The 61,835-nt window shown below is 54.3% G+C and overlaps 4 protein-coding genes across 4 annotated transcripts in view; all 4 read right to left on the reverse strand.

The window, feature by feature from the left end:
• PTGIR (prostaglandin I2 receptor) overlaps positions 1-21 on the reverse strand; it is a gene marked incomplete at both ends in the record, with an annotated part of 2,148 nt that extends 2,127 nt beyond the window's left edge. The window contains one exon of the mRNA XM_084256958.1: positions 1-21. This exon is cut by the window's left edge and continues 744 nt beyond it. Coding sequence (XP_084113084.1) covers positions 1-21 — 21 coding nt within the window.
• A 6,241-nt stretch (positions 22-6,262) lies between these two features.
• On the reverse strand, positions 6,263-6,951 carry GNG8 (G protein subunit gamma 8; the record flags this gene model as incomplete). The annotated part of the gene is made up of 2 exons (XM_084256756.1): positions 6,263-6,391; positions 6,868-6,951. 2 exons carry the CDS (start codon positions 6,949-6,951, stop codon positions 6,263-6,265), a joined length of 213 nt encoding a protein of 70 aa, XP_084112882.1.
• Positions 6,952-14,786: 7,835 nt separating this feature from the next.
• On the reverse strand, positions 14,787-23,175 carry DACT3 (dishevelled binding antagonist of beta catenin 3; the record flags this gene model as incomplete). Its single annotated transcript, XM_084257475.1, has 4 exons — positions 22,754-23,175; positions 17,473-17,569; positions 17,153-17,305; positions 14,787-16,183 (listed from the first exon to the last, which is right to left on the reverse strand). The coding sequence occupies exons 1-4, from the start codon at positions 23,000-23,002 to the stop codon at positions 14,787-14,789; spliced, it is 1,896 nt and encodes a 631-aa protein (XP_084113601.1). The 5' UTR covers positions 23,003-23,175.
• A 5,655-nt stretch (positions 23,176-28,830) lies between these two features.
• Positions 28,831-58,633, reverse strand: PRKD2 (protein kinase D2; the record flags this gene model as incomplete). Its single annotated transcript, XM_084257224.1, has 18 exons — positions 28,831-29,043; positions 29,345-29,430; positions 30,872-31,139; positions 36,534-36,632; positions 41,428-41,589; positions 42,054-42,160; positions 42,627-42,699; positions 42,820-42,872; positions 44,374-44,632; positions 45,783-45,860; positions 46,753-46,870; positions 50,479-50,632; positions 50,711-50,788; positions 51,746-51,968; positions 52,069-52,223; positions 53,296-53,427; positions 56,262-56,400; positions 58,397-58,633. The coding sequence occupies 18 exons, from the start codon at positions 58,631-58,633 to the stop codon at positions 28,831-28,833; spliced, it is 2,634 nt and encodes an 877-aa protein (XP_084113350.1).
• Between the last annotated feature and the right edge of the window lie 3,202 nt (positions 58,634-61,835).

The following is a 61,835-nucleotide window of genomic DNA, read 5'->3' on the forward strand; positions in this document are numbered from 1 at the left end:
GAGGTTGCGGCAGGAGTCCATCCTGGCCCCCGGCGGCTGGCCTGGGCCGGGACTGCGGGGCTCCTCGGGGTGGGGGGCGGGGCCTGCTGGGCGCTCAGACACCTGCCGCCGTCCTCCCCATGGTCCTCCCCAGCCCCGGGGGTCTGTCTGAGTCCCTTGCTCTCCGCCCTGTCTTCTCTCTCCCCACCGTGGCTCTTTCCTTCTCTCTGTTGCTCTTCCCTCTCGGCTCCTACTTAGTGCCTTTCTCGCTGGCTCTTGCGGTCTCTCTGTCTCTCATTATCTCTGCCCTGTCTCTGGTTTCTTCTGTGTCTCTCCCGGCTCCTTCCCCTTCTAGGTCCCTGGTTCCTTCTAGGTGTCTCTAGCCTCTGAGTCTGTCCCCCACTCTCTGCCCCTCTGCCTCGCCCCCCTCCCTCTCCCCTCGCCTTGCGGCCCCTTCTCTGCACTCCTGCCTCCCGGGCCCCTCCTCACCGCACCTCTAGGTGTAGGTCTTTCCTTCCCAGGCTCCGGGTGGGTCTGCGTGTGTCAGCTTCTCCCCACTTCCCTCCCTCCTCCCTCTCTCCCTCCCTACTCATCTTGCCTGCTCGGCCTGGCTTTTTCATTTCCTCTCTCTGCCCCGCCTTCCCTCCCCCTGCTTTCTCAGGAGGCCCCCTTGGCTCCCTCCCCTCTTCCCAGGCTCGCTGGCTCCATCTCTGTCCTCCCTGCTCAGTGCTCCCAGCTCCCGCCTCTGTCTCCCTCCCTGGGTCCTCTGGTCCCCATCACTGATCCACCTGCCGCTCCCCCCCCCCAGGTCTCTGCCAACATCTGGCGGGGGGAGGTCACTGAGCCAGCGGGAGTTTGGAGCGCACCAGTGGGTCCAGAACGGACCCCGAGGGGCACAGCGACCAGTCTGGGAGGCCATCTGGGGGTGGCCTCTGGGATCTATTCTGGGCTCCAGGCCCCGGGGTTAGACCTTGCCCAGGGATTGAGAAATGACCAGGAAATTCCTCCCTGATGCAGTGTTTTCCAGGCACCACTGAGATTTCTGTTCCCTGGACACAATTCAGTCCTTCCAGAAGTGTGGGGAAAGAGGTGGCCGGCCAGAGGGAAAATGTCAGGCCCTGGAGTTGTCCTGCAGCTTCAGCCCTCCCCCCAACCCTCTCCCCAAGAGGAAGCGGGGAGGGCCTTGAAGCCTAGCCCTGATGGAGACAGGCTTGGCATCTACCTTTGCTCCTCACACCAGCGCTCCCAGGACCCAGGCCAAGCTCTGGCGACCTTGACCTACAGAATATTCTGGCCCCAAACAGCCATCCAAAGTCCAGCATCCCCCTCACGTTCATGCCGCCCAGCCGTCCCCAGACGCCCCCAGCTGCCCGTGTGCCAGCCCGTGTGTCCCATCTGCCAGCACAGTGGGCACCTGCCTCTGTCCCCATGGGGCCCAGGGCCTCCATCAGCCTTCCCATCCTTGAGCACCAGGCGGGTCTTGGGGGACCCTCTCAGGCACCCCTTCTTTTTCAGGGAGGTGGTCTAAGTGTAGAGATCGCAAACTCTCAGGTCTCCCATCACATGACTTGAGTGTCTGTCCCAGTTCCGCCACCTCTGTGCTGCGTGACAGGCCAGGGGTGGACTGGCAGCCTCGGGTCCGTGCCCTCCTCCCTGCAGGGGAGGGAGCCGGCCCTCGCCCCAGTGGCCCACCGTGGTCAGCCGCACAGGCTCCTGCAACGAGCCACGCCACATCCAAGGCAGGCAGGATGCTCCTGACCTCGAGCCGGGCAGTGGGCAGCAGCAGACTTCCCCCGGCCACCCCAGATCCTTCCCCCTTCCTATCACCCACCGCCGGCTGCCATCTCCGCTTCCGGCAGGACGGATACCCCAGCTCCGGCCGTGCCAAGGGCTCCTCAAGTGACCACAGCACCCGACTCTGTGGGTGCCTGTGTGTGCAGGTCTCAGATCCCCCAGCCACCTGGTCCCCCACCCCTCACTTCCCTCCAGCCTCCACGGCCGAGGGGACTCAGGAAGTTATAGCATATTAATGCAGGATGACGTCTGCCAGACGTGCGTCCTGTTTCAGCATCAGGGGAGTTGCAGGAGGCGGGGAGGCAGGGGTAGGGGCCGGAGCTCTGGAGCCTCCCTCCCACTGGCTTCCTGCCCCCACCGGGGACCCTCAACCAGACCCAGACCCAGGAGGAATTAGGAATGGGAGGACTCAGGGGCCAGGGCCAGGGCTGGACACATCTTCACTTAACTTCGGGGCGCCCCAGGCCCCCACCTCTGCCAGGATCTGGCTCCACTGAGGCCCCATGGGCCAAGTGCACAGCAGAGTCCACAAAGGATTCCAGGTGCCATGGGGTGAGAGGTCCCCCTCGAGGGTGGCTTGGGGGTGCTGAGGTAGCAGCTCTCCCCTCCACCCTCCCCTAGAAGAGGACTCGGGCCTCTCCAGAGGGAGGGAGGGAGAATAGCCCAGAGACAGCTGGAGACGGGTGACCCCAGGGGAGGGTCCTGGGTGCCTGACCCGGAGGGAGGGAAATGGACAGCCGGGAGGGGGTGAGCTAGGGGGGTTGGGGGTGTGAGCCTCGGGTGGGGGTCTGAGTGGGGTTATTGGGGTCTGAGTGAGCTCATCGAACATTCCATCAGCAAGGTGAGTGAGGGGGTGCTGTGGGTGGCCATTATTTTATCTAAGATTGATCTGTGTGTCCACAGACTACGGGGTGTCGATTGTGGGCTCCCGTGTTCTTACGACTGTGTCTGCCCCATGGGCGTCTGTAGGTGGAGGGGTGCCCGGTGAGTGGAGAGAGGCTGGGGTTGGAAACTCATCTCCCCCACTCGCCAGTCAGTCACTTGCTGTGTGACGCCGGAAAATGACGTCCACCTCTCTGAGCCTTGATAGTCTCCTGCTGGCTGCCTTGCCCTTGCTGGGGTGTTGTGTGAAGATTAGAGAAAATTCACCCTGCCTGCCTCCAGGATGCCCTCAAATACTGTTGGTGTTGTTATTAGTTATTCAACCCCCAACCCACAGACAGTGCGCCAGGGCTGGGAGGCAGAGGGGCTCAGAGGGCAGGACAGGGGACATTCCCAGGTGGCCCGTGACAAGTCAAGGAGAGGAAGGCTGGAGCCGGAGCCCGGGCAGGCAGGCCCTCAGCTGAGTCATCCCATCCGTGCTCCCATCTGGGTGTGTGTCCTCATGAGGGCAAGTGCCGTGCAGGCCAGGAAGTGGGGCCAAGATGGGCCTCGCCTACGCCTGCTGGCCAGGCCCCTAGCCCCCGCCCAGGCCTACATTTGGATGTGCTCCCAAGTCCGATCCCGTTGACCCCAGGCCCACCCTTCTCTCACTCCTGGGTTTCCGGCCTCCTAGCCTGGCCCTGGGAAGAGGCCGCCCCACCTCAATGTACTGCACGTGTGTGCGCACGCCTGCCCGTCCGCCTGTGCCCCCTCACTGCTGCCAGAGCTGCTGTGTCAGTCCCAAATGATACTGCCTTGCAGGTGCCCACATGTGCAGCCAGAAACCATTTTTCTCGGCCCACTACCCTTTGCTCCACTCAGAGTGGGCCCTTGTCAACCAACCAGTCAATGCTTCCGACCCCGCTCCAGCACCCTGCGCTGCCCCTGCCTGGACACCCTCACCACCACTTTCAAGTTCCCCCTAAACACCTCCATTCTCTCCTGAGCAGTTATCCGTCGACTCCTCCAACTCCAACCTCAAGCCCCAATTGGGGACGCCCCAAATGAGGGAGAACCGAGTCCCTTTGGGGGCTATGTGAAAGTTAAGTGAGCTGGGGTCTGTGAAAGAAGACGCCCAGTAAGTGATGGCTGTGGCTACCCCAGGCCCTGGCCTGTTCAGCACGGCTCTGAGCAGAGGGCAGGAAGTTGGATGGGGCAGAGGTTTGGGGTTGAGTGAGAGGACACAGTGGGGAACAAGCACTTATCCAGGACTTTATGTTTTTGCCTCTTGACCTGACTTTGACCCCTTACCCCAAAGCTGACCTCATAGCTGCAGGTGGCAGGAAAGAGCAGCCAGTAACCAGAAGCTCTTACTGCAGAGTGAAACCAGCTAACGAGATTACCCAAGCTTGCACGCCCAGAGACTGATCACCAGGACCTGCCATGTCTTTTCTGGCTTTTCCTTGCCAGTCTCAATATCTGGGTGCAGGCTCACCCTGCCCCTCCTGAGTGGGGTTATTGGGCCTGAGTGGGGTTATTGGGGGCCCAGCGAACATGGCAGCCATCTCCTGGCAGCCATCTCCACCGCCTGCTTTCTTCCCCACCGGCTCAGCCAGCACACTAGCTTCCATGTTCAGGCACTAGAATTCAAAGGACGAAGGATCCGCATAGCATAGTTCCAAGATCCCAGGTCTGGAAGGATCCAAATTCCAACAGTGCAGCTTAAAGAACTCCATACACTCCTGAGGTGCTGAGCTCTGGCAGTGTAGTGGGAAAAGGGAGGGCAAGACTCCAGCATCCTGGTCCCCAGCATCCTGGCCCCCCAAGATCTAAGGTCTCCAGAATTCCAGAACTCTGGGTCCTGGGATTCTAGATTCCTTCTCATTTCAGATTCTGAGCTGCAAAGATGCTGGATCTGAAAAATTCTGCAGTTCTTCTGGCAACTTCTCTCCCTGTATATCTCCTCCCTCTACCTCCCCCTCCAGATCATCCTTGGCTTGCTCTGTCCCCTATCTCCCCTGGGGCTCCCCCAGACATGATGCAACCAGACCGGAGCCGCTGAGAGGTGGGAGGCAGGAGGGAGATGTAATTACAGCCGCTTCTGCCTCAATCCACCAGGAAGCTCAGAATTGGGGCCCTGGGGACCCTAATCCAATGTGAATAATGCAGCACTTTCCAGACGTGTGAACAGCCCCTCTCTGAGGCTGTGAGTGAGCTAAGCAGTCTCCATCCAGATCCTGGGGTCCAACCCCTCAGTAACCAAACTGGGTAGCACAAATGGAGATTGAGGAGAGGGGAGAGGGTCACACACTGGCCCTCCAGCCAACCAGTAGAAATAATTAACCAGTGCCTCCCTGGTGGCAAAAGGGATTAAGACGCAGCACTATGAAGCTACCCGCAGCCAGTGCAGCATGAGTTCGATCCCCAGCCAGGGAGGTGACCCACATGGCACAGCAGACCTCTCCTGTCTTGCCCACTGCACCCCTCAGCAGTGTATTTCAGTAGATCTGCCTGTTCTGCTCCCCACTCTGTCTCTGGTGAATCCTCTCACCCGCCTCGTTCCTCTCCTACCCACACCTTTGGCCTGCACCCTGCTCTTGTATGCATAAAGAAATAAAATAAATCTTTAAAAAAAAAAAATTTCAAACATTAACTCGGCTGTCAGTATAGAGTGTATCTGTCCTGTGGGAATCAGGCCTGTAAGAGCCACCCCTGTGTCCCTAGAGCACAGAAATAATTGTCAAAGAGAAGAGTGTATGCTTAAATTTGTCTCCTCTCCCTTTCCAGCTTTTCTCTTCCCAGGTCCCTGAGTTTAATTACCACCATGTCCCCCTCGGGTGCTCCTTCCTTCTGGATGCCCCTCCTCACTCCCAGGTTGAGTCAGATGCTCCCTCCGGGCTCCCTGACTCAGTCTTGCCCACATTGGGTCATCGCTGTCTGGGGGCAGGTCTGCATCTCCCACTGGATTCTGAGCCCCAGGGGGGCAGGGCTGAGACTGTCTTGGTCACAGCCAAGTCCCCAGGTTCACCCAGTGCAGGGCCCATCACAGAGTGAGCAGTCAGGGAGTGCTTGGAAGAACAAGTGAATGAAAGGGGAGATGAATAGTGTTCTGAGCTTAAGGACAAGGCGTAAGGCCTGTGAGGGGGGAAGGGGACTAGCCAGATTTGCAGAAAGCAAGTGGAGTCATTCAGGGTTGAGAAGGGTGAACTGCACTGGGGTTCCTAAGAAACCCCCACTCAGGAGAGGGGAAGAGAGGAGAAAGGCCAGTCTGATGGATGCAGAGGGCACCGGAGTCCTCAGACTTCACCCCATTACCTCCTAACTGTGTGACTTGCAGTAAAGGACGACTTCTGATCAGTTTCCCATCCTTCAGGGAGCCCTCAGCAGTGATCAGTCAGGAGCATTCATTTCCTCCCCGCCTCCAACGTGCCCATGAACCCATCTATCTTCACCCCCTCCCCACCCCCGACTCCACGCACACTCAGAAAGTATGTGACGGCACACAGGTTCCCCCACACTGGCCCCAAGCTCTGCGTCTGACTCAGTCTCCCCGAAAGTACAGCCACCACCACAGTCACATTTATTGGGTTCTTACTTTGGCGGGGGGAGGGTAAACTGTCGGAAGGACTCAGAGCAAGACACAAAAGAGGCGTTTGTCACGGAAGGGGTTCTCTGCGGCGGGCACCGGCGTCACCAGCGGGTCGTCTTTGGCATGTGATTCGCAGAAGGCCAGGAGTTCAGCTGCGGCCTGTGACACCTGCGCCGGAGAGGTGGAGCTGCCCATGCTCCGCCCCGCTCCAGGCCCCGCCCACTTCCAGACCCCGCCCCGCCGGGCCCGCCCCTGGCCCCGCCCCTCACCGGGCCGGCTCCTGGGTCCCGCCCCTCATCCGGCCCCGCCCCTCACCCGGCCCCGCCCCTGTGTGGTCCCGCCCCTTATCAATCAGGGACCCGGGTGAGAGGCCGGTCCAGCCGTGGGTTCCTCCCGGGGTCCAGTCCTGTTCCGACTGGATCTTTTTTTTTTTTTTTTTTTTTGTGGGACCCTCGCCGGCGGCCGGGGAACGAACCGGCGCTGCAGGGGCTGCGGGCAGCCTCGCAGCCCAGCGCTCAACCGCTGCACCACCAGGGGAGGGGAGGCCCCCGACGGGATCTTCCCACGGCGGCTCAGATCCGAGCCCACCCCATCCAGAGCGCGGCCCCGAAGACCCCGCTTTCCTCCCCACCCCGACCTGGCACCTTCATGCGGTCGATGTTCACCTCCAGCTTCAGCTGTTCCACCGTCTTTCGGGCCTCGGCGATCTTGGCCATGTTGTTGGACATGCCTGCGGCCGTGAAGGGCTTAAAAGCTGGACCGGAGTAGGGGCCTAGGGGATAGGCCAGGGCAAATCTGGGTCCTCAGGTAGAGGCGGTGGTCGTGATGGGCCCGGTAACAGGGTGGTGTCGGGACCCAGTAACGTTGGTGAAAGGGCGCAAGAATGGGGTGCCCAGAGTCAGGTGGAGAGGGGGCCAGGAAAACAGCAGGAAAAGGGAGGGATGAAGAGTCGCACAGAGGGGGGACCAAGAAGCAGCCAAAGCAAGGACAGATGAACAGAGGAGAGGGTAAGAGCAGGAATGGAGGGGTGCACAGATGGGGTACCTCCAGGCAGGGGGAGGGAGGAGAGGGAGGAGGGGAGGGGGAAGGAAGCACAGATGGGGGACTGCCAGGCAGGTGGAGGGAGGGGCAGAGGACAGGACCACAGGTGCTGGAAGGATCCAGGTGTCCTTGCCCCCCCACCCCTGGGAAAGAGCATGCACCAGGAGGGGGCCCTCCCCAGGCCAATTAGTGGCGGCTCTGGGGAGAACAAGGAATTAAGATCGCTGCGGGAGGGGCACAGAGGGGGCCTCATTAGGGCCTTGGCAGCAGCTGCCCCCTCTACCCCCCTCCGGGAGCCCCTACCCCAGCCCTGGCCACCTCAAAGGCTCCTATGCTCATTAGCAGCCAGAGGGGGGGAACCCAGTCAAGACTGCAAGAGGGGTAGTGAGGTAGAGAGGATGGAGAAAGGGACAGAGGGAGGGGCAGGAGGAGACTGAGGCACAGGAGGGGGTCAGTGAATGAGACTGAAGAAGGAGAGAGTGATTGGGGAGAATAAAGTGATGGGGAATTGACCCATGAGAGGAGTGTGGAGGGACATGGGGCAGTGGGGAGGGGTAGGGGGGAGGGCGCAGCAATGGGGTGGGAGAGCATGGGGAGGGGCAGAGGGGGACAGAGGAAGGGACCGACCGTGATGGAGGGGAGGGGGCGTTGAGGGGAGAAAGGGACAGAGGAGAGATGCGGGAACAGGGACAGACAGAGAGGGAGATGGAGGGCCTGAGGGAGAGATGGGGTGGCAAAGGAGGGCAAATGGCGGGCCAGGGTGAGACTGGCCGATGGCAGTACAAAGTCACTCACTCCCTCACTCCCTCCCTCCCTCCCAGGCAGGCAGACTCGGCAAGCTGGCAGGGGAAAAAGCAGTTAAGGCCAGGACCGAAGCTTCCTACCTGTTGCTGTCTGGGCTGGGATGGCAGGAGGGTGGCAGAGGCTGGGAGGCAGCATCTGGGTCCCCCCAAGCCCCGCCCCCTCCCCTGGGACTCAGCCCCTACGGACCCGCCTCCTCCTGCGCTGCCACCACCCTCCCCACTGCCCTGGCCTGCTGGGGCTGCCTCCCTGGGTCCTCTCCCCACTGCTCTGGCCATCCCCCCAGGTGTTTGTTTCTGGGCCTTGATCCCTTCTCTTCACTGCTCTGGCTCTGTGTCTCTCCTCCCCTCTAGCTCTCTCCCAGATCTCTCTGTGTGTCTCCCACGGGCAGGAAAGGACAGTCTCTCCAGGTCTGCCCACACCCACTGCCTTTATTCCAGTCACACAGCCTCCTCCGTGTCCCCCACCACCTCTCACTCCATCACACCCTTTTCCACCCTGTCAGCGCCACTGTGTCCCCTCAGCACAGATGACCCTGCTCAGTCCTCACACAGAAACACACAGTGTCCGGCTGTGTCACACGGTGTTGCCACACACCTCGTGAACACCGTGCACTCAACACTCCCGCTGCGCCAGTCACGTGGCCTCTGGAAATGCCACACACAGTCCCTTGTCCTCACAGCATGGCCTCGCGCACAGCTGGAGAGACCATCGCAGGGTGTCAAGGGGACAAACACCGTTTTGCACTGTGTCAGTCTCTCAAGATGTCACACACATTCATGAACAAGGTCAACTTCTCTCTGTCTCACACACACACTTGCCAGCGTCCCACAGAGTGACATTTCTGGACAGCCTCTTTGTCCAGCACTGTAACACAGTATTTCAGAGCAGGATACAGGAACACAAGTCACATACCCAGTGACTCACACACACAGGCACACACATTCTTGCACAACCTCACTTGAACTGGGTCTGTCCCTGCCTCCCCCCACACACACCGTCCCTTGGTATCACACATAGTCACACATGATGAGTCAGCAATCTCCAGAATCCCATGTGTCCCACAAACACACACACACTCACGCACACTGTTTCCCTGAGCCTCATGCAGTCTTCTCACACACAGGAGTCACACACTCTGACAATGTCAGTCTCCCACAGGATCCCATCACACAGTCACACACAGCTTCTCACGGTTCTCCAATGTGGCTGAACTCACATGGTCTCTCTGTCATGCCCTGTCCCCCTGGGCCTCTCAGCTGCGCTGCCTTCTCACGCCATCTCTGTGAATCATCCCGTCTCCCACTCTCCCACACCGTCCTCCGTGTGGCACATACAGTGCTTGTGTCCACGCCATGTTACACGCTGTCACACTAATCTCTCGCTCACATACGGCCTCTCGATGCCACAGGCAGTACCCCCAGTGGCAGCTCAGGCACCTGCAGCCTCAGCGTCACACAGGCCGCCACGGGTGTCTCCGACTTCACAGGCACCGTCGCTCACAAACTCTCCTCCTGACAGGATCTCACAGTCACACCCAACCCCTGCTTGTCGCACAGAATTTCGTTTTGGCCACACACCTTCCCACAGTTGTATGCACTCACACAACCTCATCGTGTCACATGTCACCTCCACAGCCCCCTGTCACCCAAGGACACCCACAGTCCTTGGGGCGCGCTCAGGCCTCTGCTCTCCCCCGCAGCCCCTGCCTGCCACACGGGGGCGCCCGCGGCCCGCAGAGCCGGGGAGGAGGCGACACCAGGGAGGGCAGCGCGGCCCCGCGGGCCGCCCGGGAGCCGGCGGGAGAGAACCGAACACGGACCGGATCACAAAGCTGTTGGGAGAGACGGGTGGAGAGATGCGGGGAGAGACAGGGGCACAGAGACATAATGGGGGGGAGAAATCCAGGGACGAAGAGACAGGAGAGGGGTGCAGGGCGGAACAGAGGCAAGGACGCGCGGGAGGGACGCGCAGGCAGAAAGTCAGAGACGGCGGCCGAGAGACGCAGACCCCGAGACGAGACCCAGGCGGGCGGCGGCGGACACCGGACCGCGCCTTCCACCCGGGCCAGGCCGGGAGGCGGGGCGCGCAGGGGCGTGGAGACGGTTGCTAGGGGCGTGGCGCGCGTGGGGCGTGGCCTGGGGGCGTGGCCTGGGGGCGTGGCCTGAGGGCGGGTTTGGGGCTCGGTCCCGAGCAGGCCACCCAGGACCTCCGGGGGCGGGCGGAGGCGGGGGCGCTGGAAGAGGTGGAAGGGAGGGGAGGCTGTCTCTACCGCAGTCAGCCTATCCCAACTCGGTGTTTATGGCCTGCACCGGGAAACGAGACGGGTGGGGCGGGGACGCACGCCCAGGTTCTTGGAAGCGAAGTGATGGGGGCGGCCTCGGACCCTGGCTCCCCACCCCCCACCCCTTACCCGCGGGAGCTGGGGGGCCAGGTGGGGGAGGAGAATCAGGCTCACATCTGGAAAGCATCAGGCGCGCCGGACATGCCAAGGCCCCGGGCCCGGCTGCGGAAGGGGGGAAGGGAGCCAGGGCGCCCCCGTGCCCCTCCTTAGTGGGGTCCGCCGGCGCCGGGGAGGGGCCTGGGCGTGCGCCGAGCCTTGGTGTCTCCCGCAACCGGCCTCGATCAGCAGGAGCAAACCCAGCTTCGAGCTGGGGGGAGCGGGGAGATGACCCAATCTCCCCTCCCGTTCTCCGACTGCGGGCCAGAGGTTCGGGGCGGGGGACGGACGGACGGGCCGCCTGAACTGAGCGTGACCTCCATTCCTCTCCTGAGCTGCAGACTTAAGTCTTCTTTTCGTCCTACGCATGTCCTTCGTTTCCAGGTGTGAGATCCTGCCCTGTACTGCAGAGATCGTCCCAGCCTCATGGCAACCTCCTAGTCAGTGCTTATTGTCCCTTTTTTTGGAGGGGGAAACTGAGACCCTGACTTCGGGATCAATCCAGCTATTCCTATTCAAGAAATGGGCAATGCACCCCCACAGTCGTCCTCGACGGGAATACCCGATGATGACGTCCCACCTAGATGTTTCCAGGTACCTCAAACTCAGTGCCCCCCAAACTAAGCTCCTGATTCCACCTGCCAGAGCCACTCTTACTACTGTCTTAGCCACCTCGGTTGGTGGCAAATCTTTGAGGTCTTTCTTGACTCCCCCCCCACAACTGATCTAACGACTCCCACTACCACAATTTCAAAGTCTCTCCCCAATCCAGCCTTTTCTCCCAACTGCTGTTGCCTGCTCCAGGGCACACCGCTGACAGCCCCGCTTTATCACGTCTCCCTCAACCTGTGCCCCACACAGCAGCCAGCAGGGCCCTGTCTGAAAGGCAGTCCCCAGGCAAAAGCACATGCTTGTGAGGATGTGGAGAAACTGGCACCCTCCTACCCCACTGGTGGGTGCAGCCATTTTAGAAAACACTGGCACTTCTCACAGTTAAGGAGTTACCTTCTGACCCAGCAATTCCACTGCCAGATTATCTACCTAGGCAAAAAGAAAACCCACGTCCACGCAGAAACGTGTAGACCAATGTGCAAATGTTCTTAGCAGCATTATTCAAATAGATCCATTGTGAAAACAACCCCCATGTTCATCAGCTGATGGGAGAAACTAACTATGGTCTCCACAGACAATGGGTTATCATTTTACCATAAAAAGAAATGAAGTTTTGGGCCTCCCTGGTGGCGCAAGGGGTTAAGCACTATGAAGCTATCAGCAGCCTCTGCAGCACAAGTTCAATCCCTGGCCAAGGAACTACCCACAAGGTGCAGCAGACCTCTCCTGATTCACCCACTGTTCCCCTCAGCAGTGTATTTTAGTCGATCTGCCTGTTCTGCTCCCACTCTGTCTCTGGTGAATCCTTTCACCCTCTGCACCTCTGGCCTGTACCCCCGTTCTTATACGCATAAAAAAAAAATGAAATTTTGACATAGCTACAACATTTATGAACACTGAAAACACACACTTCTAAGTGAAAGAAGCTGGTCACAAATGACCACAGATTGAAACATCCCCAGTAGGCACTAACAGCTTATGGAGGGGAAGTCCTCCACACACACTTCAACCTTTTTGGCCATTTTCAGTGACAATGGTCACTTCATCTTTCTGGCTTCAGTTGTCTCTTTTCTTGAATGGAGATGGGTAAACATTCCCAAGGGCCTGCCAACTAATGGCCTCTCCTGGCAAACTTGAAAAACTACCTTGCATTTATTGTTACTCCAAAGGAAACGCAGCTTCTCTAGAACAGCATGGATCCACTTACTTGAGGCTGGTCTATTTAAATCTGGTGTGGTTGGTTTGAATCCCCAGGGTGGAACCCTCTGTAGATCCAGAGGGCCAACTCTGAGGGACTTGAGCATCCAGGGACTTTGGTAACCCGCATGTCCTGACACCAATCCCCCGTGGATACCAAGGGACTGACTGTACCTCAAATTTTGAGGAGTCAAAAATTATATTAAGAAAAAAATTATATTAAGATTTTTTCACCACTAAGGGGTGGACACCCCTTTTATTACCCCTCACCCCACCCCACCCTTATCCCTCAAGGGTCGACTGTATTTCAACTGTATATATTTATGCACACACACACACTTTCAAGGAGCTTTTTTCTCTCTATTCCTTGCTGTTTCCCCAGGACCTGACTAGGTGCTGGAGAGACAGGAAAACACAGCAGCCATGTTTCTCTGCCCCCTCAGAGTTCACGGGGACAGAGAGGTGGACCAAAGTAGCCAAAAATACCAGTTCTTCAGATTGTAGAGTCAGGTAGGTGCTGGGTCTGAGTCCTGGCTCCCTCATGCTGTGTGACTAGAGCTAGTAAAGGCCCCTCTCTGAGCTTCTATTTACCCACCCATGAAGTTACTACAATTACTGGGTTTACCCAGTAGAAAAATGGGGAAAGGGCGAGAACAGGCAATTCACAGAATAAATACAAGTTGGCCGGTCAGCAAAATGAAAATGATTAATAACATCTGTTTGGGAAAGGGGTGGAAAGACAGACATCTCAAAAATTGCTGTTGGAAATGTCAGTTGAGACTTAGCGGAGGAAATGTGGCAGTGCTCACTGAACATTTTAAAATGAGCATGTTATGACCTGACCAAGCAGTTCGATTTCTAGGAGCAGATCTTACGCAAATACATACACATATACACAATGAGGCAAGCACAGGACATTACTGCAGCAAGGCACATAACTGCAGACTGAAGAGCTGACCAGAAAAAGCTAGATTATGGGGATCCCCACAGTGGATTATAGCCATGAACAATAATATAGTGATAGGAAAATGTCATCTAAATTTAGAAGAAAAGGGCAGGCTCCTAGATGAATACTACTTAGCAAAACTGACACAGGAAGAAATTGAAAAGCTAAGTAGTACTGTAATCATCAAAGAAATTAAATTCTTAATTAACATCCTTCCCCTAAAGAAATCTCCTGGCACAGACGACTTAACCACAGAAACAAAAATTGATAAACAACGCATACATGTAGCTGAATTTATGTAAATGTATAGTTTTACATACAGAGTGTCACTATATGTGTATGCACATGTATACTGATAGTGCCATATATATGTGCAAACACAGAAAGCAAAGCATGCAAGGATCATTATGATGACTTCTGAGAGAGGGGACTTAGGGGCACTCCCTTTACCTATATTGTTTCCATTTATATGAAGCAATATTTAATGACCATTGAAACATCACCACAGGTCAGAGTCATTAAAGTAAAATAGCCACTGGTAGGGAAATGATATTGAGACCCACCCTGGGATCTGCCGTCTGGTTCTGGACACTGCTATAACCAAAGCAATCAGTAGTTGCTCAATAAAGCTTGAGCCAAAGCAAAAGTATTTTCCCCGTTTTACTACAGGAGGAGAATCTGCCACATGTTAACATTGTGCATTTATTTACAAAGAGGTTAGAGAAACACACAGAATCTGGCTCCCCTGTGCACCAGGGAGTCATCATCGTCATAATAAATACACTAATTTAAAAAAAGAAAAGACTGGATTGGAACAGCTGAGGGTCATCCTGGGCTCCTCCTGAACTCTCTCTTGCAGGAGGAGCCACGAGATAGAAGCCATCTCCCTTCCCCTCTTTGACCTCCTAATCCTTCATAATTGTCCAGGGACAGAGGTGAAAGAGTCTTTTCTGGTGTTACCAACTCCTACTTGACCCTCAAAACCCCAAAGTCAGGGCTCCTTCCCTTCCCAGGGCACTGTGCAGGCACCATCTGGATCAGACAGAGTCTCCAACCTGGGTGCCAAGGGGATATCCTAGGGATCTAGGGATGTGTAGGGGGGCACTTTGTGAATGAGGGGGGCATATCTGGCATGGGCAGGAGGAATAATAGGCCTCGGTGAGAGAGGTGAAGGGCAACAGTCTAAGTGTCTAAACTAAAATGGGGAAATTCGAGCTGAATTACCCCTTCTGCATACCATAGAACACCCATAGTACAGATGAGGAAAGTGAGGCCCACAGAAAGGGAATTTTATGGCCCAGCGGCTGCAGAGCCAGCAGCTGAACTGGGTCAACCAGGGCTTCTTCCCCATTCCTGCCTGTGATGGGGGGCGCCTTTTCAACCAAGACTATGTGGATGGGCGGAGTGAGGAAAGGTCTTTGGAAACAGAGAAAACGGAGGTCTTTGGAAGGGAGGCGTGGAGGCTCAGTGACTGGGAGTGTGGTGGTGCAGAGGCTATGAAGGGGAAGCCCAAGCAAACCCCCAACTCACACCGTGGTCATGACCTTGAGAGACCCCGAACGGAAACGTAGAATCTTTTTCTTGAGCGCGTGGGACGCTTTGATCTTCACAAAGACTTTCGCGGGGCCCGCGGGCGCCCCTCCACCTGCCCCGCCCGCTGGGCCGGAGGCCGTGGCCGCCACCAGCTGCTGGGGCCACACCAGGCCGCCGCTGCCGTCTGAGTCGCTGGATGCGGAGCTGAAGGCGGGCGACTCCCCCTCGCTGGCGCTCGATTCGCTCTCCCCGTAGCCGCCCGCGACGCCGCCGCCGGGGCCCCGGCGTCCCAGCGGCCCCAGGCGCCCGGTCGAGCACTCGGAGTCGCTGCCGGCGCAGCCGTAGAGCAGCCGGCGCTGCGGAGCCGACGGGGACGGGCCGGGCCCCGGGCCTCGCGCGGAGGGGGCGCGGGGCCGGCCGCGGCGCCCGTCCGAGGCGTCGATCTCGGCCGTGGAGCGCCAGCGGCGGCAGGACCCCGCCGCCTGAGCCGCGAGCGTGGGCGCGGGGCCGCGGCGCGGCCGCGGAGGCCGAGGCTCCTCGCGCTCGGCGGTGGGGTACTTGGGGGGCCCCGGGGGGACCGCGGCGGCCGCTCGGCCCAACAAGCTGGTCTCGGACTGGGAGCGGGCGGCCTTGCGCGCCCTGGGCGAGCCCCGGCGGCCCGAGGCCTCCGTCACGCGTCCGCGGCGGCCCGCGGCCCGGGGGCGCTCCCGGGGCGGGGACTGCTCCACGCTGCGGCCGCGGGTCAGGGGCGGCGCTTTGCGGCGCGCCGCGCGGCCCGGGAGGCCTCGGGTGGCGGCCTGCGCGCCCGGGATGTACTGCGCCTTCACCAAGCGGCCCTCGGCGGGGCTGTCGGGGGGCTCGGGGGCCGCGGGCGGCGCGGGGGGCTCGGGGGCCGCCTCCGACTCCCACTGCGAGGCCCAGGCGCGGCCCAAGGCGGCCGGGCTGGCGGGACGGCCCACTGCGCGCTCCACCGGGAGCTCCGGCGCGGGCCGCGCGCCTCCGGGGGGCGGGGACGCGTCGGGGGGCCGCTGGCGCACGCTGTTCTGGCGCCGCGGGCCCCCGTCCGCGCCCCCCGGGCTGGTCCGGGGCTGGCCCGCCCCCCGGCGGCGGCGCCTGCGCAGGAGCGCCGAGATGTAGCCGTCCAGGGGCCGCCCCGCGCCGGGTGCCTCCGTCGAGTCCGCGGGAGGGCGGCTGCAGGGCCTCGGGCTGCGCAGGGCCACCGCGTGCAGGGGGCTGGGCGTCAGGAAGGGGCCAGTGCGGGCTCGCCGCTCGGCGGAGGAGCAGGCCTCGGGGCCTGCAGACCCCGCAGCCGTCGGGTAGGGCGCGGAGAAGGACCGAGGCACCGCTGCTCTAGTGCTCACTGCCTCGGGTGCGCTGGGACTGGCGTCTCCTAGGGGAGGAGGCAAAAAAGGAGAGAGTGGAGAGGCCCTCAGAGCGCTTTCTCGGTGAGCCTAGCAGGGTCTGGTTCCTCTCTCTCTCTCTCTCTCTCTCTCTCTCTCTCTCTCTCTCTCTCTCTCTCACACACACACACACACACACACACCCACCCCTACCCCCATCAAGCCCCCCCCCCTTATCCCTTACCTCACTTGAGGTTCATAACAAAATCTTCACAAGACCATGAGGGATCTGCCCTGCCTCTCCCTACTGTCTCTAACCTCTCTCTTCTGTATTTATTGGCCCCCTGGATGCACACACTAGGAGGCTGTGGCCTCAGGGCCTTTGCACTTGCTATTCCTGCTGCCTGGACAGTCCCTCTCTTAGGAGAGCAGCTTGGCCCACTACCTTACTTTGGGAAGCCACTCAAATATCAGTCTCAGTAATACCCTCCCTCCTTGCCATAGTTTTTAAAATTGCAATTATGTCCCCCATTCTAAGGCACACACCCTAGTCCTGTTCCTAGCTTTTCATCCTACATGTATCTAATGCCCTACATATTGAACTTTTTTACTCTGTAATTAACTAAGTCTCCCACTGGAATGTCAACTCCATGAGGACAGGAATGTGTTCATGCTGTGCCTCTCACTCCCAGGATAGTGAGTGCCAGGGCAGGGTGGAGCAGGGGCTCTAAATTGACTTGTACAAGGAACAGCAGCTCCTGCTTCCTGAGCTCTGGCAGGGGCCAAGTCCAATGCCCTAGGGCAGTGGTCTGCCACCAGCTCAGAGCTCCCCTGTGAGCTGGATGCTGAGGCTGATCCCATTTTAACTGCTGGAGAAACAGAGGCCCAGAAAGAAGACGCGTGCTCGAGTCACACGGAAAGGGACTGTCACGGCCAGGATTCAAATCCAAGAAGGTCTCAAAAGCATCCTCTTAGTGTCCATTTTCTGGCTCTCAGGGCCCCAGCCCCACCCACCTTACCTAGGGACTTGGGCCTCTCGCTCGCATAGATGCCCCGGGGTTCAGAGGGACCCAGGCGTCCATAGGAGCCAGATCCGGAGAAGCCACTGTCCCCACAGAAGGTCGAGGGTGGTGAGTCTGGGCCTCCCGTGGAGCTGGGGTCTTCATAGAAGCCTGCGTTCCAGGGAGAAGGGGGGTGACATTCAGGGAGGCTGGCTGGGGAATGGGGGGATGGGGAAAGGAGGAGAACAAGAGGTAGAAACAGGGGAGCCCAAGAGATGGGGGATAGGGAGGGAGATTGAGGTGTCCGAGGAGACCCCGCTCCCTCTCCCCGTGCTCACCCGAGCTGCGCCCGCTCTCCTGTTCCAGGCCCCCAGACTCCAGGCTCAGGTCTCCCAGCTGCTGGCCCAGATCCCAGATGAGCCCGGGCAAGGCCTCCTGAGGGCATGGGGAGAGCAGGCTGGTCAGAAGGCCCCCCCCCAGTCCTCTGCCTGCTGGTCCCCTATTCCAGGAACTCATGGGCAGAGTTTCACCTTGACGGTGATGCTCAGACTTCAAAAGCAGAACCTGAGTCCCAGGATCTCTCGTAAGATTTTTGTCCCTTCGTCCCCCATTAGTCAGGCTTTCTGGTTACTCACGCTGCAACCACCTCGTTTCCTTTGGGGCTCAGAATGTCCGATCCCTTGTCCCCTCCCCACCAGCTGTGCCCTCCATCTGTGCCCATGGCCCCTTAAGCCCCATAAACGTCCCTCTCTGATCTAACTTCACGTCTTCTATCAGGCAGTTCTCTGCTTGGTGTCCAGGACCTGGCTTGGCCTTGACATTCCCTTCTCAGATACTCCTGTCTTTCCCACCACCCCTTATCACCAGGAGAAAGTACTTTGGCAAGCCTTTACGTCCCCCCGACTGCTGACACCCTGAAATGGGTAAGAGAGGCAAACCACGACTCATAAAAACCCTTTGCTCCTAAGTGCAGCAGCCGCTCCCTTGCCTGTGGCAAAGTCCCTCCTGAGTCTAGCCCGAGTGGAACTGCAGCAGTGGGCCCAGCGCTTCCTTCCGTGCCTTCCCTCCCAGAAGCCCCCAGTGCTGTCACCACCTCTCATGCCCACGCAAGTTCCTCTTGAGTCTACCCTGCTCCTTCTTGCTGCAGGACCCACTCCTTATCAGGTGTGAATAAACGAAGGGGAAAACGCCTTTAAGGGGGTGATAGTGACCAGGCGGAAACAGCACAGAGGGGGTCTCCAAGACTCTAGGACTTAACCCCGTTCGGGAAAACAAGGTCAGAGCCAAGAAGAGTCTCACAAGGGTCTCGGGGAGGCCAGAGGTGGCAGCAGCCTCCGGCTGACGGTTGACCCTCAGACAAAAGCGGCTTGTCTGGACCGCAGGAGGGAGGGGGAGGAGGAGGGGCCTGGAGGGCCGGCGCCCGGCCCTGCCTATTTAGGGCAGAAAGACCAGCCAGCTCCCCCGCAGACACCCCCCACCCCCAGCTTCCGATCCTGGGCTCCTGCGGCTGCTCACTCGGGCCCCTACTTCCCGCCCCTCCCCCACACCAGAAGCAGCCCCCATCTGGGCTTGTTTATGGGAGGAAAGTCAACAAATCTTTCCACTCTCTCCCACTTTGGGCTCCTGCCCTGGGGCGCAGAGATGCTCGGGGTGGCGTCCACTTGGAGCAGCTCCCAGGAAAGCAGCTGGCTGGGCAGCATCGGAGTGGCTACAGGGAGTCAGGGGCACTGCTGCACCCCGCCGTGTCCCCCACAGATCGCCCCCTGCGCACACTGTTCTAGCCACCCTGGCATCCGCTGTGTCCCCTGGACAGGCCCCTCAGGCTGTGGGGATGGGCCCCCCACCATTCTCCTGGCTCACTCCCTGGCTTCATTCACATCTTTGCTTAGGAGACTTCGCCCCTGACCACTCTTTCCAAGAGACCCCCCCACCCCCATCCTCTGCCCCTCTGCTCCACTTCACCCCTCAGAGCAGTAAAGACCTGGCTTGAGGGCCTCCCCAGTGGCGCAGCGGTTGAGCGCTGGGTTGCGAAGCTGCCCGCAGCCTCTGCAGCGCCAGTTCGATCCCCGGCTGCTCCCCGGCCACCGGAGGAGGGTCCCGCATGGCGCGCAGACCTCTCCTGCCGCCCGCTGCTCCCCTCAGCAGTGTCCTTCAGTCCTTCTGCCTGCTCTGCTCCCCGCTCTGGCTCTGGTGAATTCTCTCACCCTCCCGCGCTTCTGACTGTACCCAGTGCTTGTATAAATCAATCAATCAATCAATCAATCAATCAATCAATCAATCAATCTTTAAAAAAAAAAAAAAAAGACCTGGCTTGAGGTTATATATAGGCGCTGCTGACCATCTCTCTCAGTAGATTGTCAACCCAGGAGGTCAGAGGTTTTTCTTCACTACAGCAGTCACCCCACTCACCCTACTTTGTGCTTGGCACAAAGTAGGTGCTCATGCAATGATGGGGGGACGAGGAACGAGTGGTTAAGTGGTGCTGTGTGGACGTCAAGGAGTGTAATCGCACACACCTAGGTGGGGCACCTCCTGCACACCTGGCTGGAGGGCAGCTCTGGGGGCCACCATCGTAAATGTGGTCTGTGCTGGCCCAAAAGTCTGTAACCACCCAGGGCTGTCTACACCGCAGAATACTGTACAGCGTTCCGATGGAATGAATGTCTCTATAGAAGCGTCAGCCAGATACAGCATGTAGCGGAAGAGAGGAGCAGAATGGAGAGTCAGAGGGTGACTTCCAATCACCTGGAGAGCCTGTTAGAGCAAAATGATTGGGGGCTCCCTGCAGCCAGAGTTTCTGATCCATTCTGGAGCCCAAGAACTTGCACTTCTATCGATAGTAAGTTCCCCGGTTGTGCCGCTAGGCCACACTTTGGGAACCACAGGCAGGCTCTGGGACCACCCCTCAGAGGCTGGAATTTGTAAAAAAAAAAAAAAAAAAGCAAAGCAAAAATAACTTCTTTGAGTTTTCTGTGAGTAGAAGCATTGGAAGAGGTCTGAAGGGTCTCCAACAGGTGCCTGGGGTGGTGATCTCAGGGAAGAGGGTGCATTTAGGGGGTCGAGAGGGATGAGGGCACAAGATGGTAGAATGAAGTGTTTAAGGCGGCATGACTTGGAGCCAAATCGCCAGGGTTCGGATTCAGTTTCGCCACCGCCCAGCTGTGTGACCTGGTGCCAGTTACTTCACCTCTCTGGACTTCAAGTGGTTTCCTCACTACACACCTCCCTCTCTTTGGGGTTATTGCGAACATCTGATGAGTTGAAATGGCAGTTCCTTTCAAACACTTAATACACACTGGCCTTATTATTATAAGGAAACTATGGATTTTTCACAAGTAAAAGGAAATCAGGTTTTACTCGGGTGGTTAAAAATAAATGTAAAGGAGTAGATGTGGGGTAAAGTCTGCAGGTCTAATCTCAGTTCGTCTCTGCAGGCAGAGCAGGAGGTAAGAAGACAGACTACAAGAGGCCCCCACCTCCCCATGCCTGGACCCCACAACACCTGCCCCCCCAATCTACACCATCTCTATTTAATAGTCTTACCTCATCCCTTCTGACTGCAAAGGGATAAATCTTTAAAAGACCAGAAGGAGCTTGGCCTGAATGGGGTTCCCTGTCTGCCCCCCATGCCCCTCATCCTTTCTTGGCAAGCGCCCCTCCTCCCATTGCCAAGCCCCTTGGCCTCTGTCAGCAAGTCTTCCTGCAAGTCTAACTTAAGTCCTTCTTGCTGGAAAGAGATCTTTTGCGTTGGTGGGAGAGAACAGGACCCCATCCCCATCCAAGATTCTTGCCGCCTTTCTCTGACACTGCTCTACTCTGAACCTGCACCTCTCTCCTACCTATCAGAAACCAATCAAGTCTGCCTTCAGTCTTCCTAGCTCAAAGGGGAGTGTATGCCAGCACGGGAGGGGTGAGGTGGGAAGGGTAAGCACCTTAAGGCATCTGAACCAGAGGCTCGGGGATCGGAGGAGGCCCCCACCCCCTCTTCAGAAGGACCCAGGAACCCCCAACACCCGAGGAGTTTATATTTAGCGCTTCTCCGCTCCTCCCTCGGTGCCGCTGTCTCCCTCCCGCTGCCTGCCACCGCCGCCTCCTCCCGACGCTGGGACGGAGCTTTGCCTGGAGACTGTAGGGGGGAGAGGCCTATCCACTACCACCTCATGGGGGGTGAGGGGCGGGAAACGGAGCGCTGGGGTGGGGGAGGGCAAACAGAGGGGCAGAGAAGGGGGAGACTGAGGAGCAGAGATGGGGAAGCTGAGGGGTGTCGGGAGGGGGAGAGGAGGGAAGAGCGAGGGAGCCACGGGGGCACAGGGAGGAAGGACACAGCTTGCCCATTCCCGTGAGTGTCTTCCCCCTCCTAGAGATGGGAGGCGCCTTTCCAGGCCCAGCCAGCTGGGGGGGGGGGTTGGTGAAGGCCCCCACAATGCGCCTCTAACTTTGGAGGGGGTGGGGCCTCCCACAGCTGTTTCGGTTTCCAGAGAAGAATGTGCAGGGTCCCACTCCCGGTCGGGGGAGGGGCTGGGCGTGCAGTCCCGGAGTCTGGCTTCAGACCCTCTCCCCGTTCCCCATCTGGGGAGGGGGCAGTCGAGGTCAGCAGCAGGGAGCGCCCCCTCCCCCTCCCCCTCGGCTCAGGTTTCCCCAAACGGGAAGCTCTGACCACACACAGGCTTGGGGATGGGATCTGCTAGTGGAACCAGGGGTGTGGGCCCGGGCGGATTGGGGGGAGGGGAAGAGAGCGCCAGGGCCAGGGACGTGGGGCAGGAAGAGGGAGAGAGGTGTAGAGATGCCAGGAGGGAAGACCAAGGAGAAAGACACACACAGAAAGTCACAGATGAGGCGGTAGGGAGAGGGCGCGAGAAACCCAAGAGGAGGCCAGGAGAATTCAGGGGTGACATAGGGCGAGAGGGGTGGTGCCTCTTCAAGTCATTCGGGAGACCTCTGCCTCATCTTCCACCATTAGAGCACCACGGAGCCCCGAGCCTACCCCCATACCACTCGGCTTGCCTTCCCTTGGCTTAACTAGGGCTGGGGCACGTAGGAAAAAGGGGGAAGGGTCACCCGAGGGTCAAGATCACCATGGGGTCCTCAGGGACTGAGAGTTTCAGCGATCCCTCCCCTGGGAGGCCCCAAGATGCCCTACCCCTACCCCGCCCCTCCGGAGATCTCCAAGCACGCCAGGACTTAGGGAAGATGGAGCTCTGGGAATGGGCCTGGAGGGGGCATGGTGGATCCCTGACTGTGTGACCTTGGGTGAGTCTCTTGCTCTCCCCGAGCCTCAGTTTCTTTCTCTGTAAAATGGGGTGTATCACCCCCGAGCTTCCAGGCTGCGAGAGGACCGCGCGAGCCAAGCACTCAACCAGGGCTTGACACGTACTTAGAGCCTGGAGGATTTTCTGTGGGGAAGGGATTTTCGGGAGGCTTCGGCGGGGGCGATGCACCCCCCCTTCGCCGGATCCCGCCCGCCGCCCAGACTCCCAGGCCTCCAGCCCCACCCCTCCCCCTCGCCCCCTCCCCCACTAGGACGGTTGTCTGAGCTTCCAGCCCAGACAGACAAGGCAGACAGACTGACAGACAGATACAGACGGGGGCGAAGGGACGGACGGACAGGCGGCCCCTCACCAGCTGCTCCTCCAGGGCCGCGGCGGCCCGGCGCGCGGCCGCCGCATCTTCGTCCTCGTCGGCGTCCTCCCCGTCCTCGGCCTCCGCGCCCCCCATCCCGGGCTGGGCCAGCCGCAGCGCCTGCTGCACGCGGTACTCCTGCCTCTCCCGGAGCCAGTGCAACTCGCAGAGCCCGGCCAGGCTGCCCTCCAGCCAGCCCCGCAGCCGGCCCCGCTCGGGGCTCACCGGGAACGAGAAGGCCCGGATCATGGCTGCGGCCCCCCGCCCCAGCCCGGCCGGGCCCCGCGGCCACCCCTCTCCCGGTCCCACCTCCCCGCCCCAGCAGCCCGCCCGCCCGCCCGCCCGCCCGCTGGCCCGGCTGTCACCGTCTCATCTGCATAGGCGCCCGCCCATTGGGCCGCCCACCCGCGCCTTATCTGCATGGCCACGCCCCCGGCGGCAGAGCAACAGTCGCCTATTGGGCACCCGGCCTTACGGCGCGATTCGGCGGAGCACCCGCGCCCCCCACGGGACGCATGCTCGCAACGGCCTACTCGCTGCGCTGGAGGGCGGGCCTCGCCACGCCCCCCAACGGCTTGCCTGAGGGCCCTGGCCACGCCTCCCTCGCGTCACAATGAAACGAGCCCACCCTTGCGCCGGTGTCATTGGTCTCTGCCGCCCCGTCGCGGCTGGTTCCGCCCTCTTGAGGGCGCGTTCTGGCTACCATTGGGCTGTCCCTCGGGAGGGGAAGGGGCGAGCTATAAATAGAGATGGGTCCACGTGACGGCTTGGCAGTCGCTCCTCTCCCCAAACCCCTGGAAACCCTGAGCTTCTGAGGCTGCGCGGGGGGGGGGGGGAGGGGGGGGCGGAAGGCGTGAAAGAGTCGAGCCCTATTTTGCCTCCTCTTCCACGAAGTCTTCCCAGACTGTGAAACTTGAGAGCCAGGCCTGCTAAGACCGACGCCCCCCACGTGCAGTTATGCTGCTGCTTGGGCCTTCACCCGCCTGCCATCGGTTTAGAAATGCCCCGTGTTTGGTTTAAGGTTCTGCTGTCACTTTTTGAAGTTCTCAGTTTTTGAACAAAAGCGCCTCGCGCTTTCATTTCGCAATGGGACCCGCAAATGATGTAGCCGATCTGTAGAGTCAAAGATCTGTTATACCCCAAATCCTGGAATGATAGACCCTGGGTGGAAGATTCTAATTCGGCCAGAAAAGAATCTGAGCGTCTTTTGTCTCCCAGATGCTGTGAGGCTGTGCGCTCACCAGTCCACGATTGCAGGGGCTTTTGTTCTACCGTCTGAGAGGCTTTGTTCTCAGTCTTCTAAGATGCTCTGTTCTCACGTTCATGGTCCTCAGAACCAGAGCCTGACATTGGTTTCCAAGGGTCTCTCCTCCCTCCCCTGACCCCTGTTGTGGGGCTGGTGCCCCCTCAGGCGGTCAGCCTGTGTCACTGCGCCGGGTGTGCCTCCCTCAAGGATATCTAGCTCCAGGCTCATACCCATTTCTCAGACACTTAGACTCCTTAAAAGCCAGTGCCCAAGGGGGCCTCCCTGGTGGTGCAAGGGGTTAAGTCTCAGCACTATGAAGCTATCTACAGCCACTGCAGCACAAATTCCAACCCTGGCCAGGGAGCTACCCCCATGGCACAGCAGACCTCTCCTGTCTTGCTGGCTGCGCCCCTCAGCAGTGTGTTTCAGTCAATCCACCTGTTCTGCTCCCTGCTCTCTCTGGTGAATCCTCTCACCCCCCAAACCTCTGGCTTATACCCCAGTAGTCGTATGCATAAATAAATAATAAATCTTTTAAACAAAGATGCACAGTTGGATTCAAAGTTGGAAAGGAAAGGAAGAGGTTCCTGTAACAAGGGAAGGGTGAGTTGGAAGGAGTCGGGGATGTGGGGCAGTGCACAATGCTTTTGTGATGTGAGTGGATGGGCTAGGACCCTGAGGAGATGATTTGTTCCCTTTGGAAAGAAGAGACCAAAGCCAACATCATGACTGAAGTTGAAAGACAGCTCTGCCAAATTCAGCCAGAGGGTTCATGGACCTTGCAAGCAGAAGGTAGAGGGGAAGAGATTGAGTCTTCACCTCATGTTGTCTATAGGTCTTTGCAAACTGAGGCATCAAATGAAACCATGTTCAGATAACGAAATCAGATCCTCAAATAAGGGGTTTCCATTCAACGGCCAGGATTTTTTCTTTTTTATCTTGTCTACATTATAAGGAAAGATGTTGAAGGAAACGGCTTTATTTGAGGGCCTGCAGTCATTTGGGAAGAGACCAAGTTGAAGCAGAGTAGATAATCAAAGATCACTTAAGGAGAGTCGACCGAAAGGCCCAAATAACCCCATGGGCCCATGCACAGCAGGGCCAGGGTGGGGATGACAAAGGGGACCCAGAGGGTCCTCTATTTTTTTTTTACATTTTAAATAAACCGGTTTATTAGAAAAAGGAAAGGAGAAGATGCTTGCACAGACACCAGCAGGCCAAAAGCGTGGCCCTGGGGGTTCTCGTTTGGGCCAAGCTGAGGGCCTTGGCTGTCATCTGCTTGATGCTCCGTTCTTGGGATAGGTCTGCTTTGCGGTCTCACCTGCTTCTGGGCGCCTGAAGGAGCCTCTGCTGGGGTCTCCAGTGAGCGATCTCCATCAGCACATGTCTCACATCCATCTCCCTTTTTAAAATGGAAAGTAACTTTTGTTTGGTTGAATGGGCAGGTGTCCAGCTCAAAACTTCTGGAACTGCCTTTCATTGCCAGCTGCCTGGGTCACCTTGAGTGATGGTCTTGCTCAGGTGACTGTGGCTGACAGGGACAACATGATTTCTGTGAAATGGGAGTCTTCATTGGTTGTAGAAAATTCCCCTGCCATGAACCGAGTGCCTCCAATACTGGAGGAGGCCAAAGGACTGCCCAGAAGATTCTAGAAAAGTGTTGGCAATTGCCTGTTTGTTTGATGAAGGAAAACTGTGGACCATCTCAAAATATGCAGATTACTATCAGGGTAGAATCCTCCCTGTGGCATTTTAGAAGGTGAATAAAGTCCTTGTGTGACCGTTCAAAGGGATCCATCCTCCTTTGATCCAGTGTTACAAATGGTTTTGGTAGGTGGGACCCATAGAGACCACTTGCTCAACATAACGGTGTAGGTTTCCCCACCACTGTTTATGAAGTGGGTCCTTTCACGTGTGGTTTTATAAAGACTGAATTTCAGGCAATGGACTTGGAGAGACCCAGTGACCAGTGACCATCTGGGTGTCCTCTGGCCTTTATGTGTTCCATTAGCCTCTGGGATCTGGCACTTGATAAGTGCCTTCTTTTTGAGGTCCTTCATGTCTTGAGACAGAAGCATTGCTGCTCAAAGTTTGGCAACCCAAGTACCATCTTAAATTGGTCTATGCCATTCTTTAAAAAAAAAGGATTTATTTATGCATACAAGAACTGGTACAGGCCAGTGTGGGGGTGCGGGGCAGGGAGTGAGAGGATTCACCAGAGACAGAGTGGGGAGCAGAGCTGGGGGATCTACTGAAATACACTGCTGAGGGGAGCAGCGGGGAGACAGGAGAGGTCTGCTGCGCCATGTGGGTCACCTCTCTGGCTGGGGATCGAACTCATGCTGCATTGGCTGCGGGTAGCTTCATAGTGCTGCGTCTTAATCCCTTTTGCCACCAGAGAGGCCCCCTATGCCACTCTTAATAATTGTGGGCTCTTGGTGAACAGGGTAGGAGTGTTGCAGGGCCTGGAGGTGGTATTAGGAGCCCCCAAAGGATGAGCTGGATGCCCCTGAGGCTTCTGGCATGTGGAGGCAGTTTCAAGAGGGGTAAAAGGATCCATTTTCAGAGGTTCAGCCCCTGAGAGACGCCCTGTTTGTTGAGTGGGAATCCCAAAGAGAATCAGGAATGTAGATGAGCAGATCTTGACTACATGGGCCTGAGGGAGAAGTTGATGGGTTGGGGGTTTGGTTTCTTTTCTTATTTTTGGAGGGGTTGGGAGAGCAAGGTAATGGATTAAGATGAATTGGAGCAGTCAGAGACTGGGAGAGTTCCTCTCGCCAACCTGAAGTAAATGCTAACATCCCTGATTGACAGAATATCCTTTCCTAGAAGCTCTATCAGAGAAGTTTGAGTAAAAAATTGTGTGACCACACAAGAGCAGTTTAGACAAGGGAAAACTATGGCAAATTGCTGGGTCACATCACAGCCACTGTGCGCTGTGGCGGGGGAGGGGGTTGAGTTATCTACAGGAGAGGGTGTGGCTGGTGCTGCTAAAACAGGGCTAGGATGGCTATTAATGGGGATGGTCACTTCCCGCAGTGGGTTGAGAGGTATTTATGGACATAAAGGAGAAAATCAGCTGGAAGTGAGTCATTGGGAAGAAAATCTTACATTCCAGTTGGTTTCTGTATCGGAAAGCTCAGTGTCCCTTTTGTTTGCATGTATCTCTCAAGGTTAGGATTGTAGCCCTAATCTTCATTGTGCAAGCCGTGGGCCTGATAGGATGGACTGTTTTTGCCTCTAGGTTGTGGGGCCTTAAGTAGCATCTGCTTTTACCTACCAGGGGCATCCTCACCATGTTGGACTGTCTCCTGGAACCCTGCAGTTGGGGCACCTTTCCAGTTCACATCATCTTGGATCAGATCTTTAATTTCCAGTCTCAGGACACGAGCATCATGAGTGGTCAAGACAGAAGCTGTTGATTGTCAAGAATCAGGCCTGAGGGGATGCTCTGTGCATTTCCTGGCCTGGGTGTGTCATGGAGATGGACTGTCTCTATTGTCTACACTCCTCAATCTTAGAATGCTCTGGATCTTCCCGCTGTGGGTTGAGGGGTATTTATGGACATAAAAGAGAAAGTCAGCTTTCACAGTGGAGCCTAAGAGACATTTCCCACCAGCATAAACACCCATAATGCCCCTCAGGTGTTCTGACTCGCTTGGAGAATCCTCCTTGAGACTCAACGAAGCTTTTCAGCTGCAGCTCCAGAGTCAACCAGCAGATGGGCTAGTTGATGTAAGTCGAAAGCCCTGGAGCGTAAGCTCTGGTGTTAACCTAAACTGACTGCTAACTACCGCGCTGTTCTTAAGGGACTCAGGAATATTTTTATGGTGTGAGTGTGTCTTAGCATGACCAGACATGACAACTTCTTCAGGTGCACCATCCCATTATACGACCTCTGCTGCTGGGTCAAAAGTCTGGGTGACAATGGGGAACTGGAGGGTAGGGGTAAAGGTGGAGAGAGACCCAGAAGCAGCTAAAGGTCTGCTGAGGGGCAGACTCCCCACCCCAGCCCTGCCCACCCTGGGTCATCTCTGTTCAGGGCCAGGTCTGTCTCCTGATTGGATGATGAACCCTGAAGGTAGAGCCTGGTCACCACTGTGTCCCCAGCGTCACCCAGCACAGTGTGACAAATGGATGAACTGGTGAATGAGCCCATTCAGTGTGCAGGAGTCATTGGGTCAACGTAACACACTACATATTACGTACCAGCGCTCTACTATGGGGAGACTTGTGCCAACTGCACTGTTATTAGTAGTTGTCACCGGTGTTACTGACACCAGATCAATTAATCACACAGACCATGAGATTTTTGTGCTTTTCTTTAACTTCCCCACCCCTCCATCCATCCCCCTCCAGTCCTATTCCTTCCTTCTTGCCTCCATTTCCAACTCTTGCTCCTGACTCTCCCCTAGCCCACCTTCTTTCTGGCATTTCTCCCTCCATATATATTTTCACCCCCAAAAAACTCTTAAAAAACTCCTCTCCCTTCAGTCCCTCTTCTCCACCTTTCTCGGCTCCCCCCGCCCCCCCACCTCCTTTTCAGGTGAACTCCATCTTGTGAACAACAGATTAAAGGTAAGGGACGGCAGCGTGGCCAGAGAGCGAGGCCGTCGGGCCGGCAAGAAGTCCGTTTTAATGATTGGGGATTATGTTTTTAAATCCTGCCCCCCACTCCCCGCCGCCCTGCTCCACCCTCGGGCAGTGTCCATCAAATTGCCGAGAAGCCGCTTCCCTAGAGCAGTTCAACGCCGGGGGGTGAGTGCGGGGCTGCTCCCCGAAGGCCGGCGGGAGGGCGGCGTGAAGGGCAGCCGGGGCGGAGTCGCGGGCCTCAGAGGATGCTGATGCGCTCGGCCAGCCCCTGCATCTCGTGGTCCTGCGGCCGCAGAGCCCCGCCCAGCTCCCCGTCTGCAAGCAGCCCGGGGCTGGGCAGCGGGTGCTCCGCCACGAACTGCTCCCAGCGCGCGTCGTCGCTCTCGTGTGTGATGTACCGCTCGCCCATCTTGCCCTCCAGCTCTCGCAGGTCCAGCCATGTCTGGTACTCCTGGGCCCCGGGGAGAACGGCGGTTACCCTCGGGCAGCACCGAGGGCAGCCACCAGCGGCCGAGCCGCCCGGGGAGGTGCCCCGCCCGGCACAGCCAGGTGAGGCCACACCCCTCCCCACGCGCGCAGCCAATAGAAGCTTAGCCCCACCCCCGAGGCAGCCCAGCCAATGGGAGGCTCAGTCACGTTCCTCATCCTGGGGAAAAGTACTGACAGCCGTCACTGCCTGGCCGACCAATAAAAATCTAGCCCCACCCCTTCCTCCACCCCAGCCGAGGCGTCGGCTCCACCGCCCGCATCACCTGTAACCAGGGGTGGCTGAGAGACTTGTCCACGCTGTAGCGCTTGCGCATCTTCACCTGCAGCAGGTTGTTGATGAGGTCGATGGCTGCGGGGAAAGAGACAGCTTAATCCCTGCGGGATGAGGTGCGGTGCCGCCCTTCTTCCAACAGGTCACCCCAGCCTACCTGCCGGCCAACCAGATCTTCCTTCTGCACTGGCCCGGGGGGTGGGGGGTGGGGGGGTGGGGCTCGGAAGCCTCACCTGCACCACTCACCCCGCCCACTTCCTCATTAAATTTCAAATTTGCCTCACCACCACCACACAACCACACCACAGCACGAACACTACTCCATCTCGTCGCCAAGTCTCTACCTCGGTTTCCCCATTCCTGTGTTCCTGTCCTAAATTTTGTCATACACACGTCCACACGGGTACACCCGAGCTCTTCACGTACTATTTTTCCAGCCAATTTGTCCAAGACAAACTGTGAAGTGGACAATGCAAGTTGAAAAACAGACTGTATCATAACTATGTCCCGTCAAAAGGGGAAATAAAAATGTGTATGTCCACCTATTTGCTTGCATCGATGAGACTGGTGTCAGTCATTGCTTTGAGGGAGGAATGGGAACAAAAGAGAATTTTCACTCCCCTCTTTTTGTCTATTTGACATTTTGAATCGGGTCAGCATTTAACCTGTGCAAACATCAGTAAAATGTTGTCTTTAATCAATCTACTTTCACTCATGTCATTTTTTGAGGATCAGCCTGGTCAATGGAAATGCAAAGACCAGGTGCCATGTCCACAAAAATAAAAAGACAAGAAAGCCCTGCTCCTGGATGGTAGTGAGTCAGTTTCTTGCAGAAGTCCCACAGACTGAGGCAGTTCTTTATAAAAAGGATTAGAGAGTGTCAGGCATTAGAAACAAGCCAGCACTCGCCTGCAAATCCCCAATCAGAAGCCTTGAAGGGTGAGGCCTCACTGTGTGAACCCACAAGCACCTCATCAATACCCACACTCAAATTCACACCGTGAGATTTATTCATGTGCCTTCCATGTACTTTTACTAAAGAACTTCTGAACAGGTCCCAAAAGACCATCCTGAGGACCCCAGGTATCACACCAGGGCTCATGTCAACCCACATTCTCACTGCTTAGCTCTTACCTCCCTGAGGCCAGGGCCAAAACCTTTTCCTGCACTTATCATGTTAGCCAAGCCCTTCTTCCTTAACCCTGCCCGCTTTTATACCGCTAATCCTCTCCGGATTATGGCCCCCAAACTCCAGGCCCAGCCTAAGTCCTAGGATGCCCCTTCTCTTCCATACCCCAGACCTTTGGTTTTCTCTCTCCAGGTCCCGCCCTGGAGAATCGAATTCTCAGCCAGCCACCAAGGCGCCAACCAAGGCAGGCCTGAGTTCAGGCGTAGTTTCCTAGAAGCCCCAGAATCCAGGGATCTGGGATCCCAGTCCCAGGCAACTTCAAGGCTCCCCACCCCCACCCCCCTGGCCCCAGCGCCACCGCACGCCCAGGGGGAAGCAGTCCCAACACACCTCCAGTGGAGATGAGGCTCCAGGGGCAGGCGGGGTACATGAAGGCTGCATTCTGGATCTGGTCGTTGATGTCTTCGTCCTCGTTGAAGGGGAACGTGCCGCTGAGGCTGACGTACATGATCACGCCCACCGACCACATGTCCAGCGAGCGGTTGTAGCCCTGGTTGAGCAGCACCTCGGGCGCCAGGTAGGCTGGTGTGCCCACCACCGAGCGCCGGAAGGACTTCTCACCGATAATGCGTGCGAAGCCAAAGTCACAGAGCTTCACCTGCGGGGGCGAGAGGTGGAGCGTCTGCGGAGGCTGCAGCACTGTTCCATCACCTTGTTCCAGAAAACCCAAAGCATGTTGGGGTCCAGGCCCCTCCACTCACTGGCTGAGTGATCCAGAGCAGTGGATCCTCCCTTTACCTCAGTTTTTCTCTGTCAGGTCCAATAGGTCTTTTTTTTTTTTTTTTAAAGGATTCATTTATTTATTTATACAAGCACTGGGTACAGTCAGAAGCACGGGAGGGTAAGAGAATTCACCAGAGCCAGAGGGGAGAGCAGAGCAGGCAGACTGACGAAGTACACTGCTGAGGGGAGCAGTGGGCGGCAGGAGAGGTCTGAGCGCCATGTGGGACCCTCACGCAGTGGCCGGGGATCAGACCGGCGTTGCAGAGGCTGTGGGCAACTTCTCAACCCAGCGCTCAACCGCTGCGCCACCGGGGAGGCCCAGGTCCAATAGGTCTTAACCTTCTTGTGCCCCGGTTTCCCCTTTTGCACAGTGGTGATGTTAACAGTCCCTATCTCTCTCTCTCTCTTTTTTTTTTTTGGAGCTAATTAGGTGAGAAACTTGGATTTTTCCAAGATTCTTTGAAAATCTAAGAGGCATGTTTGAGAATTGCACTCAGTGGTACTAATAAAAGAGCAGTCTCCACATTTGTGGATTACCACCTCTTGCTCCATCATCCAATCGTTTCCAAAGCAAACTTAAACAGACCTGTCACTCTATGTAGAATGACCAAAAGACTGATTTGGCCTAGGGAGTCCCAGATTATGCAAACGATTAATAGCTTCCCTTTACAGTCTCAAAAGTGTCCTTTGGATTTTGGGTTTTTTTTTGCTCTAAATCCTCAGTGGCTGGGGCCTCCCCTGTTGGCGCAAGGGGTTAAGACACAACCTATGACGCTGTCTGCAGCCTCTGCAGCACGAGTTCGATCCCCAGCCAGTCAGGGAGCAACCCACATGGCACAGCAGACCCCTCCTGACTCGCCCGCTGCTCCCCTCAGCAGTGTACTTTGGTCAATCTGCCTGTTCTGTTCCCCGCTCTGTCTCTGGTGAATCCTCTCATCACTTGTAGGCTGCCTACCAGCTTACGGGCAGCACAGCCATTGCCTCTGTTCCTTTATTTCCCTTCCCAGCTCAGAACCGTTCTCTGCTTCCTAGAAGGCAACCCTCTGTTGCCTTTGAGACCAGAACACCCTCTTGCCCCTCCGCCAACTGCAGCCCCTACCCTAAATCTCAATGTAATAATCTACCCTTTCCTAAGAACCTTTTCCTTTCCTATAGGCCTGAGAAACTTTTGCCTTTTCTTTTTCTTTTTTTTTAAATTTTTTTCTTTTTTTTTTTTAAATTTTTTTTCTTTCTTTTTTTTTTTCTTTTTTTTTTATAGAGGCATGTTTTATTTATTTATTTGTTTGTTTGTTTTGTTTATACATGCACTGGGTACAGTCAGAAGCGCGGGAGGGTGAGAGAATTCACCAGAGCCAGAGCGGGGAGCAGAGCAGGCAGAGGGACCGAAGTACACTGCTGAGGGGAGCAGCGGGCGGCAGGAGAGGTCTGCGCGCCATGTGGGACCCTCCTCCAGTGGCCGGGGAGCAGCCGGGGATCGAACCGGCGCAGTGGAGACCGAGGACAGCCTCGCAACCCAGCGCTCAACCGCTGTGCCACCGGGGAGGCCCGAAACTTTTGCCTTTTCTAAGATCCACAGATTTCTACAGATTTTATTTAATTTTTAATTTTTATTTTTTTAAAAGATTTATTTATTTATGCATGCAAGAGCTGGGGTATAGGCCAGAGGTGTGTGTGGGGGCTGAGAGGATTCACCAGAGACAGAGTGGGGAGCAGAACAGGCAGATCGACCGAAATACACTGCTGAGGGGAGCAGCGGGTGAGTCAGGAGAGTCATGGCACATGCTGTGTCATGTGGGTAGCTCCCTGTCAGGCTGGGCGATAGGACTTGTGCTGCAGAGGCTGCGGACAGCTTCACAGACTGCGTCTTAACTCCTTGCACAACTGAGGGAATGATTTTTTCTTTTGTTTAATTTTATTTATAGTTTAAAACTAATTCTCGGGAGAGGAGGGACTGGGGTCAAAATAAGGGGGTTGCAATTGTATGGGGAATATAAAAATAAAATTTATTTAAAACAAAACAAAACAAAACAAACCCTAATTCTCACTCAATCCAGTATTGGAAGACCTTTTAAACATGGAATAACCTGGGTCTGTCAATCTGCTTTTCCAGCTGTTACTTTTGTGAACTCTAAGTACAAAATCAAGTATTTCTGATGAAAAATTTAACATCTGAAGGAAGATACGAGTAAGTGTAAAATAAACACCAGATTTGAAGACCTGGTATGAGGTCTTTAATTTTTAATTTAAAATTTTAAATAGATTTTAAATAAAAGTTTATTTGGCCATAAAAAGACAGCAAGTGCCCATACATGCTACACACAGATGAACCCTGAAGACAACAACCAGGGAAAGATCTGATATTTTTCCATTCATATGAAATGTCCAGAATGGCAAATCCGTAGATAGAAAGCAGACTAGTGTTGGATATGGGTGGGATCATGGGATAGGAGGGAGATCGCTAAGGGTTTTGGGGTGTCTTTGGAGGGTGATGAAAATATTCGAAAATTGACTGTGATGGCTGCACAACTCTGTGGATACACTAAAAGCAATACATTATATACTTCAAGTGGGTGAACTGTATAGCACATTCATTCAATTCCCATAAAACTATTACAATAACAAACTACAGGCAGGCCTCCCCTGGTGGTGCAGGCAGTTGAGCGCAGCGCTGTGGAGCTGTCCGCAGCCTCTGCAGTGCCAGTTCGATCCAGGCCGGCCGGCGGGTGAGGGTCCCACATGGCGTGGCAGACCGCTCCTGTCATGCTCGCTGCTACCCTCAACAGTGTATTTCAGTCATTCTGCCTGTTTTGTTTCCCCCCACTGTCTCTGGTGAATCCTCTCACCCTCCTGCGCATCTGGCCTGTACCCTGGTTCTTGTATAAATAAATACATAAATAAATAAATCTTAAAAAAAACAAAAACAAAGCACAGCCCTCCCTGGTGGCGCAAGGGGTTAAGCACCCACACTATGAAGCAATCCACAGCCTCTGCAGCACAAGTTCGATCCCCCTGGCCAGCCAGGGAGCTACCCACATGGCACAGCAGACCTCTCCTGTCTCACCCGCTGCTCCCCTCAGCAGTATATTTCAGTCAGTCTGCCTGTTTCTGTCCCCCACTCTGTCTCTGGTGGATCCTCTCACCCCCCACATCTCTGGCCTGTGCCCCAGCTCTTGTATGCACAAATAAATCTTTAGGGAAAAAAAATAACAAAGTACAGATCTTCCCACCACAGGGCCTTTGCACAGGCTGTCCTGTCTGCCTGGAATACTTGTCTCCACACAAAACTAACTCCTAGTCTTTCTTCAGAGAGGTTTCTTCTGACTCTCCAACTGGATTATGCAGTTTCTGGTTACTTGAGCTCACAGAACCACATTCTATAACTTACAGATCTAATAACTTTTTGGTGACAATTTGTCTGACATCTGCTCTTTCCTATAGGTTCTTCACTGTGCAATATTATGGTCACTGGTCACTGGCCATATGGAGCTACTATGTGGCCAATGCAACTGAGGGACTTTTTTTTTATATTGTTTAATTTTATTTATATTTAAAACTAATTCTCATGCAATCCAGTATTGGAAGACCTTTTAAACATGGAATAACCTGGGTCGGTCAATCTGCTTTTCCAGCTGTTACTTTTGCAAACTCTAAGTACAAAATCAAGTATTTCTGATGAGAAATTTAACATCTGAGCGAAGATATAAGTAAGTGTAAAATATACACAAGATTTGAAGACCTGCTATGAGGTCTTTAATTTTTAATTTAATTTTTATGTTGCTTACATGTTGAAATGATACTACTGAACTCAATTGGGATAAAGCATATCATTAACATAAGTTTACCTGTTTCTTTGTACAATTATAGACAGGGTTCATATTACACGTCTAGTGGGTAGCACTGCTCTCAAGTAAGGTTTCCCAAGCACAGCACTCTGGATGCTCAGGGCAAGAGACTCTTCTGTCATAAGGCTGCCCTGGGCACTGTGGGGTGTTTAGCAGCATCCCCAGATGCCAATAGCAACCCTCTTCCCCAAATAATTGCGACAATGAAAAATATGTCCAAGACTTGTCATAGGTCCCCTGGGAGGTAAAAATGCCCCCTGACTGGAAAACACTGCTATAGAGGGGTGTTCCTTGGACACAGAGACCGGGATGCTCACCACACAGTCCTAACTCCCCCACACAGGGTTGGCACATAGCAGGCACACAATAATTTTTAGTTGATTAAAATGAATCTCTGGCTTTTGAAATATAAGGAGCTAAATGATTATAAAACATAGCTAAGGAAGTGCAACTTCACAAGCACGTGGGAGGGCTAAGTGAGAAGCAGCAACTGAAGGCCCTTAAACATAGTAGGACCTCAAGACACTGTAGCTAGAATCATCCTCACCCCTGCCCAGTATGCCTCTAGGACCCTCTTAAAAGGGTCCAGGAAGAGGCCGACAACAACTGGTTTCCGAACAGACCCACGGAAGAAAGTACCAGTTTTCCCCCCAGCCATTTGTTCTGGGCTTCCCATCCCCTTATTAAAAATCCTGAATTTAGGACCTCCCCTGGTGGCGCAGCGGTTGAGTGCTGGGCTGCGAAGCTGCCCGTAGCCTCTGCAGCTCTGGTTCGGTCCCCGGCCACCGGCGAGGGCCCCACGTGGCACTCAGACCTCTCCTGCTACCCACTGCTCCCCTCAGCAGTGTATTTCATCCGTCTGTCTGTTCTGTTCCCTGCTCTGGCGAATTCTCTCACCCTCCTGTGCTTCTGACTGTACCCAGTGCTTGTATAAATAAATAAAATAAATCTTAAAAAAAAAAATCCTGAATTTAATGGGCCATGGGGCCACCAAAGTGAAGACTGCATTTCCCAACCTACCTTGCGACCATGTGCTCAAGCCACACCCATTGCTCAAGTGCTGGCCAATGGTGCAGGAAGCGATAGGTGCACGAAGAATTGCAAGGGAAGGCAAGGAATGTCCATTTCCTCTACCCGATTTCTTTCCCCCGTCCAGTCCCATTATCTTTTCACATGGCGGGGGCCAACATGGACTATGAAAATCAGGCAACACAGGAGAAGCCAGCCAGGAGCTGCAGTCCCCAACACCATGGGGCTGTGTTTTCTGCCCCAGAATGCATGCACTGGACTCTACGTGAGTGAGACAAAAACCTGTCTCATTTTAGCCTTTGTTCTTGGGGTTTCTGTCCATTCAATTATCCTGATTAATCCAATCCCCGCACTAGTGTTGGCTGGGCTTCTTCAAACCGGGACAGGACGTGACTAACCTGCGGAAACGGGTCAGCTGACGCCAGCAATACGTTTTCCGGTTTCAAGTCACAGTGGACGATGTTCTTGAAGTGAAGGTGTCTCAAAGCCACCAGGATCTGAGTAGAAAAGATGGGGCCAGTAAAAAAGACAGAAAGGTGTTCATCCCAGATCTACCTTCAGCACCCAGCCCTCCAAACTCCTTCCAAGCCCCCTGTCTGCACCTCTAAAGATATCTTCTGGGGCAAAAAGGCACTGGCGTACCAAAGAAGAATCTCTAAACCTTACAACCAGAGGGACATTGATGCCTGAGACTGGAGCAGAACACATGATTCTAGAATGGCTGCGTGGAGCAGTGGGGCTGGGACTATCCTGAGGCCCTCTGACATGCAAGGCATTCTGGTTAAAAAACAAACAAACTATTCATTAAGCAGTGGCTTTCAAGGAGGTACTATTGTGTGATTTGTGATGCCATCTTTTAAAAAATACTTTTCATTCTTTATTTATTTTTTTTTTAAAAGATTTATTTATTTATTTATGCAAGCACTGGGTACAGTCAGAAGCGCAGGAGGGCGAGAGAATTCACCAGAGCCAGAGCGGGGAGCAGAGCAGGCAGAAGGACTGAAGTACACTGCTGAGGGGAGCAGCGGGCGACAGGAGAGGTCTGCGCGCCATGTGGGACCCTCCTCTGGTGGCCGGGGAGCAGCCGGGGATCGAACCGGCACTGCAGAGGCCGCGGGCAGCTTCGCAACCCAGCGCTCAACCGCTGAGCCACCGGGGAGGCCCTACTTTTCATTCTTTAAAAAACCCTAATGTGGTGCCTCCCTGGTGGCGCAGGGGTTAAAGTCTCAGCGTGATCAGGCTACTGCTTGCCATTGTAATATGAGTTCGATCCCCAGCCAGGGAGCTAACCCACATGGCGTAGCAGACATCTCCTGTCTCCCCGCTGCTCCCCTCAGCAGTGTATTTCAGTAGATCCACCTGTTCTGCTCCCCACTCTGTCTTTGGTAACTCCTCTTACCTCCTGTACCTCTGGCCTAGACCCCAGTTCTTGTATGCATAAATAAATAAAAATAAATCTTTAAAAAAAAACCCATAATGCAAAGCAAATATAAATGAATCAATGTGACATTTTTTACACACACACACACACACACACACACACACACGATTGTCTATCTATAGAATAAGTCCCTACTGAATGCTGCTATAATATTCTGGGAACCTGTGACTTGAAAGAAAACAAAATACAACAAAAGCAGGTCCTTGAATGAGGCTGTTTCATTCAATGTCAATTGGGATTTTTATTGTTTGTCTCATCACTGTTATAACAAAAGTGATTGAACAAAAAAACATTATTTCAGGATCTGCTCTTATCTTAAGGGGGGTAGAGAGGGGCTTCCCCACATGGAAAATGTGACTATTAACTCACTAGCTTGTGATCTTGGGGAAAACACTTCCCCTCTGGAGCTCAGTCTTCTCATCTGTGAAATGGAGGTTATAACCCTCATGGTTCACTGTGAGGTTTATTAAATGAGCTGATATATATAACCTGATTACGACAGGTTACAGAGCAAGGGCTAGCTATTTGCTTTTTTTTTTTCTCTATGGTTTTTGTTGTTTCTTGTCCCCTCCCCTTATTTATTTTTCTTGTATTTGCCACTATTATTATTATTATTATAGTTGTTAATGGTTATTATTTTTGTGGTAGTCAGTTGGTGAACATATTTTGGTGAGAGTTTCAAATAAAACTTCTACTACTGTATCTGTTGTGTATTCTATATGGGAAGGGGAGCTAATTTTTTTAAAAAAGAAAACTATTAACCACTTAACCACTTATCTGTGGGAACCAAGATTTTCTTTGATTCTGTGTAATCCAAAGAAATGACCAAAGGTACTGAAAGTACAGAATGATGTAAGTACAAAGTTATAACCTATATCTTAGAATTTAATTATTTGTACTTCTTAGTGTTTTCACTGGATGACTTTTGAGTAAGAAAATGCTATTTAGGGCCTTCCTGGTGGCACGGGGATTAAAGTCTCAGTGCTGTCAAGCTATCGTCAGCCACTGCAGCAAGAGTTCAATCCCCAGCCAGGGAGCTGACCCACATGGTGCAGCAGACCTCTCCTGTCTCCCCACTGCTCCCCTCAGCAGTGTATTTCAGTCAGTTCACCTGTTCTGCTCCCTACTCTGTCTCTGATGAATCCTCTCATCGCCCCCCATATCACTATCCTACACCCCAGTTCTTGTGTGCATAAAGAAAAAGTAAATCTTTAAAAATAAATGGTATTGGGCCTCCCCTGGTGGCGCAGAGGTTGAGCGCTGGACTGTGAAGCTGCCCACAGCGTCTGCAGCGTCGGCTTGATGCCCGGCCACCGGTGAGGGTCCCACAAGGTGTGCAGACCGCTCCTGCCGCGCCCGCTGCTCCCCTCAGCAGTGTATTTCGTTGGTCTGCCTGTTCTGTTCCTCGCTCTGGCTCTGGTGAATTCTCTCACCCTCCCGCACTTCTGACTGTACCCAGTGCTTGTATAAATAAATAAATAAATCTTAAAAAAAAAAATGCTATTTACTATGATGAAGGACTAAGGGTACTTTGCTGGTGGGAAAACTAAGGTGATTATACCTGAGGGGAAATATCCTATATTGTGAAAAAATTAAACAAGGATGTAAAATAATGACAAGTCATTAAAATATAAACCACTGTGCAAATGAAAAAAAGGAAAACGCTATTTGAAAGCCAACTTTCTTGTTTTACAGACAGGGAGACCGAGATTCTGCATGTCTACACTTTCTCCAGGTTTCCTGTTTGGTAATCGCTTCATCTCCACACCGTTTGTTAATATGGTGAACAAAAGGCAGATTGGGAGCTAGACAGACCCAAGTTTGCATCCTGACCAGACCACTACACCCTAGCAGTGTGACCTTGAAGACCAGGCGCCTCCCTCCATCCCAGTTTCCTCACTTATTACAGAAGACCGGGTTATGGTAATACCTACCTCAAAGAGTGGTTCATGGGGTAAAAGAGCTTAGTGCAGGACGTGAGGTGGGGCAGGCAAGAGGCAGAAAGCAGAAATCTGCAGAGAGAGAGAAAGAGGAAAGGAAGGAAAAGCAAACAAACAGAGAGGAAGAGATGGACAACAGAAAAGAGAAACCACCCCTATTGCTGAAGGCAGGAAGTTCCCCCTTCCTATTTGAGGTCTTCATGAGCCTGCCTCAATGGGTCTCTGTCCCCTACCCTGCAAATCATCCTGACAAAGGTGCATAGCTTGGGAGAGCAAGGGTGCTGCACCTGGATAAAGGAAACATAGCACAAGGGACTTTGTAGCCAACAGAGAACATGTCCCAGAACAAGGTGAGGGATCAGCCAGATGGGCAGGCCGTCTAGGAGCCCAGTCAGGCCAGAGTCACAAAAGGGATCATTTAACTTTGGGAAAGTTAAATTCTCTATGGCAAATGAAAGTCACCAATAAAATTAAGAGGAAAATACATATCAGGATAAAAGAATTGGACACAAGTGAGAAGGATTCAGTGTCCCTCATATACAAAAAGCTCTTACAATTCAATAATAATCCAATCAAAAATGGGTAAAGGATACATAAAACAGAGACCAATAAACATAGGACAATATGCTCATCTTCCCTAATAACCTGCCAAACAAAGACACATAAAGGATTTTTCTACCTGTAATACTGGTGATAATTTTATCCACCATTAGTAAGGAGTGAGAAAAAAAAGCATCCTTAAACTCTGATGGTGAGAGGAAAGACTGAAAGGGATTTTAGAGAATAACTGGGTAATATTTTTGGACTTGGGAGTCTACTATTTGAAATGTGTTCCTTGGGAATGCTCCCACCAGACCCCAATGAAGTTTGTAGATAAATATTCATTCACAGGATATTGTTGCTAAGATTAGAAAGTGAAAATATCCTACAGGCTCAGCAAAATTGAGGAATTTGGTGCGAATTGTATCTCATGGGATACAATTCAGAGAAAGAGGCAGTTCTGCTTACTACATGCAGGAATGCAACAGTCTTGGAGAAGCACTATAAGTAAGTTCAGGGGCAGGCGCTAATCTCAACAGCTGGGTGACCTTGGGCAAGTTACTTCATGTCTCTGAGCTTCAGTTTCTTCAACTTGAAAATGGGAGGGATAACAGCAGCTACAACACAGGTTGCTGCTAAGATGAAATGAATTAAAATGGTGCCTGGCAAACAGTAAGTGCTTGGTAAATGTTAGTGACCACATTATTTATCACCAGCATTACCAGTGTCTCCTGTCCCAGACCAGGGCTGGGGCTATCTCTGTGTCCCCATCACTGCTCAGCCCTGGGCCAGGCACAGAGCAGGGACTTGGAGAATGTTTGTTGAACAAATAAATGAATGAATGAATGAATGAGCTCCCACAAAAGGCCCTGATCCCCTTTTTCTAGGAGTAAAGGCAGAACCAGGGATCCAATTCATATCACATAAAATAATAAAATACATAACTATGTATAATAAAATACATAACTATATGTATAGTTATGTATAACTATGTATAATAAAATATGTATAATAAAATACATAACTATAACTATGAAGTAGTACGCCTACTAATCTATCATTTTTCTATTCACTCTATTATTTTTATATTGTTATTACTCTTTTTCTATCATCATGCCTCTATTTTCCTCTAACATTATGATTTTTTAATTACTGTCACAGTACTATTTTTCCTTTTTCTGAAATAATCCAACAACAAGGTTGCTTAATCCTGACCTAATTAAATCGATTATTTCTCTATTCCTGGTAGTATCACTCTACCATGACTGCTCCTATGATCCACTATTAGGGCTCCACCCTGCATCTGCCTAAGCTGGGCACAGCCCCCACCAGGACACCTGCACACAGCAGGTGGGCAGCAGGTGTGCATACCTGGGTGATGAGGAACTTGGTGAGGCGCTCAGGCAGCCGGCCCTTCTCACTTGAGAGAATCATCTCCAGCATGTCCCCGTGCAGCTTCTCCATCACCACAAACACCTTCTCAGGCGTCTCAAACATGCATTCCAGATTCACGATCCCTGGGTGCCGCAGACTCTGGGGTGGGGTGGGGGTGGGGGGGTTAGGACCGAGGTGGCCCATGATCATGGGATCCCAGAGGGCTAGACAAGAAAAGCAGGAAGGCAAGCAACAAGAAGGAGGGTGCCCTGGGAGGCTGGCAGCTGCTTCTTTGGCGGGTGGCTCCCCCAGGTACAGGGGGATCAGGTGAAGACTCAGGGCTGGGGAGGGAGCAGGGTGTATAGAGAAATGGAAGAGCTTGGTACATCTGTAACTTTTAAATCCTGCTCCCCTTTCCCCAGCTCTGGCCTGGCTTAACCTTCCCTGCTACCCAGGACCCCCTCAGTCTCATGCCTTCTCCCCCTTCTCAATATATTTCCTCCTCCAGGAAGTCTTCCCTGACCACAGAGACTGGGTCAGTTGGCCCCGGAATGGGGGATGTGGAGCGGGAAGGCCCTTCCTGGGTGGGGGGCAGAACTCAGCCACAGATCCTGGGATGTCACCTGCAGAATGGCCACTTCATTCCGGAGCTGACTCTCCTGCTTGGTGGGGAAACGGAGTTTGTCGATGACCTTTACTGCCACATCCCGGCCGGTCTTCCGGTGCTTTCCTGGGGCAGGGGAGAGGCAAAGTGGAGGGTGAGAGGGGCATCACAGAGCTGGACAGAAAGCCATCAAGGTGGCCGGCTCTGAAGGGACTCCAGGAGAGAGGTGAGTAACCTGGGCGGGAGCTGGGGAGAGCTCTGGGCATAGAGGTGGAATGAAAGAAGGTAGAAGGTAGGGCTCCAAGGAGGGGACTCTGTAACACTGGAGACAAGACTGCTAACCAATCAGAATCTAGGATCTATTCTGTAGCCAATCAGAACGTAGAATTTACCTTTCCTTATTAAAAAAGAAGTCCATTTTCTCATTGGCTTTTCTCACTGAGAAAAGGCAATCCCACAACCATCTGCTCCCAGATCTAGGTTTCTAAGCCAGCCTGCACAGGAAGTGAGCAGGTGGTCAAGCAGAAGAGATTGTCTGGAGCCCAGTAACCACCAGGCCTCCCTCCCCGGGTCAGCCCTGAAGCGTCCTTACCGCCATAGACCACTCCAAACTGTCCCGAGCCCAGCACTTCATCTGGGAAGATCTGGTAGACCGTGGCAATGTCCTGCAGAGTGGGAACAGGGAGACTCAGGGTGCAAACAGAGATGGGGGTCAAGGCAGCTAGGACACTGTTGGGATGGGGAGGATAGCCTTGGGGTCACGGGATATGGGCGGGGGGTCTTACCACATTCTCTTGGATCTGGCTGTTAGATACAGAGATACTCAGAGAAGCTTGTCCTAGGGAGAGGGAAGAGGTGGAGGTGAGATATCCCCAAGCTCAGGACTGTCTTCACATCTAAGACCAGAGGTAGTCCAGGAGCCAGACTTCCTGGGTTCAAGCCCGCGCGATCCAACATGCAACTTTAGGCTACTAGTGATTTGTCCACCATGAACCTCAGTCTCCTCATCTGGAGAATGGGATAATAAAAGGCACTGCCAAGAAGGCCAATGGGAGGAGTAAAAGAGGTGAGTTGAGGGGGGTTCAACAAGTGAAGCTATGAATGATTTTTCTGAGCCCCTCACCCTGTGACCTCATCACCAAGAGAGGAGTGCTGATCCCATTATACAGAGGAGGAAACTGGGAAAGTCTGAGCTGATTCCGGTATCTTCCCTTGAACTTGCCCTTCCTGCCAACCCAACTAGAGACAGACATTTCCCAAGTCCCGATCCTTCTGCCACTTAGATCTCTCTCCCTTCCTCTCCCTCCCCTTCCTTCCTCAGCATTTGCCCCTCAGCATTCTCCCTGGTCTCCTGACCCCCTGTTCTAATCTCTCCCAGAGAGACATCAGGCTGAAGCACAAACCTGACCCTGTCCCACTCCCACTCAAAATGCTGCCATTGCCCCCAGTGCCCTCAGGACAAAACCAAGACCCTCAAATGGCCTAACAGGCAGAGTCGGGGCCTTCACTTCTGCCTGACTTCAACACATACCACGCTGCTGTGTATTCCTGTCACACTGACGTCCTTCTGGGTCTCAGATACAAGTTCTCATCTACCTCCGGGCCTTTGCACTTGCTATTCCCTCTGCCAAAACTGCTTTCCCTCAATCTGGTCTCAGTTCAATCCTCCTCATCCTTCTGTCTCAGCTTACATGTCACTCCTGGGGCCATGTCAGATTACTCCAGCCAATGTTCTATATGATACTTGCTACTCATATAGGACAATTTGATTAACACCTGTCACTCACTGGATTATGGGCTCCGGGAGGTGGGAATCCGGGACCCTGAACATCTTTAGCCTTTGCCTGAAATGCTTTCCCCTCTCACACCACCTTAAGCTTCCAGGTCTCTGTTCAGATGTTGCCTCCTTCAGAAGCCCTCCTGGATACCCAGCCTGAATTAAACACCACCTCTGCGCTCCCACAGTCCTTTGGTTACCCTGGCCCAGTCCTGCCCACTCTGGGTCATCACTATATAGAGACAGGTGTGCCTCCCGTAGTAAAGTGTGAGCCTCGTGAGGGCAGAACCTAGGCTATCTTGGGCACAGAGGCACTCAGCAAACACATGAATAAAAAAAAAAAATCCAAACATAACCTGGAGGAGTTGTCACGAGCTGGGACAAGATTCAAGGCCACACATCAAATACAAGCTTAACAGAGATCTGGACTAGGCCTGCTGAGTCCTGAAGCCACATTCTCCCCTGTACTATCCTCTGCCTCCCCTTGACTCCTTCCCACCCCAGGACCTGGGCCAAGCCCTCTGGGGTCCATCCACTCAGGGACCAGGGGTGGGCGACTTACTGTGGGGTGTGTGGCCTGGAGTACTGGGTGCATCCTGCAGGATGACAGGCATCAAGGCCTGGCGGATGGCCGTCTCCCAGCCCCTGGCGGCCTCAGCCCCCTGCCCACTCGGCCCCCCTGGGGCCCCGCCAGGCGTCTCGCCCACAAAGTAAGTGGCATTGGCAGTGACGATCTCAAAGCAATGTGGGTTGGTGCCTGGTGGCACAAGGCTGAAGTTCTGGGCAGTCTCCACAGCGAGGATTTCTGACAGTGGAATCTCCTGGAAGGACAGGGAGCCAGTGCAGGTGAGGACACCAGGGAGATCATGGGGTTCCCTCCTTATTCAGAAGAGCACACAGACTACAGTGTCAGTGGGTGAGAGCCTAGTTTGTATAGAAGGGTCAGGAAATTACATGAAGGCAGAGACCCAAAAGGTAGTAAGATGTCAGTTGGTAGAGAAATTGAGGAAACAGCAAGTGCAAAGGCCCTGAGGTAGAAAAGGCCATGGATGGTGCATGCCACATAGTAGGTGTGCCACATTTGATAAATAAGTGTGGGGAATAAGAGTAGGGCACGGCATTCATAGCCTCATGGAACAGAGGAACAAGGCTGGGCTTTGTCTCCAGAACCCTGGGGAGTCACAGGAAGGTGCTGAGTAAGGGAGGGACAGGTCTCCCTGTCTGAGTATAGAGGGTGGATAGCAGAGGATGGGACTGACAGGAGACCAGGAAGGAGGCTAAGTAGGAAAGGCCTGGGCAGGAGAGAGGTGCAGGTGTTAAGGGTACGAAGAGAGCATGTGCTGAAGAATGTTGAGAAAAGAGAAAGAAGGGAGGGAGGGAGGATACAAAGAATGAAAGCACAAAAGACACAAGACTTAGGGAGCCAATAAAAGCGGAAGCCAAAGACCCGATGGTGGGGATGTCATTTTAGACAGAAGTAACCAGCCACAGGAGTGTTAGGAAGAAGCGAAGTGTCAGGGTTTTATTCTAAAGGCAGCGGGAGCTACTGGAGGATTCTGACGGCTTTAAGCCACTCCTCTGTCTGCTGGATGGGAAAAAGACCTCGGAACAAGGACAGAGCAGGGACCCAGCGAGGAGCCTGCTGCCATCCCCATGGGAGAGTGGCTGGTGATGAATCCAAATAGATTAATTACAAAGCAATAATGGTTATGGGTTTATCATTACTGGGAACTTTACAAGTGAGCCCTAAGATGCTGGTTTCAGGAGATTATCTCTTTGAATTCCAGCAACAGCTAAGGTGAGAACTCTCCTAGGAGGCCCGTCACATGAAGTGCAGGGAGTGAGGTTCCCCAGCTGGAAAGTGCAGGGAAGGGGGCAGGTGACAGCATTTGCCTAGAGTACCCAGGACAGAGGGGAGAAGGTGGTGGGCAAAGAGAGAAAGGTGGGGCTGCTGGGAACGGGGAGGGCCACCTTATAGTATCTGTTGGTTGTGTTGTTCTGGAAGAGTGTGATGCACTTGCAGTCCAGGCGCCAATAGTGCCGCTTCCTCTGTTGGGAGGGGTTTTTGAGAAGGTGAGCCCAGTCGCCAAGCTGCCAGGGCACCCGTCAATCCCAGCCAACTGCAGCCCCGCCCACAACCACGCCCACCCCAATCCTGTCACGCCCCTTTCACGCTTATTAACGCGCCCATCACCAACTCCAGCCCCACCCCCACTTGTTTCCATCTCAAATTATTTCTGCCCTGCCCCCTTTTATTTTTTTTTTTAAGATTTTTATTTATTTATTTTTGTGTAGAAGAACTGGGGTGTAGGCCAGAAGGGCGGGAGGTGAGAGGATTCACCGGAGACAGAGCGGGGAGCAGAGCAGGAGGATTTACTGAAATACGCTGCTGAGGGGAGCAGTGCTGCCCAGCCCTCTTTAGCTCTGGCTCCATCCCACTATGTCGACCCCATAACCGTCTCTCTAATTTCAGGTCTGCCTTCAGCCTGGTCCCCTCTAGAACACCCAACCCTGCCCAACCCTATTTCTTGCTTGCCCAGTATCTGGCCCCACCACTACAAGCCCCGCCCTGCATTCCAACTTTTCCCCAGCTGACCCTTCCTATTTCTGCCACCCTACCAATCTATGGGCTGTAGTTATGCCTCCAGCATGGCCCAGCACCACCGGATTCCACCCTCTAGAACTCCCACTTCTCACCCCTGCTCCTGACACTAACTTGTCCCGCCCCCGACCTAGCCCCTAGCCCTGCCTCTTATCTAACTCCTTCCTGCCAGGTCCCTCACCTCACCATCACTATCCATCCCTCTGAATTCTGGCTGAGCTTCCAGCAGGCCCCGCCCACCCCAAACACGCCCCGCCCCCAACCCCGCCTCTGCAAGCAAATCCCGCCCCGCCCCTAACTCTAGACCCGCCCCCGCCCCGCCCCCGGCGCGCCGCTCACCAGCGTGTCCTTGTTGCTGTAATGGACCACCCACCCCTCGCGCAATGTGGTGCTGGATTTCCGGGTGGTGTGACGCACCGACTGCACCACCCTCATCAGGGGGATGTACCCCAGGGAGCTGAGGGTGGGAGGAGAAAGGAGAGAGAGGTTATAAGCAGAAATAACCATAGATTCTCTGGACAGCTGGGGAGTTGGGGTGTTTGGCCACACGTTTCCCCCCTGGTTTCTGGATTCTCCACAGTGAGGAAGCAGACTCTTTAGAGGGCCACGTGAAGAGGCTGCTAGGCTGCCTGGCAGATCATCTAACCCCTTTGTGCCTCAGTTTCTCCACCCAGAGGGGTTGCTGTGAGGAGTGAAAATCTTTGGGGCTTAGCACAGTGCTGGCCACACAGTGGGCCTCCAGTAGGTATTAACTAGTATTGAGTCTAGTGACTGTGAAGCCAGCTGTGTCGCCTAGGGCAAGTGACTCAACCTCTCTGTGCCACATCTCCCTCATCTGTGATAGTACAATGAGGAGAGGAAAGCCTGAAAAGCAAGAGAAATCAAGTGACCTCAGAAACAACAATCTCTTAATCTTTGCACTAGACCGGGACTTGGGTGGCCTTGGCCTGCGACTCACTTACCCCATCTGTGAAATAGGCTGCCTCGCTAAACACCACTGACCTCTAACTCTGATAACCTAAACACTTCCAGGAAAGACGTGGGGGAAAGGGAATCTGAGGTTGCAGGCAGCTCTGGTTGGGTGGTACCATTAAAGTCTCTGCCACACCGTGACCTGCAAAGCCACAGTCTGGCCTCTCCCACCCACTTCCCCTCGCCCTCTCTGCTACAGCCGCGTGACTTCTTGCTGTTCCTGGACATGATTGGTCCTACCTCAGACCCTCTGACCCTGCTATTCCTCCTGCTTGGCAGGTTCTTCCCTCACTCTCCTCCATAGCATCAAATGTCACCTTTTCACGGACCTCCTTTAATGACCCTATAATGACCCTAACTCACGTGCCCATTTTAAAAAATTTTTTTTTTTTTTTTTTTTTTTGCGTAGAACTGAGGTATAGGCCAGAGGTAAGGGGGGGTGAGAGGTCTCACCAGAGATAGTGGGGAGCAGAACACATGGATCTACTGAAATATACTGCTGAGGGAAGCAGTGGGGAGTCAGAAGGTCTGCTGAGCCAAGTGGGTAGCTCCCTGGCTGGGGATCAAACTCAGGCCATAGTGATAGCTCTGAGATTTAACCCCTAGGCCACCAGAGAAGCCCAACGTGTCCCCCTTTTTTATCCCCTCTCATTGCTTAGTTTTTTTTTTTTGTTTTTTTTTAAAGATTTATTTATTTGTTCATACAAACACTGGGTACAATCAGAAGCGCGGAAGGGTGAGAGAATTCACCAGAGCCAGAGCGGGAAGCAGAGCAGGCAGAAGGACCGAAGGACACTGCTGAGGGGAGCAGCGGGCGGCAGGAGAGGTCTGCGCGCCATGTGGGACCCTCCTCTGGTGGCCGGGGAGCAGCCAGGGATCGAACCGGCGCCGCAGAGGCTGTGGGCAGCTTCGCAACCCAGCGCTCAACCACTGCGCCACTGGGGAGGCCCTCATTGCTTAGTTTTTATTTGCCCTAGAAGCATTTCTTTATTAGCTGTCTCCCCTAGTGTCAGTTCTCTGAGGGTAGTTTCCCTGGTTTTGCTCATAGCTGTGTGCTTGGAATCTAGAACCTAGTAAGTGTCCATTAAATATCTATTCATACAAGGAAGGAGTGGAAGGGTCCCCTCCTTTCTCCTGTTTACGCTGCCTTGGTCCTCTGGGATGAAGTTTTAGCTCCTTCCCCTTACTAATTATCAACTGAAGCCTCCGAACTTTGTTTATAACCTAGCAATGGGAATAATGGACTTGACAAAAAATACTTTGTTCAAGAACACAATGCTAAATACATGGGCTTTGTGGTCCATGATTTTTAAAATAAATCATATGTTCACTATAGAAATATTTTAGTATATTCCCTCATGTTCATTTGTACATGTATCACTGTATAAATACATTTACTTATGCAGGTATTACTGTAGTCACACAGTAATTAATACAGTGATACTTAATACTGTTAAGATAGTTTTAGAAATATTCAAAAGAGGAAACACTTAAAGGGTATAATTAGAAATACGAAGAGGGCCTCCTTGGTGGCGCAAGGGGTTAAGCACCGCACTATGAAACAATCCACAGCCTCTGCAGCACAAGTTCGATCCCCAGCCAGCCAGGGAGAAACCCACATGGCAAAGCAGACCTCTCCTATCTCACCCGCTGCTCCCCAAAGCAGTGTATTTCATTCTGTCTGCTTGTTCTGCTCCCCGCTTTGTCTCTGGTGAGTCCTCTCACCCCCCTGCATCTCTGGCCTGTATCCCAGCTCTTGTATGCATAAATAAATAAATCTTAAATAAAAAAAAAAAGAAGAAATGGAAATTCAAATATTTTCTTCCCCTACCCCTAAATAGACCATCTTCCATCCTCCCCATTTTGGGGTGGGGATTCAAAATAAAAATACTAAGGAGGAATTCTTTTCCATCTTCTCAGCATTTAGAAGCTGGCAGAGACTTTACGCATGAGATCTAAAGGGATTGGCACATTGTTCTGTGAGGCGGGTGCTGTCACCACCCCAGGAGGAAACTGAGACACCAGGAGAAGTGCCTCGAAGCCAACGTGTGGAGCTGGGATGGAGCCCAGGTTCACTCCATGCCCCACGCCCTATGCTTGTAGCCCTCAGCCACCCGCCCCCTTGCTGACAGGTCATTCCACAAGACAGGCCGGAAACCAGGGCCTATCCAGGCACTTGGAAAGGAGACAAATTTCTTTGCCCTCCAGCATTTGAGGTCACATTCTCATGAAGCTGAAAAAATACAAATTCCATATATAACTTAAAAATGTGTAATTAAGCACAAGTTACTATTTTTCAGAGCTCCCATGCCAGAAGCATAGAAGGTCCTTGGGGAATTTTTTTCCCCTTCCCCATTTTATAGACAGGAAGACTGAGGCCCCGCAAGGGGAAAGAATTTGTTTAAGGTCAGACAATTCAATCCAAGATCAAAATGGTTGAAAGAAGTGGATATTTTCCTTTTCCTTTAAAAATGTTCATGTTCTGTGATAAAAACTATATGAGCAATGAATGCATACATGTAAATCAGGATACTTAATGATCAATAACAATACATAAATAGCATACCAGGCACTGCTTTAGGTACTTAATTTGTATTCATTCAGTTCGTCCTCATCACAACTCTACACAGCAGATGCTGTGTATTCCCATTTTACTGATGAGAAACTGAGGCTCAGAGAGGTCACTCTCTTGCCTAAGGCCATACAACAGCCTGGCTCCAGAGTCCATGTTCTTAGTCTTTGTCCTGTCACTTTGCAATACAGACTGTTTCTGGAAGGACCCACAAGAAACTGATCCTAGTGGTACCCTCCAGGGAGAAGACTGGGTGGCGGCAGGGAAGCAGGAGGCTTTCCCTATATACTTTCAGACTGACTGTATTCTCCGGACCCAAAAGAGAAAAACAATCTACACTCAAATCTGCTTCTGGTGAAGACTTTTAAAAATATGTAAACTGAGAAAAGAGTTTAAGTTCAAAAGTAAGGCTTGGGTGTTTCAAAAGGTTCATCTGGGGAACCTGAGAAATTTACAAGCATCGGGTGGTATCATTCAAGAGGTAAGGAGGGGCTTCCCTGGGGGAGAGGGGCACTGGGTACCTCTGGGACTTTCCTCCCTCGCCTTCCTCCTCCTCACTGGCATGGAGGGCATTTTCCGCATGGGAGCCGGGGATGACACCAGAGTCGTCAGATTCATCCATGAGGGCACTCTTGTCAGCCTCGCTGAAATCGGTGGCCTCCTCCATGGGCACATCTGGAGGACAGGGGTGGGGCATCAGAGGATCCTCCCCTAAGTCCTGCCCCCTTTCCTGCTCAGCCTCCAGCCTCTTACCTCCATTGATGAGTGCCTCTCCCAGACAGTCGTTCGGGACACGGGTGGCACAGCGCTTGTGACAGTTGAACTTGCAGTCTGGTAGAGGACAGGGGACCAGAAGACAGGCGGGAGGGGGAGAGTGGTCTCTTGTGAGGGTTGCATGCTGACCCCTAACCCCCAGGCTCAAGAGTCTTCACTTATTATTTGGGGCAAGAATTTGACCCTTCTGATGTCACCCCATCAGTGAGCCATAGTGCCCAACAGATTAAGCTGTAAGAAGCCTTGAGTCTGTAAATATCCTTTACCCTGGACTGCTAAAATTCTAGAATCCCATCTAACATTCTAGAACATGCAAGGCAGGATTTTTTAAACTTTGGTTTTTAGTTCAAGATAGCTGAGGTTCTAGACTTTGTCTGTTCCAATGAATTCTAGAATTGGATGGCTCCAAGTTTTTTTGTGGATCTAGAATTCTGATATTCTCGAGGTTGATCATTCAAAGCTTTGGGATCTTAGTAGTCCTAGGACTCTAGAATCCCAAGTTCTAAGACTATATGATTCTAGATTTCTAAGACGTGAATCTGGTGCTTCTAGGCTAATATTCTCAAATGCTGTTGTTCTAGAGTTTTGTTTTTTTTGTGTTTTTTTTTTTTCTGTTCTAGAGTTCTAATCCAAGAATCTATAATTTGGTAGTTTGAAGGTGTATGAGTCTGAAGTTCTGTGATTGCATTTGCTGAATCCTACAATTCAGAACTCTTGGATCCTGCTTCTAAGGTTTTCTGATTCTAGAATTCTCAAGTTTTAGAGTTTTAGAATTCCCTGTGAAGGGTTTTATGAATCTAAATTAATAAGGTTCTAAGATTCCAAAGTGCTAATGACTGAGGTGCTGGGATTCCAGAATTGCAAAAGTTCTAGAAGGCCAGGATTCGGGCATTCCCCTTCCTGAGGCCCTGTGCTCCTAAGGGTCTGAATTCTGAGAGTCTTGTGTCCCCACACAAGTGCAGATCTGATCCTATGCCCCTGAGTGTGTACCTCGGGGTTGGGGGTGGTTCTGACCTTTGCACTGCAGGCCCTGGCGGAAGAGGCCCTTGAGGAGCTTTTTGCAAGCCTGGCAAACAGTGGGCCGCGTGTAGCTGTGGATGAGGAAGGTGTGAGGCACTTTGACCTTGGAGAGAAGCATCTTGTCCAGCTCGATGGGGCGCCCGGTGTAGGATGAGACAGAGGATGATGAGGCGGACGACGGGGGCCTCCGAGGCAGGAGCTCAGTGCTGCTCCGGCTCTAGCAGTCAGTGAGGGGAGAGGCAATGTGTCAGGGTTCACCCCTGCCTGGATCCTGGCACCCTGCACCCACCGACCCGCCCCATGCCGCAGCTTCTCACCAGCTCGTCGGCCGTGCAGGGCAGGGACTCTGAGGTGCCGAGGCGTACAGAATGGCCACTGGCCAGAGACGTGGATGACAGGCGCCGCTTGCGGGCCCCGCTGCAGTTGTTGGGGATGCTGAAGGCACAGCGCTTGTGGTAGTTCAGCCCACAGCCTGCAGGGGCGCCAGACGGTCAGAGAAGAGGCCTCCCGGCAACCTGGACTCAAAGCTCCGCCCCAGCCCCCCACAGATCGGCTGACCCGCCTCTCCCCAGCCCAGTTCTCTGTAGATGTGGAATAGAGTGGATAGATCCCTCAGGACACCGCTCGGATGTGCCAGTGAAGTGGACGGAAAACTACAAAACTCCAATTCAGGCAGAAATGCTAGGGACCCAGAGCCACTGCATGGGGCAAAGAACTAGGAGCAGGTGAAGGGCCCGCCTAAGGGAGAAGGTATCAGGGATTGAGTCGGGGAAGAGGTTGCAGAAATGAGAACTGTACCAGTTAAAATCCCTCTTCCTTTGCTACAAATAGGTGTCTATGCCAAATACTTTTGTTTGCCTGCCTCCTCTGGCCCCTGACAACATAAAATATTAATAGTGGATACCAGTAAAGCACAGGTCTCTAAGTGACAAGGTTTTTGAGACACAAGATATCAGAGGAGAAACGTGAACGTGACCGGAGGCCGCGCATCATCTCTGGGGAAGGAGTTAGCGAGTTTTCGGGTGTACCCAGGACGGCTGTATCATATCAGGCGGAAGTATGCCTTCCTCATGGCCTTTTTTTCTTTTTCTTTCTTTGTCATCCATGAGTCAGCCCTTCTGAACTCCATTTCCAACACATCTCTGGGCCCTCCAGGATGGCACGCTCTTCTGGGCTAAAGCACGTTTCTCCACCTTCTGGAAGCTTTTTTTCCAAACGCCTCAGAAGCCTCTCTTCTGCAGCCCACCTCTTATGGTGGCTCTATACCTCCCTGGAGGAGCGCCACATTCCAGGCCCCGGGCCTCACCCCCAGCTCCCTCCCCAAGACCTGCCGGGTGGCCCAACTCTTCCTCTGGACCAGCCTCCCAGACGCCCGGGGTGGAGATGGGCCGCCTCAGGCCCCACCCCCCGCCCGCCCGAGCCCCGCCCCCGGCCCGCCCGCCAGCCCCGCCCCTAGCCCGCTGCTCCCCGAGCCCCGCCCCTGGCCCGCCCCGCCCCTGGCCCGCCCCGCCCCTGGCCCCGCCCCCAACCCCTCAGCCACTCACCGTCACACTTGAGGCCCTGGCGCACTAGGCCGAAGAGCATCTCCCCGCAGTGGTCGCAGAAGGCGGGCGCGCGGTACGAGTGCACCGTGAGGGCGTGCGGGCGGATCTGGAAGTCCTCAAAGGTGGCCGAGGCTGCGGGCAGTAGAGGAGGGCGGAGGGTTGAGTCGGGGCCTGCAAAGGGTAGCCCAGCCCCCGCCTTCCCGGGATTTTCACTCTCCTCCGCTGCTGCAAGGTTTGACCTTTCCTTCATTCATTTTCTAGCAAAGTACCTTCTACCTGGGCTCAAACCCCAGCTCCACGTGGCCAAACACCTGTGACTGTGCCAGGGACTGGAGGGAGGGGGAAAGTGGGAGTCGTTTAGTGGGAGAAGTTTCAGTTTTGCAAAATGAAAACAGTCTGGGGTGGGAGTGTAATTAACACGATGGAACCGTAAACTTAAAGACGTTAAGATGGGAACTGCTTGTTATACATACTTCACAATTTGAAATTTAAAAATCAGGAAAAAGGACAGAAGCTTAGGTCCCATTCTCAGAGTTTCTGATCTGACTGGTCCAGCATAGGGTCTCAGCATCAAGAGGGTAAAAAAACCAAACACCTGTGGACCTCGGTTTTCTCATCTTTAAAATGGAAACCCACCAGTTTACTAAGCAATGATCTAAGCGTTAGGGACACCATACAGAACAGATCTGACAAACCCCACAAACCCAACAACTCCCCCCCCCACATACAGTGAGGGTCACAAACAAAATGAACAAAAAATAGGGCCTCTGATGACACAGAGTGTGTCAGCACTATGAAGCCATCGGCAGCCACTGCAGCATGAGTTTGATCCTTGGCCAGGTGACCCACATGGTGCAGCAGACCTCTCCTGTCTCTCCCGCTGCTCCCCTCAGCAGTGTATTTCAGTAGATCTGTCTGTCCTGCTCCCCACTCTGGTTTCTGGTGAATCCTCTCTCCTACACACACACCCCCACCCCACCCTACCCTGCACCTGTACTCTTGTATGCATAAATAAAATAAATCTTAAACAAAAATAACAAAAATGAACATTCTTATTTAGCATTACCCAGTCTAGCAGTTACTCTGTGCCAGGCACCGATCTACGTACTTTAAAGTACTAACAAATTTAGCCCTTCAAGAGCTCTGTGAAGCCCATTCTGTTATATTCCCATTTTCTTTTCTTTTTTTTTTAAGATTTATTTATTTATGCATACAAGAGCTGGGGTATAGGCCAGAGGTGTGGAGGTGAGAGGATTCACCAGAGACAGAGTGGGGAACAGAACAGGTAGACTGACTGAAATACACTGCTGAGGGGAGCAGTGGGCGAGTCAGGAGAGGTTTGCTGCGCCATGTGGGTCGCTCCCTGGCAGGCCAGCAAATTGAACTTGTGCTGCAAAGGCTGCGGATAGCTTCACAGGTTGAGTCTTAACGCCTTGCGCCCCCTGGGAGGCCCTATATCCCCATTTTCTAGATGAGAAGAGGTTAAGCAACTTGCCCAAAGTCACACAGTCAGCAAGTGGTGGAACTTAGATCTAAATTTAGACCAGTGTGACTTTAGAGTTCATGTTTTCAGCAATGCCTCTCTAAAAAACTTAACAATAAAATATATGCTAGGCTAGAAATCAATAAGTACTTATGAAAAAAATTAAGAAGTGAAGATACAAGAGGTACAGTTTTAAACAGGTGGTCAGGGAAGGCCTCCTGGAGAAGATATTAAGGCAAAGGCTTGAAGGACGTGGGGGCATGGGGCTGTACAGGTATCTAGGAGAGAACATGTATCTCCTTATAGATATGAGTCTTTTTAAAGGGTTCAATGAAAACGCTATTAAAACAGTCTCTGGCACATAGAAAATGCTCAATAAGTGTTAACTAGTATTTCAAAAGTTTCATTTTTGAAACTTTCAGTTTGAGGTCTCATTCTTCTTATTTCCCCCCAAATGTCAGTCTAATAAGTTACTAATCTTAGTATTATGCAATGGAAAGGGAGCTTTCTCCTATGTGCCAAGTGCTGTTTGTGCACACAGGATAAAGCTATGGATGAGAAAAATTTACAGTCCTCTCTCAAGGAGCTGACATTCTTTGGGGGAGATAGATAAGAAACATGAACACATAAACAAGGAAATTGCAGACAATGGACAAAGTGGCATGTAAGCTGACATCCAAATAACAACAAAGAACTAGCAATGAGAAGATGGTGGCGGGAAGTGGAGGGGAGCCATTCCAAGCATGGAGACCAGAACAGCAAGTGCAAAGGCCCTGAGGTGGAGGGAGCTTGCTTTGTTCATGGAACACAGACAGGGTAGGCAAGCATGGCTGGAGCATAGCAAGTAAAGAGGACAGTGTTTAGAAAAGGTGGACTCCTCTCAGCCCCATCCTCCTGAAGGATTAAGAACTAGAGACTTCTCTAGGGTACTGAGAGCTTGCCCATCTATAAAAGGGGAATGGCCAGTGAGTGGACCAGATTCTGTAATCGGCTGGTCCCCAGGGAAAGGAAAGGTTCTAGGTTCCCTGCCCCACCCAGGAAAGGGTGGAGCTGAGCAGGGAGGAGAGGGGACAGACAATTCCACCTGCACATCAAAGTTTAAACCCTCCCCAGTAAGATCCCTAAATAGATTCTTCCTTCCCTAAAGGCACCTAGTCTCCCGGCATCTAACACCATCGAGTAATGCTATCCATGTCTGTGCTTCATAAATGGAATTATAGAGTCTGATGTCCCGCTCCTGTCTCAGCATTAGTCTGAGCTTCCGCCGTGTTGCTGCGGATGGATGGTTTTTGCTCAGGGTCGTGCAAGCAAGGAGATATACGTGTCCATTCCCGCGAGGTCGTTTGTAAACGCTTCAGAGATGATGCCATTTGCAGCCACCGCAGAGAACCACGGGTGCGTAACTTCAAGCAGCAAGTCGACCCCCAACCCCGCTCCTCCTGGTGCCCCGCCCCGCTCGAGGCTCCGTCCCGGGGCCTCTTACCCGAAAGCACCACCTCCACCAGGTCGCCTTCCTGGATGTCGCCGGCCGAGCGCACCAGCTGCAGGAGGTTAGCCGACGTGGGGTCATGTTTGAAGAGTAGAATCTTGTCGTAAAGGCCGTAGAAGCCACACTCGGGGAACTGTGGGGCGGGACCGGGAGGGGAACGAGTTGGTGACGGAAAAGTTCAGAGCTGCCTCGGGCCGGCCGCGGTCTGTAAGCCTCCTGGGCCAGGCCGGCTGTTTCCCCCGGAAACAGACCCCGCAGTCTCTAGTTTCCTGCCTGCCCCCTCCCGAGCCCAGTTCGAGCCAGGAGGGACGCTGGGCCCCAGGTGTGCTGGGAGGGAGCGCAGGCCGCTTAGTTGGGGGCTGCGGTGGCGAGCTGAGGTGGGAGAAGGAGCGTGGACCTGGAATTTTCCGGAGATGGGGGGGCTGAGTGAGCACCCCCCTTCCCTGTCACCCCCCCAAACACACCCAGCTTCCTTCCTGGATCTATTGTTGTCCCAGTTACCTGGCTCCAGGCCCGGCATTGGGGAGGGGCCAGCTGGAAGATTTAGGATGGGGGTGCCGCCGAAGGGGAGGGGCGGGAGGGTGTGGGAAGGCTACGGTTTAAGGGAGCTGGAGGTAACGAGGGTGTCCACCACCCAATGCCCACCCAGGTGGCCGAGTCCTTAGTTTGGCGGGGGAGGGGGGGCGCAGGAAATGAAACCTGATAGAACAGAAAGTGAAACTGCCCAGGTGGGGCAGCGGGAAGGAAGAACGGGGGCCCCAAGGCCCCACCGCACCTGGACAGAGAGCGCAGAAAATAAACCGGTGAGGTGTGAGGGGGTGGGCTGAAGACTCAGGCTCTCAGAATTTCACCCAGGGGACCGACCGTCTGCCCCTCCCACTAGGCGGCTGCTCCTCCCACTGGGCGGTTTCCCGTAGGAGCTCACTGAGCTGGGGCTAGGAGCTGGGGTGGCTAGTCTGAGGGGTTTAGGGGAGGGACAAAGACAGCCCTTTCTGTTCTTGCTTGCCGGGACAGGAGCCGCGGACTGCCTAGATCCTTCTCTAAACTTCAGTTTCCTGATGTTTCTCTGAAGCCCCAAGAATTCATTCCCAGAAGTCTGAGAAGATTCTGGAAGTTGGATATTTGGGGATTCTAACACGCCTAGAGTAGCAGTGGTCTTAGATTTTACTGTTCTAGGGCTCTGACACATCAGGATTTTAATATTTGAATATCTTAGCATTACAGGCTTTCCACCACCCAGCATTCCAAATTCCAACTATCCTAGCACTGGGGATTCCAACAACCCAGAAAACAACATTTCAATGTTTTGGTATCGCCGCAACCTGGGACCCTAATGTTTGAACACTTTAACCCTAGAGTGCAGTGACCACACCACGGCATAATCCAACCACTTAGCAGTCTAAATTCCGACAGTCTAGAATTCCAACAGCAGAGAAGCCCACTGTTCCAACTTCTCACATTCCAGGATTCCAGGTCTCGCTTTCCGTCCCACCTGGTCCCTCTGGCCAGGACCCAGTGTCCAGAGCTAAGGCTGGGAAAGGCCCATTTTAACAGGCCAGCATTGGACCTGGGGAGTGGGGACAGGTCCCCAGAGCCACCGCTGGGGGTACGGAAGAGGGGCATCCCTTCCACACATCTCAGGTCTGGAGGAGGGCAGAGAAGGGGCTCTGAGACCTCACCTGCCCTTGGTGACTGGCAGGGACACCCACCCCCACATATGTCACCCGATCGCCACAGCCAACCCAGTTTTAGTTTCTACTCAAAGGGAGGTTGGGGCTAGGCCTGGACAGGGAGGTTCCCCCACATCTGATCCCCCCACTTGCCCTTTCCTCCTGGCTTCTATACCTGGCAGGCTCCTCCCTGCCAGCTGCAGACAACAAAAACATGCAGGGACATGCAATTTGGGGAGGTCTTTGGGGCACCCCATCTCTAGCCAGGTGCCCCTCAGAGGGCAGCTGCTCGAAGGGGCAATAAGGGGGTGTCTGCCCCAGCCCCACCCCTCAATGCCCAAGGTTTATTAGACCTCCCTTCCTCCTCCTCCTGTATATCAGGCAGCAGGCCTCCTTTGCCAGCACATAATTCCTGCAGATCTCTCCCCAAGATGGGAGCATGGGAACCGGTGCCCTTACCTTCTGGTCCACGATGGAGCAAGCCAGTTGCTTCACATGGGCCAACTCCGAGGCGGTGGGCAACAGCACGAACTCCCGAGTCAACCCGATCTGGATGTGGAAGGAGACCCCAGGGCCTGGCACCGGGACCTGGGGCAGCGGTGGCGGCGACTGCAGCTCGAAGCCCCCCGATGGTGGAGGAGACCCTGGCCCCGGGGAGCCTGGGAGCCCCACAGGGTGGGTGGGGGTGGTTGCCATGGGGGCAGGCCCGGGACCGGCCACCCGGCGCCCACCCAGGATTAGGCTGGAGGAGTGCGGGCAGTCTGGGGTCACTGGATCCGAGGGATCTGTGAGCTGGGGTGGTTGGCGCTCCGGGATGGAGAAGTCAGCACGGCCCTGGGAAATTAGAGAAAAGGAATAGAGTGGGTCAGATGCCGGGGAGACAAAGGATAAAAGACGATCAGAAAGGAGAAAGATGATGACTTGGGGGACCCAGCGACTGCGAGATTCCAAGGACTCGGAGAAGAAACTCTAGTCGGTCGGGGGTCACAGGGCTCGGGAGAGCCCAGGCTTCCCAGGCCCCTCAGAGAGAAATGGGCCCAAGGGATGCCGGGCCCACGGGCCCTAAGAAGAGAACCTAATTAAGGGGACCCGAGGGGCTCACCAGACCGTGGGGCGGAGCGCAAAGTCTCAGAGTCGGGATCGAGGGGATCCCGGGGATCCGACCGGCCCGGGGATGGGTAGAGGGGCCCGGAGGGCCGGGGTGCTAAGGAGACAGTCTCACGGGCCTCGGAAGTTGGAGAAGGGCTCGTCGGGAGCCGCGGGGAAGGGGGCGTTGTCCGCGGCGGAGGTGGGGGCTGGGAGGGCAGCGGGCGTCCCGCGCCGCCGGCTCTGTTTTCCTCGCCAAAGTTTAGCTCCGCGGCGGCGACCCAGAAGGAAGTGTGGGGAGCGACGGCGCAGCCGGCCAATCCGCGGCGGCCCCGGTGACGTCACGGGGCGGGGCCTGCCGCGGGGCCCGGGACGGAAGGGGCGGGCGGGCCCGGGCCGCGGGCCGGGGGTCGGGGGGAGATGGGGGGCGGCGCTGAGCGTTTCCCGTAACACACCCAGATCTGGAAATGAACGTGTCTCTGACTTGGGGCGAGGGGGACGCGACAGCCCCCCCACCCCGTTCGCGGGGGCCGGCTGAGGCGCGCCTGGCCCTTTAAGGAGCCTGGGGCCCGACGCGCCGGGCCTGCATCCGGCGCCCACCGCGGGGGAAGAGGGGGCACAGGTGTCGGGTCCCACTGGCCCTCCGGCCTCGGCCTTCTTTTTATCAGAGCGTCGCACCCGCCCCTGCCACCCCTAATCCAGGGGAGGCGGTGCTGCAGAGCACCCCAGCCATCCCACAGGTGGGGAGATGGAGGCTCCAGAGGGGCTTCAAGACCTTGGGGAAGGTGCGCGGAATGAACCGAAGGGGCACGGCTGGGTGACCCGCGCAGGGAAGCCGGCCCGGGGAGGGCAGGGTGGGGGGGTGTAGTCTCCTCCCATCAGCTCCCCACCCTGTCCCGCCCTGGGGAGGGTGGAGAGCTTAAGCACCGTGGGGTGGGCGCTGGAGGGGCTGTGACTACCGGCCAGGAAGGCTCGCTCCCACCAGCGAAAAACTGACTTCGGGGGAAGTGTGCATGTGTCTGTCAGGTAGGGTGGGTGGCTCCCACACCCCCACCCCCAGCCGCAGTTTCTCCATGTTATTTGGGGCCGTCCTACTATGGGCTCCAGAGGGCTTTGTGGGGATGCATGGGAGTGAAGGAGGGGGCGAGACGCATGGGAAGCCTCAGTGAATGATGGCCACCGTGGTCATTGGCAGAGATAAGGGGTGGTCCCCCAGGCACCTGGGTGCAAGATGGGTAAGCTCATTGCCCTTCCTCCAGCCAGTATCAACTGAGGGCCCACTCCGTGGCAAACTTGCCGTAAAACACCTCTTCCTGCCAATCCAGGAACACTTCCAGATTTGATTTCTTCTAGTTGGTAACACAAGAGTGGGTACCATTTAGCTGACACACCCTCAGAATGACAAAACACTTGTCCCGAAACCACCAAGCTGGCTGCTGCCACCAGTGAGTGGTAGTGGGGAGGTCTAGGCCTGGCTGAGTTCCAAAGGCATCCAAATAGGTGCAGGCCACCCACTGGCCCAGGGTTTAGATTGGCAGGGCTGGCTGTGGGAGGCGAAGGGGGCCACAAGATAAGCCCCCTTTCCTGGTAAAGGGCTGTTGGGGGACAGCTGAGGTTGGTACAGTAGCGATTCTGTCACCACATCCGGGGGCTGGCTGGGCTGGGGAAGGAAGTCTGAGGCTGGAGAGAAAACCCAAACTACCACCTGGGGAAGCTGCTCTGAGCCCAGAGGGATGAGGGGGGAGTCAGAGGAGCCCATAGCCAGGCTCCTGGCAGCAACCTGAGGGCCATCTGTCCACCTGCACGCTCTGTCTAGATAGGCAGGTGATGGTCACTGTGAAATGCTAAACTGTCCTGGGCACTGCTCAGCCCTGTATCCTTCCTCCTGTTTTTATCTGCTTGGGTGCTGCCCTCGCCAACCCAGGTGGGCACTGGCATCATGCCCCGTGTACAGGAGCAGTCAGGACTGGCTGCAGGACATGGGCCGCCAGGTGGTGGTGAACACCTCATAGCAAGCAAGAGGGTTGCATAGGACTGGAATCTGCTGGAGGAGACATTGAGCCAACCCAACCTGTCCCCCATCTGACTCTCACATGCTTGACACTTCCAGTTACTTGGGGCTGTTGTGAGGACCCAGGGGATGGCAGGGGGTTCTTGTTCAGCGGTAATGCTCCTTGCTTGCGCTCCTCCTCCTGGCAGCTCCTCTCAGCTGGCAGACGTGTCCTGCACAGGCAAGGCCAGCACTCCCTTCCTGCTCCACGGGGCCCAGGTGAGTGGGGCAGGGAGGGGGGTTAGGTGCTCCTCCCCCCCACCATCTGCTGGTCAGATGGTGGGTGCTTAGGCTGCTCCCCAAGCCCCGGGGAGGTACCGCTCAGGGACTGGAAGGAGGGGCCTGGGGAGATGCGGTCCTGTGCCCCTACTTCCGTCCCTCCACCCACAGCCCCGCCCAAGCTCTGGGTCCCTCTCTGGCCCCCCTTGCCCTACCACAAAACCCCAACCCATCATCTCCCCTCTCCCCAAGCTCCACCCACCCAGGCAGAGCTGGGGACTCCTTCCCCTGTGCCACGTACCCTCAATAGTCAGCACAGCACCCATCTTACTCCAAAGGTTTATTGAGACAAGTTTCACATACGAGTCCTGGGCAGAGGGAATGGGGCTTATAAACAGGAACCAGGAAGGGGGCCCGAGGGCACAGGGTGGAACCCAGAAAAGAGTGAAATAAATAGAGGACGAGAGCGGAGGGCAGGAGAGGAGACCGACAGACTATCACACAGTGATAACATGGGGGGCGGGGCTCCATTAAAATCCCATT

The sequence above is a fragment of the Talpa europaea genome (genome assembly GCF_964194135.1).
Source record: "Talpa europaea genome assembly, chromosome: 16".
Classification (NCBI taxonomy): domain Eukaryota; kingdom Metazoa; phylum Chordata; class Mammalia; order Eulipotyphla; family Talpidae; genus Talpa; species Talpa europaea.